Below are 60,948 nucleotides of genomic sequence, written 5' to 3' on the forward strand. Positions count from 1 at the left end.
GGTGATGAGCTGTGTTGCTTTTACGCCAAACATAACGTCTTGCATTGTTGCCAAAAAGTTCAATTTTGGTTTCATCTGACCAGAGCACATTCTTCCACATGTTTGGTGTGTCTCCCAGGTGGCTTGTGGCAAAATTTAAACGACACTTTTTATGGATATCTTTAAGAAATGGCTTTCTTCTTGCCACTCTTCCATAAAGGCCAGATTTGTGCAATATACGAATATACGATTGTTGTCCTATGGATAGAGTCTCCCACCTCAGCTGTAGATCTCTGCAGTTCATCCAGAGTGATCATGGGCCTCTTGGCTGCATCTCTGATCAGTCTTCTCCTTGTATGAGCTGAAAGTTTAGAGGGACGGCCAGGTCTTGGTAGATTTGCAGTGGTCTGATACTCCTTCCATTTCCATATTATCGCTTGCACAGTGCTCCTTGGGATGTTTAAAGCTTGGGAAATCTTTTTGTATCCAAATCCGGCTTTAAACTTCTTCACAACAGTATCTCGGACCTGCCTGGTGTGTTCCTTGTTCTTCATGATGCTCTCTGCGCTTTTAACGGACCTCTGAGACTATCACAGTGCAGGTGCATTTATACGGAGACTTGATTACACACAGGTGGATTGTATTTATCATCATTAGTCATTTAGGTCAACATTGGATCATTCAGAGATCCTCACTGAACTTCTGGAGAGAGTTTGCTGCACTGAAAGTAAAGGGGCTGAATAATTTTGCATGCCCAATTTTTCAGTTTTTGATTTGTTAAAAAAGTTTGAAATATCCAATAAATGTCGTTCCACTTCATGATTGTATCCCACTTGTTGTTGATTCTTCACAAAAAAATACAGTTTTATATCTTTATGTTTGAAGCCTGAAATGTGGCAAAAGGTCGCAAAGTTCAAGGGGGCCGAATACTTTCGCAAGGCACTGTAAAGACAGACCTAAGACGACAACATAACATGGCAGCAACACATGAAAACACAGCATGGTAGCAAGACAACATAGTACAAACATTATTACGCACAGACAACAAAAAGGGCAAGAAGGTAGAGACAACAATACATCACGTGAAGCAGCCACAACTGTCAGTAAGAGTGTCCATGATTGAGTCTTTGACGTAAGAGATTGAGATAAAACTGTCCAGTTTGAGTGTTTGCAGCTCATTCCAGTCGCTAGCTGCAGCAAACTGAAAAGAGGAGCGACCCAGGGATGTGTGCGCTTTGGTGACCTTTAACAGAATGTGTCTTGCAGAACGGGTGTTGTATGTGGAGGATGAGGGCTGCAGTAGGTATCTCAGATAGGGGGGAGTGAGGCCTAAGAGGGTTTTATAAATAAGCATCAACCAGTGGGTCTTGCGACAGGTATACAGAGATGACCAGTTTACAGAGGAGTATAGAGTGCAGTGATGTGCCCTATGAGGAGCATTGGTGGCAAATCTGATGGCCGAAAAGTAAAGAACATCTAGCTGCTCGAGGGCACCCTTACCGGTCAATCTATAAATATTCTCCGTAGTCTAGCATGGGTATGATGGTCATCTGAATCAGTGTTAGTTTGACAGCTGGGGTGAAAGAGGAGTGATTACGATAGAAGAAACCAAGTCTAGATTTAACCTTAGCCTGCAGCTGTGATATGTGCTGAGAGAAGGACAGTGTACCATCTAGCCATACTCCCAAGTACTTGTATGAGGTACCTCAAGCTCTAAACCCTCAGAGGTAGTAATCACACCTGTGTGGAAAGGGGCATTCTTTTTACCAAACTACATGACCTCTGTTTTGGAGGTGATCAGAACAAGGTTAAGGGCAGAGAAAGCTTGTTGGACACTAAGAAACCTTTGTTGTAGAGTGTTTAACACCAACGGAGTATAAGACTATCATCTACATATACATGGATGAAAGAGCTTCCTACTGCTTGAGCTATGTTGTAAATTGAGAAGAGCGTGGGACCTAGGAATGAGCCTTGGGGTACTCCTTTGGTGACAGGCAGTGACTGAGACAGTAGATGTTCTGACTTTATACACTGCTCTCTTTGAGAGAGGTAGTTAGCACACCTGGCCAAAGATCCCTCAGAGACATCAATACTCGTAAGCCGGTCCACAAGAATGGAATGGTCTACCGTATCAAAAGCACAACACTGCTTAGAATCAAGGGCAATTGTGATGTCATTTAGGACCTTTTAAGGTTGCAGTGACAGATTCATAACCTGAGCGGAAACCAGATTGCGTACCAGAGAGAATACTATAGACGTCAAGAAAGTCAGTCAGTTGATTATTGACAAGTTTTTCAAACACTTTTGATAAACAGGGCAAAATAGAAATTAGCCTACAATAGTTAGGATCAGCCTGATCCTTTAAATAAAGGATGCTCTGTGGCTGCCCTCCAAGCAATGGGAACCTCCCCAGAGAGGTTAAAAAGGTCAGAGATAGGGCCTCCCGGGTGGCACAGTGGTCTAGGGCACTGCATTGCAGCGCTAGCTGTGCCACCAGAGACTCTATGTTCGCGCCCAGGCTCTGTCGCAAAAAACCAAAACAAGCATCTATAGGTTGGTGATGATCGGGGCAGCAACCTTAAAGAAGAAACATTGGGGTCAAGTTTAAAGAGCTCCTTTAGCACCTCGGACTCAGTGACCGCCTGCAGGGAGAAACTTTGTAGTGGGGCAGAGGAAAAAGAGGGAGGGGCATCGGGGATAGTCGCATTAGAAGGGGTGGGAGATGAGGAAATGTTGAACGGGCAAGGAGGTATGGCAGAGTCAAATAGGAATCCTGACAATGCAGTGGTGATTAAAGAGTTCAGCCATGTGCTCCTTGTCAGTAACAACCGCATCATCAATATTAAGGGACATGGGTAGCTGTGAGGAGGAGGGTTTATTCCAGGTCTTTAACCATTTCCAGAACTTTTTGGGGTTAGACCCACAGAGAGAACTGCTCCTTAAAGAAACTAACTTTGGCCTTCCGGATAGCCTGAGTGCACTTATTGCTCATTTGCCTGAACCAGAGCCAGTCAGCCTGAGTATGCGTGTTCCTGAGCCTTTCGCCAAATGATATTCTTGAGGTGGAGTAAGTCTGCCAGATCACGGTCCAACCAGGGGCTAAACCTGTTTTTAATTCTCCTTTTCTTTATGGGGGCGTATTTGTTAACAATACCAATGAAAATATTAAAAAAGAAGGTCCAAGCTTCTTCGACAGAGGGAATCAAGCTGATTATATACCAATTTACAGAGGCCAGGTCATGAAGGAAGGCTTGCTCAGAGTTCTTTAGCAAGCATCTATGACAAATCAGGACAGGATGTTTCACTGAGGAGCCATTATGAACACGGGCTGTAAAACAGTCATCACTAAGGTCATTATAGAAAACAACAGACTGATACCTGTCAGGCTTATTTGTAAGGATAACATCAAGGAGAGTAGCCTTTTCTTGGGGTTTGGAGTCATATCTTGAGGGATTGGTAATATTCTGAGAAAGATTTAGGGAGTCCCATTGCTTTAGGACTTGGTCAGGTGGTTTAAGCATGTCCCAGTTTAGGTCACCTGGCAGGACAAATTCAGACTTAGTGTAAGGAGAGAGCTTAGGGCATTTAGGGTAAAGGCCGGTGCTGATAGTGGCCGATAACACCCAGCAACAGTCAACAAAGAGTTATTTGAAAGTTTAATGCGTAAAACCAGCAAATCAAATTGTTTGGGGACAGACTTGGTGGAGACAACCAAGCACTGAAGATGATCCTTGGTAAAGATTGCCACTCCACCACCTTTGGAAGAGCTCTCTTGCCGAAAAAAGGTTATAACCAGAAAGGTTAACATAAGTATTCAAAACACTCTTTCTTAACCACTTCTCTGTAATGACCAGCACATCTGGATTGGAGCTGTGAACCCACACTTTCAATTGATCAATTTTAGGTAAAAAGCTTCTAGTGTTAACGTGCAGAAATCAGTGAAGCAGATATCAGAGCACAAATCAGAATTGGGTAGCAACAGTAGATGGGCCAGCGTGTACTGTACATGTACATTTCCACATCAATCAGCAGTAATACAATCAAGGCACGGCAGAGGACAGGGAGAGCTCTTCAGTGTTGTTTTATAACATTTGAATGTGCATTAGATGACAAGATCATATTGTACAGCAATTTCATCAAGTAACATGACTACAAAGCTGGGGAGAGTTGGTTAGAATAGGATGGGAGGCCAAGAGTCCATGCAACTAAAGTCCTGAGTGTGGGAACAAACAGTCCCATGGTTGGGTAAACAAGCAAGTTCATGGTCAACAATGCATGCAGGAGTCATAAGGCAAATAGCATAAAGCACAAGAGAAAAATATAACGAATTGGGGCTAGCCATTGTAAATTCAGAGTCTCTTGCCCCAACAGTGCGTTTGTGCTGCATTTTTAAAATGCATTTCTTATTTCACCTTTATTTAACCAGGTAGGCAAGTTGAGAACAAGTTCTCCTTTCCAACTGTGACCTGGCCAAGATAAAGCAAAGCAGTTCGACACATATAACAACACAGAGTTACACATGGAGTAAAACAAACATACAGTCAATAATACAGTAGAAAAATAAGTCTATATACAATGTGAGCAAATGAGGTGAGAAAAGGGAGGTAAGGGCAATAAATAGGCCATGGTGACTAAGTAAACACAATATAGCAATTAAAACACTGGAATGGTAGATTTGACAGTAGATGAGTTTGCAAAGTAGAAATACTGGGGTGCAAAGGAGCAAAATTAATAAATACAGTAGGGGAAGAGGTAGTTGTTTGGGCTATTTATAGATGGGCTATGTACAGGTGCAGTGATCTGTGAGCTGCTCTGACAGCTGGTGCTTAAAGCTAGTGAGGGAGATAAGTGCTTCCAGTTTAAGAGATTTTTGTAGTTCGTTCCAGTCATTGGCAGCAGAGACCTGGAAGGAGAGGCGGCCAAAGTAGGAATTGGCTTTGGGGGTGACAAGTGAGCTATACCTTCTGGAACACGTGCTATGGGTGGGTGCTGCTATGGTGACCAGCGAGCGGAGATAAGGCGGGACTTTACCTAGCAAGGTCTTGTAGACCTGGAGCCAGTGGGTTTGGCAGCGAGTATGAAGCGAGGGCCAGCCAACGAGAGCGTACAGGTCACAGTGGTGGGTAGTATATGGGGCTTTGGTGACAAAACGGATGGCACTGTGATAGACTGCATCCGATTTGTTGAGTAGGGTGTTGGAGGCTATTTTGTAAATGACATCGCCGAAGTCGAGGATCGGCTTCGGCGATCTAGATTTAACTTTGGATTGGAGATGTTTTATGTGAGTCTGGAAGGAGAGTTTGCAGTCTAACCAGACACCTAGGTATTTGTAGTTGTCCACATATTCTAAGTCAGAGTAGTGATGCTGGACAGGCAGGCAGGTGCAGGTAGCGATCGGTTGAAGAGCATGCATTTAGTTTTACTAGTATTTAAGAACAGTTGGAGGCCACGGAAGGATAGTTGTATGGCATTGAAGCTCATCTGGAGGGTTGTTAACACAGTGTCCAAAGAAGGGACAGAAGTATACAGAAGGGTGTCGTCTGCGTAGAGGTGGATCAGAGACTCACCAGCAGCAAGAGCGGCAGCATTGATGTATACAGAGAAGAGAGTCGGCCCAAGAATTGAACCCTGTGGCATCCCCATAGAGGCCCTCAGATTTGACACACTGAACTCTGTCGGAGAAGTACAGTGCCTTGCGAAAGTATTCGGCCCCCTTGAACTTTGCGACCTTTTGCCACATTTCAGGCTTCATACATAAAGATATAAAACTGTACTTTTTATTTATTAATTTTTTTTTTTAAATTGTAATTTTGCACGCCCAATTTTTCAGTTTTTGATTTGTTAAAAAAGTTTGAAATATCCAATAAATGTCGTTCCACTTCATGATTGTGTCCCACTTGTTGTTGATTCTTCACAAAAAAATACAGTTTTATATCTTTATGTTTGAAGCCTGAAATGTGGCAAAAGGTCGCAAAGTTCAAGGGGGCCGAATACTTTCGCAAGGCACTGTAGTTGGTGAACCAGGCGAGGCAATCATTTGAGAAACCAAGGCTGTTGAGTCTTCCGATGAGAATGTGGTGATTGACAGAGTCAATTTAACTATTTGATGACATGAACAGGTTTTGTTTGTACTTGTGCATGTGACCTGAGGCATACAATGCATCTACTGAATCCTCAAATGAAACCCTGAATGGAACCAACTGGAACAGTAATGTCATTGGATAGAAGTGGCAACATCGTAACGGGCACGTTCCTCTGGCTCAAACACTGCATGCATCAACCATTGGTCATCGACCTTCAGATTGCTCTAACATATGAACAAAACTATAAACGCAACATTCAACAATTTCAAAGATTTTACTGAGTTAAAGTTCAAATGAGGAAATCAGTCAATTTAAATAAATGCATTAGGCCCTAATCTATGGATTTCACATGACTTGGAATATAGATATGCATCTGTTGGTCACAGATACCTTAACAAATATTTCTGTTGAGTAGTTAGCTAGCCTATAGATGCTTAGTAAGAGAGCTGTCAGACGGGGACTGCGCCTTTAAAATAAACCCTTGCCTCGTCACTGTCAACGAAAACCCGGAAATCAGGCACCAAAAAAAGCAAGTTGTGTTGCGTTATCAGTGGATTCGATTACTTCAGTTGGGTGAGAAGCTACAGAACCACGTTAGTTACAAACCACGTTAGTTGCTGCATCTACCTATTGAAAATAAAAGCCGAAATCAGGTGTAAGACATTTGAGGACAACGGATTTCTAGATAAGGAAGAGTAGCCTAACCATCGATAGATTCATGATATCGATAAATGTTCAACTCCAATGAAGCAAGCCTAAGGATGACACTAGACTGATCGGATACCGAGGATAGATCATAACAGGCCTCATTGAAAGATGGGTTTGGCATGTAGAAGTACATGTTACCATGAAGGAGTAGAGTATAATTTGTATAAATGCCAAGGGGGGCTTAGGGTAGCCTAGATACTATTATTTAGGAGTCGAGGTAGGGCGTTGCAAATACAAGCTATAACAATACTATTATAAAATAAATGAGCAACGTCTGGTGCAATACTGCGAAAACTTCCAAATAAGACGCTAAGCTGAATTGAGGACTCTATCTAACCACATAATAGGTGGTTTCACTGTAAGTTCAGTTCGGGGAATGACACGTAGCTGTAGATCGGGCCAACAGGGACCGAGCAGCTGCCGTGAGTTTCAGTTATAGAGATACGGGTCTTTTTCGTTCAAACCGCGTTTTAGAAAGCTTTGTTATGTCGAGAACTAGTCGACGGTACAAGCCTTTGCAGGCGAATAACGATGCTCTCCCTGGTTGCAACTCGGTTCGGATGCCCCGTGCTCGGGTACTGGTCTTCTGTCTCTTGGGTGTGCTGACTCTTGCTATGGTGTTGGGCTTGTATTTGTCCAACGAAACAAGCAGCAACCGCAACAACAGAATCCCCGTCGTAGATTTGGCAAAAGACCGGGTAAGGAACTAAACTCAATCAATTACTGTACCATTTACAGTTGCGGTAGTGATTGTTGTTCAAGTACAGTTGGCACACAGAATGGTGTCACTGAGGGCTTCAGTGATTTGAGGTTTGTTGTTGTGTGTTCTATTCCATGAGGTCATCTCTTGCTCTCTCTCTCTACCACCCACCCACTCATTCCTCTGCTCCAGTTATCCCATAAGGCCAGTAAGTCTTCTCCATCCCAAGTGCGACGGCTGGTGTCCCAGGTAGACGGATCACGCCTGTGGGAGACTCACCTTAGGCCCATCCTCATTGAGAGACTCCCAGGAACCCTGGGCAGCCAGGCCGTACGCCAAGTGAGTGGGTCAGGTGGACTAGGTGACAATAATAATAATAATGATGATGCATTTATATGGTTTCTCACAGCACTTTCATGTAGGAAAGAGTATATCATTTCTAGTTAAAGATCAAACGAAATGCCTCGAGTTCACACCCTTTTCTCATTTCTTTATATCAGCACATCTCCTCCACCTTGTCCTCCCTCTCCGCTGGCTGGACAGTAGAACTCGACTCTTTCCTGTCGCCAACGCCTCGGGGTCAGGTCACTTTCTCCAACATCGTTGCGACCCTTGACCCCGGGGCCCCTCGCAGGCTGCTGCTGACCTGCCACTATGACTCCAAGGTCCTACCCCCGGACCCACGGGTCCCGGAGAGGGTGTTCCTGGGGGCCAGCGACTCAGCGGTGCCCTGTGCCATGATCCTGGAGCTGGCTTCTGCCTTGGACGCCCAGCTCAAAGCTCTCAATCAGCAGGTACCATGTCCATCAATTTATTTTTCCCGGGACTGCATTTTAGATCTATTTATCAGTTTAGTCTGTATAAGAGATAAACAGTAAAATGTTCAAGCAGACCTGTCCCAAGTTGGCAGCAAACAAAATGCAGGAGCACAATGTGTTATCAGGCATTGTGGTCACAACCACACGTCTGATTTCCCCGCTTAGAATATATATATTTTTTTAGGCCAGCAGGCAGTTTACTCAGATAAACAGAATAAAATACTGCAATGGAAAGAACAGAGAACTGGTGAGGGAGACAGAGTGAGGTGAGATGCTGAGTAGTTGGGTTTCTCTCCCTACTCTCTATCCCCTCCTCTCTCCCTCTCTCTCTCTCTCTGCAGTGTAGAATATAAAAGTGCTGACTGTAGCCTTGCAGAGAGCAGCCCTGTTTTTAGCAGCAGACTCCATCCTCTGTTTAGCAGTGTCCCCCCCCCCCAGAGACTAACTTTGGTAGTCAGAAATACACGCAACCACACACAGCCGAACTGCGACATCACTGCAGCCTCACACAAAAGAAAATAAACTGCAAGAGTGACGTTGTTGGGAATTGAGATGTGATGAAATAACATTGCCTTGGCCTTTATTTGGCACAGAGCAGAACATTCTCACCCCTGTCTCTATCTAATGCAATTAAACCCTACCTGCTCCCACTGTCTCTGTGCTGTAGGCATCTGCTGTAACCCTCCAGCTAGTGTTTTTTGACGGAGAAGAGTCGTTTGAGGAGTGGACAGCCACAGACTCTCTCTATGGATCAAGGCACCTGGCAGAGCGCATGGCACACACACCCCACCCACTAGGCTCCACACACACCAACCTGCTGCAGGCTGTGGTAAGACACCTTTGTGTGCACATTAAAATATGGCATCCACTCACTCTCACCTCCGTCCATTTTAGGATCTCTTTGTTCTACTGGACCTGCTTGGTGGTCCAGACCCTTTGATTGTAAATCACTTTGACAACACTGCCCGCTGGTTTGACCGTCTCATCGCTGCAGGTAACATACACACCCCAGGGAGGGTCAGTTCCCTTATTGACGTTGTCTTTCTGCACTCTGTGCTTTAACTCTCCTCCATCCATCCCTCTCAGAGAAGAGGCTGCACAGGCAGGGTCTGTTGACCTCTCACCCCTCTGAGCAGACCTACTTCAGGAAGGACGTGTACCTGGGCCCTGTGCAGGATGACCACATTCCCTTCTTACATAAAGGTGGGAGGGTGTGCTCATATACAGACAAACTGACATACAGTCGTGGCCAAACTTTTTGAGAATGAAACAAAAATATTAATTTTCAAAGTCTGCTGCCTCAGTTTGTGTGATGGTCAATTTGCATATACTCTAGAATTTTGTATGGAGTGATCAGATTAATTTCAAAGTCCCTCTTTGCCATGCAAATTAACTGAATCCCCCAAAATAACATTTCCACTGCATTTCAGTCCTGCCACAAAAGGACCAGCTGACATGTCAGTGATTCTCTCGTTAACACAAGTGAGAGTGTTGACGAGGACAAGGCTGGAGATTACTCTGCCATGCTTATTGAGTTTGAATAACAGACTGGAAGCTTCAAAAGGTGAACGGTGCTTGGAATCATTGTTCTTCCTCTCAACCATGGTTACCTGCAAGGAAACACGTACCGCCATCATTGCTTTGCACAAACATTGATATTTTGGGTCCATGGCCAGAACTCCCCATACCTTAATCCCATTGAGAACTTGTGGTCAATCCTCAAGAGGCGGGTGGACAAACAAAAACCCACAAATTCTGACAAACGCCAAGCATTGATTATGCAAGAATGGACTGCCATCAGTCAGGATGTGGCCCAGAAGTTAATTAACAGCATGCCAGGGCGGATTGCAGAAGTCTTGGAAAAAGGGTCAACACTGCAAATATTGACTCTTTGCAACAACTTCATGTAATTGTCAATCCTTTGACACTTGAAATGCTTGTAATTATACTTCAGTATTCCATAGTAACATCTGACAAAAATATCTAAAGACAATGAAGCAAACTTTGTGGAAATAAATGTGTCACTCAACTTTTGGCCACGACTGTACTATCACAACAATTCGTCGCCTCGGCTGATGGGATTCTGTCTTAAGAAATCATTTAAATCCTGCAATTCTTCTTTCTTTCACACCAACTCAGGTGTTCCTGTGCTTCATGTCATTGCCACCCCCTTCCCCCCATTCTGGCACACGCTGGATGACACGGAGGAGAACATGCACCGACCCACAGTGGAAAACCTCACCAAGATCCTGGCTGTGTTCCTGGCCGAGTACCTGGGCTTTTAACCACACCTGGACCCACCATTGGACTGGTCCCATAACCCGAGAACCAACAGATTACATGGGACACCTTTTAACCACAGTGTAGGAAATACAGACAGGGGTTTGGGGCAGTTTTGCCCTGACGTTGCAAAAGACTAGGAGAGATAATGTTCCTGTGTCACTGGACAGGTTCTATCCACTGAAACCAACACTCATAGACACATTGATCTGAGAGCAGAACTACCATCAAGTGATCCTGCTGGATGTTGGCAGCTTGTATCACAGAAAAACCTTGATGGTACATGTTCATGAAAAATAACTGGAAGAGGCCTTTGTGGATTTTAATATTCTCATCACCTCTTTTTTTTAAGTCTTAAGGTAACACTACTAACCTAATCTTTTCTTTATGCTATATGGTCCTCTGTTGTGATTTTCCAACACTCAGTGAATATCAGACTGTAGACTTGATTTCATGCCATAAGCTCGTTGAGCTGACATTGACGGTTGTATTCACAGAGCATGGCAGTGACCGAAAAAACTTGAACATAACAATGAATGACATTGAAATGGTTGTCCCATCACTGGATATCTTCTGTATGCATTACCTCTCCCCAAGAGGTTTCCGGCCCAGGCTTGGTTTAGCATGTCATCTGTCTCACATCTTACCAGAGTGCTGATTTCAAAAACGGCTTCAATCAGAGAAGGTGCTGGGCGAAAATAAGCTGGATAAGAACACAGCTGAATCAAAAGTGTCAGTCTGAATCTAAATAGGCCGGATTGCCTCTGCGGGAGGCAGGCAGCTTGCGTGCACACACTGGATGATGTTGTTTAAGCTCAGTGAATAGGAATCATCTCACACCCGTCCCTATGGGACATACAGTGGGAGAGGCTGTGTGCTTGTTCTGGCTGTACTAACATTTGGCCGTGGTTTCTCTCAGCTGCAACCTGGGTTGTGTTCAGGAAGCATGATATGGGAGCACATTTTTTTTCAAACCATATTGTTTATTCCCAAATGCTTCAAGTGCTTGTCAATGATTAGGTCTGATGACACATTTGTGTTTTCAATTAAACTATTTAAAAAATGTTTTGCTTTTGACTTTGATTTAACACAACCTACAGTTTTCGGTACAGGGTATCATGAAACTACGCTACTCAAAAGATTGAATGGTCTTACATACATTTCTGGCAGGACAAGTGAATCGTGCCTATGAAGTGAGCCGACTATACATGATGGCTCAGGTAGTGAAGAGATTCAGAGTTGTCCCCCACCCATATGGCTCAGAAGTGGGGGCTGTGAACAGGAGAAGAGGGGACTGGGGCTGCCTGGAGGTGAACGTCCATTGTCAGAGAAGGGGTAGGCCTTTGGATATGCTGCTCCTGGGGTTCTGTTGGAGCCAAGAGGTGGTCCACAACCTTTCTGTTCCCTAAGAGGAGAGAGAGAGAGCACGTCAGTTCCCTGGTTGTGCCAGAAGAGGGCAGTGGTAGTCCACTGCAAAGCTGTCAGCTAAATGACTAATGTAGTCAATAAAAATTAAAGAACTATTTTAGAACGTTAGAACTATTTCTCATGAAATGTATTAGAAGGAGAAAGTGAAGACTCACCCGGTAGTACCGTGAGCTGCTCGGTCTCGTTGCCGTCTGTTCTTGAACCAGTTGCTCACCGGGGTGGCGGTGAGACCGGTGGCGGCCGCAAGCGCTCGTTTCTCACGTGGTGAAGGGTAGGGTTTACAGTAATACCACTCCCACAGCACACTCCGGGATTTCTCCTGTAAAGAGGAACATTAACCTCGGATTTCTGAAACAAGTAGGTTAATGATTTAAAGTTCATGGTAGCAGTAAGAGGCCTCTGCTCCTCATCTCCTTCCCTTCATCTGCACTGATGAGGGACGTTACAGCCATCATATTGCTTTGACTGGTCCTGTGAAGACAGGTGTTCAGTGCATTTGGAGCAGACGGAGTGTAACACACTGTAGGCTTAATATCCAGGTAGAAAGTCCCTTTTGTCTTGACATACCCCATCTTGACACCACAAGGGCTAAACTCAGATGCAACACCTAATGCATTACAGACAGCTTAATTATGGACCAGGTCCCAGGGACATTTCGTTTTACAAGAAGCAAACATGCTGAGGCAGTATAATGATTAAATATAGTATTAATATCTGCTCAAACAAACCTAGCAGATTTCATTCACTGTACCTTGAAGCAGTAGCTGGTCTCCTCTCCATCCCAGATGGTTCTTGGCAGGGGAAACTTACGGCGTATGCGGTACTTCCCCACAGCCCCAAGGGGGCGCCCTCTCTGACACTCGGCCTCCAGGTAGTGTGCCCTCAGCCAGAGCTGCTGCAGCAGGGGGTGGCTGCGATTGGAGAAGTGGAAGCCCTCCAGGAGGGCGTAGAGGTCCGAGAAGCGCCCCAGATGGAAGGCCATGGCAGCCCGCGCCTTCAGGATGCTCTCCAGACCCCCCAGGCAAGAGGAGGTAGAGGGGGGAAGAGTGTAGAGGAAGTCAGTCAAGCGCTCCATGCGTCCGCTCTGCAGAAGGACCTCGCACATACGCCACCTGTTCTACCGAGAAGACCATCGCCATGGAGATGGAGCCCATGCACACCAAGAGGTCAAAAGGTTAGTTGGCTTACCTCTGACCTTTCACAACTCTCTCAGTGAAGGGAAATGTTTTAGAGAGAGCTGCTGTTGGGTGAAGTCTGTGTGAACGTGTGTGTATATATATAATATATAATATATATATATATATATATATATATATATATATAATATAATATAATATAATATAATATAATATATATATATATATATATATATATATATATATATCCTTATCCATACCCGGTCCCGCCCTGGCAATGTTGAACTCACAGGTAACCTGAGAGCATGGGGGTTACAAAAACAGTCACACACACACACCAGATTGTACTCAGTTGTGTACCCATTCATCCAGATAGAAAGCATGATTGTGTTGTTCAAACAAGAGTATTTAAATCTAATTTACAAACCAAATTGAGCTTCTAAAATGTGATTTGGTAGTGTAAGCACTCAATAGTTTGATCCCTTGACCCCTACGAATCTCACATGGAGATTTAAATAGAGAAGCGTTCACATTTACAAAATTCACCCAAAACAAATGTATTCTAAATGTAGTTTATTAGAATCACAATAAAACTGTATATAAAAAATAAAATAACTTTAAGTACAAAACCAACCTCTCAAAAGAGGACAAAAGACATTAAATTCTAATAGTCCCTTTACTCGCTATTAAAAAGTACATTAAAAAAATTCATATCTTTGGATAACTCAGCTGAAGGTTGTGTGTGTGCGCACACGTGTCTGTGTGTGTGTGTGTGTGTGTGTAGGAGATTGTGCACAAACAGCCTTTGGAGCACCACACACTAAAAGAGAAAAACCACTACATGTAGACAAGGGTTGGGCTCATGGATAAACAAAACACACACACACACTCCTTTAGTGTCCAACTCATGCACAGTATCGTATACAAAAACCGCTCCGAACCAACAAAAAAAGTCCAAACACCAATAAAAAACAACTTGCAACATTCCTTTGGCACGTGAATGCTACAGGTATTAACATCCTATTCAGATTGTACGTGTATAATATCATTTGAGAAGTGGTGATGTCATCATTATCTACAGTAGTGGCCAAAAGTTGAGAATGACACAAATATTAATTTTCAAAGTCTGCTGACTCAGTTTGTATGATGGCAATTTGCATATACTCCAGAATGTTATGATGAGTGATCAGATGAATTGCAATTAATTGCAAAGTCCCTATTTGCCATGCAAATTAATGGAATCCCCCAAAATAACATTTCCACTGCATTTCAGCCCTGCCACAAAAGGACCAGTTGACATCATGTTGGTGATTCTCTCGTTAACACAGGTGTGAGTGTTGACAAGGCTGGAGATCACTCTGTCATGCTGATTGAGTTTGAATAACAGACTGGAAGCTTCAAATGGAAGGTGGTGCTTGGAATCATTGTTCTTCCTCTGTCAATCATTGTTACCTGCAAGGCAACATGTGGTGTCATCATTGCTTTGCACAAAAAGGGCTTCACAGGCAAGGATATTGCTGCCAGTAAGATTGCACCTAAATCAACCATTTATCGGATCATCAAGAACTTCAAGGAGAGCGGTTCAATTGTTGTGAAGAAGGCTTCAGGGCACCAAAGAAAGTCCAGCAAGCGCCAGGACCGTCTCCTAAAGTTGATTCAGTTGCGGGATCGGGGCACCACCAGTACAGAGCTTGCTCAAAAATGGCAGCAGGCAGGTGTGAGTGCATCTGCACGCACAGTGAGGCGAAGACTTTGAGGATGGCCTGGTGTCAAGAAGGGCAGCAAAGAAGCCACTTCTCTCCAGGAAAAACATCAGGGACAGACTGATATTCTGCAAAATGTACAGGGATTGGACTGCTGAGGACTGGGGTAAAGTCATTTGCTCATAATCCCCTTTCCGATTGTTTGGTACATCCGGAACAAATCTTGTCCGGAGAAGACAAGGTGAGCGCTACCATCAGTCATGTGTCATGCCAACAGTAAAGCATCCTGAGACCATTCATGTGTGGGGTTGCTTCTCAGCCAAGGAGGTGGGCTCACTCACAATTTTGCCTAAGAACACAACCATGAAAAAAGAATGGTACCAACACATCCTCTGAGAGCAACTTCTCCCAACCATCCAGGGACAGTTTGGTGACGAACAATGCCTTTTCCAGCATGATAGTTATCACTTTTGCCTTATGGCAAGGTGCTCCAAGTGGCTCAGGGAACAAAACATTGATATTTTGGGTCCATGACCAGGAAACTCCCCAGACCTTAATCCCTTTGAGAACTTGTGGTCAATCCTCAAGAGGCAGGTGGACAAACAAAAACCCAAATTATGACAAATGCCAAGCATTGATTATACAAGAATGAGCGCCCATCAGTCAGGATGTGGCCCAGAAGTTAATTGACAGCATGCCAGGGCGGATTGCAGAGGTCTTGAAAAAGAACAGTCAACACTGCAAATATTGACTCTTTGCATCAACTGCATGTAATTGTCAATAAAAGCCATTGACACTTATGAAATGCTTGTAATTATACTTCAGTATTCCACAGTAACATCTGACAAAAATATCTAAAAGACACTGAAGCAGCAAACCTGGTGAAAATGTATATGTGTCATTCTCTCAACTTTTGGCCACGACTGTACACATTCTGAGACTGTACAACCAGCCAGCCCCTGGGAAGGTCCATTGATGCATTTTCCTTTGTCCAATTTCCTCATGGACGGCTCGTTTTTTCATTCAAAGCTACTACTAGAAAATGATTGATACATGCTTTAAATACACAAACAAAAACATACAGTTGGGAGTGACACTGAAGAGTAGTGTTGTTGTACCGTTGGCCAGAGAACTAATTGCTATTTGTGCTGTGGTTGTGGAGAGATGGTGAGTATTTTAAAGTTTATGGCGAGAACATCTGCACCACGTCTCGCTGGATAGCATTCCATTCTAGGAGTCCTGCCGCCTGCTCTCAGGGCTTCATGACTCACTGTTGCTGATATCAGGATAAACAGAGGCTGCCTGAAACTTAACCAGCTGATTCGACCTATCCCGTCCCCTTCAGAACAGTGAGCGCAATTAGTCAAGAACAGAGCAAAGGCAGCAGGTTTTCAGAATAGAATTTGGCCATCGCCAAAGACGTAAAACATGACAAGGACGAAAATGTGCAAAACGTACAGTGAGGAGGGAGATCTCAATGGTTATTATGTCATGGTAGGCGTTAAGTCACGCTAAACGAGCAACTGCCGCGCAACAGAGTACTAGATTACGTTTCTCTGGAGTTCAAGAGGGTTAAGGGTTATCACAAAACTCACATTCAACATCAATGTGGGAAGTAGCTTGTATCAATGGTGCTTACATTTTGTGAAGAGTAGAACACATTCTTCACTTTGAAGATAAAAGGCAAGAAAACTGGCCCGCCAACCTCAGCAACTGGATAATAAGGCACTTACTAGGTCTAGATCAAACCCATACAAGTAATATAAGAACACAATATTTTTTTTTTGTCATTCATAGACGCAATATACAATGTAGTGTACGATTGTGGCGCATTCAACTGGAAATATCCAACAATGTGATCAGGCGTTTTGTAGTGCACGCGCATGAGATTTCATAGTGTATAAAAAGGCTTGTCTTTAATAAAAGCTTGGTCTATCCCAATTAGACTTGCTTACATACTGCTTGTAATACATGTCATATCTGTGTCACATGGTCATATTTACACGAGGAACATGCATTGATTGCATAGAGTAAAAAAATAAAAAATAAAAAAAGAAATCTCAGGGGACTCCCATTTCCTCCTACATACCTCAGATGCGATAGCGCTTAGCATTTATACCAAAATGTAGTTAAATGATGAGCCGGCGCCCTTGATGCGGTGACACTGGTGACCAGTTTTGACAGAGAGGGGTACACAGTCCATCTCAAAGCTAGAAGTCCGGGGTCTCTGGTGCCACTGTCAGTCCACTCTCTGTAGCCTTCACCGAGGCCAAACCGTGCAATACTCGGCAGCACTCAAAACTACACCAACACTAGAGTGAGCAGCCAGCCATGCAGAACCACCAACTCAACAGGACTGAACGCTCGTCTGTGTCTGCATTTGACTGTGTTTAGAGACTTAAGACAGAGCCTGGCCGTGGCATACTGCTCAACCAACACCACATATAAAACCCAAGGCATTCATTCCCTTGTAGTACAAATAGTCTTGGCTGAAACGCACGTCTGTGCACAAAAGTAGCAGAATGTCCTTACAAATAAACGTTGTGCTCTGACTGGACACAGGAAGGGCTCTGGGCTTATGGAAGGCAGATGAGTGCTTAAATTGTGGAGACTAAGCAGTGGACAGTTGAGTAACACAAATCAGGGAATAGGCTAGCCTGTATGAAAGGCCATCCTCCAGGTCATTCCGCGTTGCATACAATCAGCCTATCCCATGACGGTTTATCCAAGGGATCATCGGCAGAGGATTTATTTAGTCAAAGCACCTTTCTCTTACGAGTCAAAGCCTGTCCACTCCTCAATGCAAACCTAGCCAGGGGAGCACTGAGGTCAGACAAACAAAACCTTCCAGATTGTTCTGTAACAGTTTGTGGTGGTGTGGGCTGGGGGACTGGATTACAGCCCCAACCCATCATCCACAGGGACTGATTGTAGCTGGGTGAGGATCTTGGGGTCTCCATCCATCTCCACTGGGTCCCCCAATGGCGACCCCCTGTCCACATCCTGTTCTGGAGAGGTGCTGCCTAGTAGCAGGGCCTCGCCTCCAGGTAGGTCCAGCAGAGGCGGGTCCTCGGGCAGATCTCCCTTCCCACGGACGTCAAACATAGTCAGGCTGGCAGAGGTGGAGAGGGGGACAGGGCTCCAGGTGGTGTGGGAGAGCTGAGTGGTGGGGGTCACTCCACTGCACATGGGGCTGAGCGAGAGCATGCTCTCTGGGGTGAGGGCATTGGGAGGGGTGTGGGTGGCAGAGAGGTCCAGGGTGTGTGGGGAGGTGGTGGAGTGGGGCTGGTTGGTGGGGACACCCATCTCAGGAGTGCAGTAGAGCGGAGAGGAGTTGATGAAGCAGAGGGGGGATGTCTGGAGGGTGTTGGACGTTGGGACGGAGGTGGAGACTGGGAGGAGGGTAGGTGTAGGTTGGATTACAGGGTTGAGGGTGAGTCCAGGGCCTACTCCGTTGGTGTGGTGGTTAGAAGCCTCAGGGACGGGTTTCATGGGCAGGCTGCCGAACTGGATGCCAGCTGGGATAGTTAGGATCAGCTTGCCGTTCTGGTAACTCAGGATGGGGCTTCCACCATAGAGGAGATTCCCTACAGGACAGAGGAGAGGTGGAAGTGGAGGAATTAGTAGGGAAGTAGTAGTGGGAAATATGTTAGCATTTCATCAACCAACAATGACATAGCTATATTTTCCCTAAAAAGCAAATGACTCAATAATGTCAGACACTCGGAGAAGACTGACTGCCAATAGCACAGTAGGAGGCCATTCTCTTGTTAGAACAAAAAGACACCTCTTGTTGCGTACCGACGAACTTGACGTTCTTCACGACTTGAATCTGAGACGATCAGAGAGCACAAACCCCCTGTAGGGAAGCCAAAAAGACAACTCTGGGTAGCTGCAGTTCAACATGGCAACCGGAGTATGGGCGAGTGGATGTGTGGTAAGAGAATCAGCTAATTGGGCAGATTTGTTGCCACTAAAGACCATTTCGCGTGGCTGATTGGGCTGCACGACGAGTCGATAAGCCAGCGACCAGTGCACCGGTGTTGTATGGACATGCCAGCCAACCTGAGACCTGCCCATGATACCACGGTCGCGTCACCGGCGGTAGCTAACGTGGCCACTTTTTTCCCCTTCCATGATTTTATTTTAATTAGGATAGTAACCTACACATGGTATAACTAATATTGATAACCATCTAGATGTCACCTTGAAACATGCACATACAGTCCAGATCAGGGGTATTCAACTCTTACCCTATGAGATCTGGAGCCTGATGGTTTTCTGTTCTTCCTGATAATTAATTGCACACACCTGATGTCCCAGGTCTAAAATCAGTCCCTGATTAGAGGGGAGCAATGAAAACATGCAGTGGAACTGGCTTCGAAGTCCAGGGACCTAGGTAATGGGGAGGGCATAAACAGCAACAACACCGGGACACAGTGCCCTTTGCTCCCGCTTGACAAGCATTACTGTCCGGCAATGGCGTGGGAAGTAGCTCCCTAGTATCAGGTTGACAGTCACAGTAAGCACGCGCATACAACGCATGAAGCAACAGTACACCCATCACCAGTACTTTAAAAAACTAAATAAACAAATCGTCAGGTAGAATTGATAATATACAATTAATGTAGAACTGCCAGTGAAATACTACTCAGATTCATCCTCTAGCTTCAAAATAGAAGTCCAAACTCTTGCGATAGCGTAGCTCAATCTACAGTAGTTGTGGGGTAAGGAATGGAAGTAAAAAAAAAATTAAAACACCACTCAATCAAAAAAACGTCTAACCTATAGCAGAGCACTTCACACACCCACTAATTTCCTTAACACACCCACACTCGCCATATTGGGATGCAGCTCCCACCTTCTCCGAAAAAGGAGGATCAACAGAAGACAAGGAAAAAAGGCACCTTTTCCTGGTGACATCAATCCCACGTTAGCTTGCTAACTGAGCCAGGCAGTCACACAACACTTCATATGAAACACATTGGGTGGTAAAGTGCAGCACAATACACATAACACTAGCTGCTTTACCAAGCTAGCTATCTAGCTAGCACTTTATCATGACTCTCAGTTCCATTACACAGCTGCATGGCTCTGTACAAAACTGCTATAGTAAATGTACTGTATCATTTTGATTTGAAGGACTCTTTCTCGCTGATGAAATATAAGGGTCATATGTTTCAAAAAGCCATATTGCAAGCGATGATTATTGACTTTTCTAAACCTTAAAACACAGTGCCCGGGATTGTAGTTCACAAAGTATTCGTAGGCGAAGCAAATGGCTGACAACTAAGGAGAAGCCAGAATGCTGCCTAGAGTTTGTGAACTAGCCATCTAGCAAGATGATGAATAAATCACTTCATTCACTCTCCACTATCCCATACTGCCAGTGCCAGTTCCATTGCTAGCTAACATTAGCTAAACAGTTAGGATAACCATTTGCCAGTTAGCACAACAAAGCTAGCTAGCTACTGCACTGATTGTTGACGGCTAACAGTCAGCTACTTCATTCAAAAACAAATCCATGTTGATTTAATGACCTATAATGTTGCTAGCTACTTAAGTTATCTAGTTGTTGTTACTAGCCAGATGGCCACATGGGCTTACTACAAATTCTAGCTAGCTCGCTAGCAATAACATTAGCACACCTTGATAGTTAGCTAACATTAGCTATCAAGCAAAAGCCAAACAAAGCTTAAAAAAGCTACCGCCACCTTGTGGCCTGGAGTATTTTAACGATCTGATCAGCGGTTGATCGATATGATGTGAACAACAAAAAGTTGAATGCCGACAGTACCTAAGTACCAATCGGCAGTCAGTCTTCTCAGTGTGTCCAAGTCTTAAGTTACCTGGCGAGGCGGAGGGGAGCTGAATGACCCCGGAGTTGAGGAGCTGGACACCAGGAGCCATGCTGGTCGGGGGGACTACAGTCTGGAGGGGTCCCAGCTGGTTTATCCTGAAGGGCCCCTGAGTCATCCCACCTCCAGGGGCCGAGGTTAGGATCTGGAAGGCTCCACCAGATCCAGATAGAGAAGGGGTGGACGGGCCCACCTGAGGGAAGGAGAGTTGTCCCGTGGAGGAGACAGGCACCAGCTGGGGCAGGGAGAGGGGAACCAACTGGCCTGGGATTGTCTCTTTGGACTGAGAGATGATCTGGTGATGGCCTAGTGGGGACTGGATCTGGGTCAGAGTGGGGATGGTAGCTGAGGTCTGTTCACCCAGCTGGAGTGTGAGTCCCTGGGGGAGCTGTCCGTTGGGGAGCTGGGAAAGGGAGAGGATGGTGGTTCCCTCTCCCAACGTAGAGGAACTAGTATGATGCTGGGGGAGGGGTTGGGCGAGGCGGGGGGCAATGTTCAGAGTCTGGTGGGCCTGGAACTGGGAGAGGGTGCCCTGGGGGAGAGAGGAGGTGAGGGGGGACACCGGGATTAACTGGGGACACTGGGACACCTGGCCTCCAGGTGTGTGTTGGACCAGTTGGGATACGGGGACACCCTGGATGGAGGGCACCACCTGAGGCAGGGAGAATACCTGTGGGGTGGAGTAGCTGTAGGAGGACACCACCTGGCAGATGGAGCTGGAGGGGGTGAGCTGAGAACCAGCCGTGGCAAACACCACATACTCCCCCTGCTGGCTGGGGAGGCCCACTACAGGGCTGGAGATGACCACACCCGGAGAGGACATAGAGACCGGAAGGGTGAGGGTGTCGGAGAGGCAGCCATTTTGAGTCAGAACCAGGGAGGAAAGGGAGGTGGGGGAGAATGTTGAGGGGGAAGACAAGGAGGAAGGAGAGACTGTCTGGATGTCCTCGGCTTTGAGAACCATCCCCTCTGGGACATTGATGAAGTCCAGGGTGGGGATGGTTGAGGGGTTCGTCAGGCTTACATTGTCCGTCTTAAGATCCTCTGTCAGAGGGAGGGAGATGGCAGAGCTGGGCTGGGCCTCCATGGCCATAACCCCCTGGCCCTCAAGACCCATATCCTCACTGCTCTTGGATATGACCTGCGCTCCATTGAAGAGCAGAGGTGAGTTAGCCGATATGGGGCTGAGGGTAACCGTGTGACCATCGCTCAGGGTCAGCCCGTTGATGATGACGCCACCCCCTGCCCCGGAGATCAGGGAGCCCCCGTTGATGAGTAAGGGGTGGGAGGCGGTGAGGAACCCACCTGCCCCGTTGAGGAAGAGCTGGCCTCCAGTGCTGCAGGGGGTGCCAGAGAGGGAGATGGAGGCTGTGGAGCCCACAATGTCCTCTGGTTTGTCTGAGATGTCATCACCCTCATCGTCTGTGCTGTGGTTACCATCGGACTCACTGACAAAACACAGGGGAGGAGCAGAGGAGAAAGATAGGGTGAGTGAACCGTGGTGTGAGAGAGACAATGAACAGAGACAGCATATGGAAGAAGGGGGAGTAGGCAAGGATTGCATGATAGATGGCATGGAAAAAGAGGAGAAATGGATTTAAATGTTACAACACATGGTAGGTCAATAACAGTCAGTGAATCTCCTCTGATCCTATGGTTTACACAGTATGTGATGTGTATGTCCTCAACTATCCTGGTGCACTAAAGCAGTACGGTTAACACAGTCCCCCAGCCGCCCACTGCCCATAGAGAAGATAAAGACAGGACTGCATGGGGGATGATTGGCATTCTTTTTTTTTTTCTTTTTTATCTCCACACACACACCTTCCTCTCTACACATATGGTAATAAAGTACATCAACAACTGACACATTGAAAACCCAATTTCCTGTGTAGCTGTGCTGCATTTAAGCTGCCAACCTCCCTGGCCAAAGCGAGTGTACTGTAGCCTGTAGTCCTGCAGTAAAATAAAACAACGTTTTTGGGGTTTAAAATGTGCACAGGAGAGCTGAATACATTTGAAAGGTTTTAGATATATTTCCTCCTTTTGTTTCCCAGCATCAACACCATTTCCTCTATGTTCGCTCCCGCTCCCCCAGCGGTGCAGAGCATCGGCAGCGCGCCGAGGTCCGTCGGGAGACTTTGCGGTGCAGGATTTCAGGAAACTTGAGCCACAATGGGCGCCCGGATCTCACATTTCACAACAAAGCAACATGCTCTTGCTCCCAATCGTGCTCTCTAAGACATGTGTGGCGTTATCACTGTCAGAGTTCATGCGCAGATTGATGTAGTTACTGCAGGGATTGATGGAATTTGATTGAAATATGCTGAACATTAACCGTAGTTGAGATCAACCGCACAGTCGAGCCCATTCTTTAGAAAAGTCTGCATTACATAGAACATGTTTGGAACACTAAAATAATATTGCCGCTGACAGATCCATTTAGGTAAGAATTGGTTACCACGTTAGGCTACTTTCTAGCGCTCACTCCTACTCATATGAGCAGGAGAATCTCGGTGAACATTGTTTATGAGTCAAATAAAATTAAATATTAGAACAGCGTGTGTGTGTGCGGTGTACAGCAGTATAGGCTATATTAACTCCCATAGTCTGCCTGCCCCTAACAATAAACAACTATGCAAATGACACTACATACAAACGTTTTATTTTAAGAGGAACCATTTTGACATTGATCTTTGACATGCAATCGTGTATGAAACGTTGTTTCAAATAAAGGTTTTCATGGGGTACGTGGTAACAAGATGTATAAAAAGAATGCATAGCCTACCTTTTGCTGTTGGTACCGGACGGGGTTCGGTCTCTCTGCCGTCGGTTCTTGAACCAATTGCTAACTTGCGTGAGGGAGAGTCCAGTCACTTTGGCCAAGTTTTTCTTCTCGTCTGGAGTGGGATACCTGTTGCCTTTGTAACACTCTTTCAGTGCATTGCGAGACTTCTCTTTGAAACAATACACAGTCTCCTCTCCATCCCAGATTGTTTTCGGCAGGGGAAACTTCTTCCGAAGCCGATACTTGTCCACGGCGCCCAGGCTACGACCTCGGGACCTCTCCGCCTCCTTGTAGCGCGCCTGTAAGTAGAGGTCCTGCAGGAACCCATGGTTGCTGGGGTGGAAGTCGTGGCTTTCCAATATTGCGTACAGCTCCTTGAATTCTTCCCGGTGGAAAGCGACTAGTGCCTGGGCCTTGAGCAGCGTCTCGTTGCCACGTAGCAGCTCGGCCGAAGGAGGGATGGTTGATAGGAATCTCCACAGGCGATCCACATTGCCCGCCTGTAGAAGGGCTTCGCACAGACATGCTACTTGATCTGTCGAAAAGCTGAGCGCCGAGTTCTGGAAAGTTTTGAGCAATTGTTCTGAAACTTCATCCGGATCCGTCTCCTCTTTTACCAGAGCGGCCTCTTGGGTAGACTCCTCCGTGCTATTCTCGGATTGTTCTGCAGACTCCAAAGACAAGGAAGCCATTTTTAGTTTGAACTTTTTTCTTTTAGTTCCTCCTCCCTCCCCTGCACGCTCTCTCTCTCTCTTCTATTCTCCGTGGACGAGTGTCTGCCACAGCTACACGCGTCACACACGCCCCTAACCTCGTCAATCTCCCATTCGAAGATTCATTATAGCACTGCCTGTTCAATACCTTTTTTATTAGGCTACTGGTAGATAAATGTTATTGCTTAATTCAAGATTGAACATTCACATTATTTTGTTGACAATCTGATGTTGTTATCAGATTGTACTAAATAGGCCTACAGCCTTCTTTTTTTTCCAGCAAACACTTTTCAGCCTGTCTCATGAGGATCAGGATTTGCTAGGGCCAGGCGATGTGGTGGGTAAGTATTTCAGATGAGCTGAATGCTGACAGCTGTGGTATATTTAAGCAAATAGGCAAGGGGGGGTGTGGTATATGGGAAATATACCACTGCTAAGGGCTGTGTCCAGGCAAGACTTATTGCTTCACATCTACAGTGCATTCGGAAAGTATTCAGACCCCTCCACTTTTCCCACATTTTGTTACGTTACAGCCTTATTCTAAAAGGTTAATATTTTTTTCCCTCATCAATCTACACACAATACTCCATAATGACAAAATGAAAACATTTTTTTTGAAATGTTAGCAATGTGTATATAAAAAAACAAAACAGAAATAGCTTATTTACATAAGATTTCAGACCGTTTGCTTTGAGACTCGAAATTGAGCTCAGGTGCAGTGGCTACCCATCATTCAGGGCAGGTTTTTACCATAAAAAATATATATATATAAATGAAATAATTTCTTGTAAAAAAAATATATATATATGTTGCCTGTTTGCATGTTATTTTGGCATTAATACGTGTCACATATCAGTTTGCAAACAATGTAATGAAAAATATATACAGTTGAAGTCAGAAGTTTACATACACTTATGTTGGAGTTGTTAAGACTTGTTTTTCAACCACTCCACAAATTTCTTGTTAACAAACTATAGTTTTGGCAAGTCAGTTAGGACATCTACTTGTGCATGACATGAGTAATTCTTCCAACATTTGTTAATAGACAGATTATTTCACTTATAATTTACCATATCACAATTCCAGTGGGTCAGAAGTTTACATACACTAAGTTGACTGTGCCTTAAAACAGCTTGGAAAATTCCAGAAAATGATGTCATGGCTTTAGAAGCTTCTGATAGGCTAATTGACATCATCCGAGTCAATTGGAGGTGTTCCTGTGGATGAATTTCAAGGCCTACCTTCAAACTCAGTGCATCTTTGCTTGACATCATGGGAAAATCAAAATAAATCAGCCAAGACATCAGAAAAAAATTGTAGACCTCCACAAGTCTGGTTCATCCTTGGGAGCAATTTCCAAATGCCTGAAGGTACCATTTTGATCTGTACAAACAATAGTACGCAAGTATAAACACCATGGGACCACTCAGCCGTCATACCGCTCAGGAAGGAGTCTCCTAGAGATTAACATACTTTGGTGTGAAAAGTGCAAATCAATCCCAGAACAACAGCAAAGGACCTTGTGAAGATGCTGGAGGAAACTGGTACAAAAGTATCTATAGCCACAGTAAAACGAGTCCTATATCGATATAACCTGAAAGGCCGCTCAGCAAGGAATAAGCCACTGCTCCAAAACCACCATAAAAAAGCCAGACTACAGTTTGCAACTGCACATGGGGACAAAGATCGTACTTTTTGGAGAAATGTGGAGAAATTTCACATGAACAGTTGATTGAGCAGGATCAGCTCTTGCCATCTCTAAGATAGTTCTACTGGTGAACTCGGCCCTGCACCGCCTCTGTCTGTGTTCTGTTTGTTCTTTCTTTGCTGTGTGTTTAGACTTTGGATGCTTGATAGTTGTCTCTCCAGTTCCTCAGCGGGCATCTGAATGGGCACCTCTTGTTTCTTTATGCAAATACTCTCAGTGCAACACACACGCATACACACCATGATGTGAATGTTTTAGAGTTAAACTATGCAGAATTGTTATGTTCATTGAAAAGTACCCATCATTCTGACAGTGGGGTTGGCTCAAGAGCTAGTTTGTCTAAATAGAAGAATATCAGACAATGTGCGCATTTGTGACTTTTACGAGTTCCCCGGAGAATGAAGAGTGTGACCAGGTGAGAGAGATGGTATGTGTGTGTGTGTGTGTGTGTGTGTGTGTGTGTGTGTGTGTGTGTGTGTGTGTGTGTGTGTGTGTGTGTGTGTGTGTGTGTGTGTGTGTGTGTGTGTGTGTGAGAGAGAGAGAGAGCGCTGTGACCTACTGTGAACAGCAGCACGTACACCTGGATGTGCAGACAGACAGAGTGTAATGAGGCAAGGCCAAACACCCCATCTCAGCTTGAAACAGGAATGTAAACTTTTCATCTGGGGGTGGGGGTAGTGGGGAAGCTGTCTGTCTTCTGGCTGCACCCCATACTCCTTTCTGTGATCTTTTATTTTCTTCTCTCAGTCCTAAATTCTAATTTGATGCACAGATGTTATTTTATGTTCCTGTCTGATCCATTTATTTCCCATTCATAAATCAATGAGTAGATATTGGAGTAGACAACCATTATATGTCAAAGGCAAGGCCTGGTAATAACTTTTCAAAGGTAACCATGTGTCTCTTTCTCCCTGTGATTAATATGTCACAGAGCAGTGAGCACCTTAGCATGGAAGGACAATTTTATCTCATTCCACACTTGACAAAATAAAAATAAATGTGTTTTTTAAAATTAAATCAACAGACTAACTTTACAATCATTCAATGCGCTAATACAACATGCTCTTATCACAATTGAACATTGTTTGTAACAATGTATATAGCTAACGTTGCATGACTTTGTTACAAAAGTAACAATATGGGCTTTATACCATGGTTTAATGGCGCGACTACGTGGATACAGTTGGTACTTCCATAATTTGGGTGTGGCACTTTCACCAAAACCCCGTTTTAATTCCAACATTGACGATTGGTTACTAATCATGAAAGTCCCCCTCCGTCAACATCATTGGCACCCAAAATGCATTTCTTTCTGTTACGACGTCTTAGAAATGTGCTACCCAATTGGTCAACCTAGATACCCACACGACATTTTAACGACATGACTGGTTCACTGTGTTTGTGGGCGGGTATAAACTTCCAGAACTGGGCGTAGCAGGATCTGTGACGTCGTTGAGGGAAACAAAACAACCACCCGGTTCACTGAGATAATACAGCACATGGTACCTGAATTGATTTAATCAAAAAACACCCAGTGAACTGATAGTAGAAATTTGTTTACAGAGATCGCCAAGAAAAGCGCAAAAGAACATGTAAATATTTGTGAGGGACCAAGCTGGAACTGGAAGGACTCACGTTAGCTAAGTTTGTGTAACTTGCTGAGTGCGTGCTACTAACGTTGCTATTTCAAAACTTTAACTAGTTGTGTGCTATTTAATCGGGTAACAATGCTAACTAGCTGTTGTATTTGATGTGAAGTGGTCTTTGTTGCCTGAGTAAATTAAACGCCGGCGAAACTAAAGCTTGAAAATGGACAATGGCGTGACTGATCACCAATCCCACGGTATCGGTGCGTTTGACCTGTACCATCATTTCGTTCGAGGGGAATAAACGATACAATAGGGGAAACACCATCGCTAAATTCAAGGTAGCTAAATTATGTTGGTCATGTCTAATTGGTCTTCGTGCCTCTGAAACGTAATAATGTATTGCCCCTCTTCCTGCTGTCATTGCAGCACAGCCTGTGGCCATGTGATGCAGTTTCTCACAGTCTACGTTTTCCTCCAGGGTAAATTGGAGATGCTTGTGGGTACCCCGGCCTCCAGTATGGAACTGCAACTTTTCTTCACCACCACCGACAAATTCATGCAGAAGCTGGAAGACAACCAGGCCCTGCTAGGTTCCTACCCTGTGCATGATGACTGCAAAATTAATGTATGTACTTCTGTGTTCTGAAACACTGCTCACATGACACCCACAGGGTATGTCCCCTGTTTAGTATTGTTCACACTGGAGTAAGTTGGGACCTACTGTTGAATCTGTTGATAGGGTCTCTTAACCCAGGGGTTCCCAAACTTTTTCACTCTGGGCTCCCTTTCCAACATTGGGGAACATCCCGCGCACGCCACACCTATTTCTATGGGCACAAGCGAGGTTCATGGCACACTGTTCACACCCCTCTTATTGGTGGAAAGAATTCTGCAGGTTTTAAGCTAATTTCCTGCTATTTTACACATTTTGTCATATGGTGCAAATAATAATTTGCTGTTTTTCTTTTGCAATTCTAGACGTTTGCCACGTCTGTTTGAGTGACAAAAAAATTATCCATCGACTCTGCCGTGGAGCATGCTTTTGCGGCACAGTCGATGGCATGCCACACCTCGGGCTAGAAGGTCGAGGGTCCGAGGTCCGGTGTCAGAAGTGATCACACTTGCATCCACGACAGTGCATGTGCTTGGCCGGTGAGCGTGTTCCTGTAAGACGTAGAGTCGCAAGCTAGCGCGAGGACTCGCTCCTTGAAAGGAGGGAGTAGTGTAACGACCCTGGGTTTATAAGCGCGGAAATCGACTCTGCCGTGGAGCATGCTTTTGCGGCACAGTCGATAGCACGCCGGACCTCATGCTCGAAGGTCGAGGGTTCGAGACCTAATCCCTGCTGTTTCATTACAGTACGTTTAAAGCCAGGCTGAGACCCCTGTGCCTAACCCTGCTGACCCCTTACGCCCTCCACAAGCGATTGCAACACTCACATGATTGCTGACCACAGCATGGTTGGGTATAATTTGTGGAACGTTCCGTAATCTGTTCATGAAAACTTTAAAGTACAAAGTTGCTAACAAACAACGCATGCAAAGTAGCTGAAATAGGCATCAACTCACCACCTACACTACCGTTCAAAAGTTTGGGGTCACTTAGAAATGTCTTTGTTTATGAAAGAAAAGGCAAAACATTTTGTCCATTAAAATAACATCAAATTCATCAGAAATACAGTGTAGACATTGTTAATGTTGTAAATTACTATTGTAGTTTGAAACAGCTGATTTAAGAAATTGATATATAATAATAATAATTGATGGAATATCTACATAGGCGTACAGAGGCCCATTATCTGCAAGAGCCAGTTTGCGCTGTTTTGTGAAGGGAGTAGTACACGGCGTTGTACGAGATCTTCAGTTTCTTGGCAATTTCTCACATGGAATAGCCTTCATTTCTCAGAACAAGAATAGACTGAGTTTCAGAAAAAAGGTCTTTGTTTCTGGCCATTTTGAGCCTGTACTCAAACCCACAAATGCTGATGCTCCAGATACTCAACTAGTCTAAATAAGACCAGTTTTATTGCTTCTTTAATCAGTACAACAGTTTTCAGCTGTGCTAACATAACTGCAAAAGGGTTTTCTAATGATCAATTAGCCTTTTAAAATGATCAACTTGGATTAGCTAACACAATGTGCCATTGGAACACATGAGTGAAAGTTGCTGATAATGGGCCTCTGTACGCCTTTGTAGATTTTCCATTTTAAAAAATCAGCCTTTTCCAACTACAATAGTCATTTACAACATTAACAATGCCTACACTGTATTTCGGATTTAAAAATGTATGTATACAGTGCCTTGCGAAAGTATTCGGCCCCCTTGAACTTTGCGACCTTTTGCCACATTTCAGGCTTCAAACATAAAGATATAAAACTGTATTTTTTTTGTGAAGAATCAACAACAAGTGGGACACAATCATGAAGTGGAACGACATTTATTGGATATTTCAAACTTTTTTAACAAATCAAAAACTGAAAAGTTAATACTTTGTAGCGCCACCTTTTGCTGCGATTAAAGCTGTAAGTCGCTTGGGGTATGTCTATCAGTTTTGCACATCGAGAGACTGACATTTTTTCCCATTCCTCCTTGCAAAACAGCTCGAGCTCAGTGAGGTTGGATGGAGAGCATTTGTGAACAGCGGTTTTCAGTTCTTTCCACAGATTCTCGATTGGATTCAGGTCTGGACTTTGACTTGGCCATTCTAACACCTGGATATGTTTATTTTTGAACCGTTCTATTGTAGATTTTGCTTTATGTTTTGGATCATTGTCTTGTTGGAAGACAAATCTCCGTCCCAGTCTCAGGTCTTTTGCAGACTCCATCAGGTTCTTCCAGAATGGTCCTGTATTTGGCTCCATCCATCTTCCCATCAATTTTAACCATCTTCCCTGTCCCTGCTGAAGAAAAGCAGGCCCAAACCATGATGCTGCCACCACCATGTTTGACAGTGGGGATGGTGTGTTCAGCTGTGTTGCTTTTACGCCAAACATAACGTTTTGCATTGTTGCCAAAAAGTTCAATTTTGGTTTCATCTGACCAGAGCACCTTCTTCCACATGTTTGGTGTGTCTCCCAGGTGGCTTGTGGCAAACTTTAAACAATACTTTTTATGGATTTTTTAAAGAAATGGCTTTCTTCTTGCCACTCTTCCATAAAGGCCAGATTTGTGCAATATACGACTGATTGTTGTCCTATGGACAGAGTCTCCCACCTCAGCTGTAGATCTCTGCAGTTCATCCAGAGTGATCATGGGCCTCTTGGCTGCATCTCTGATCAGTCTTCTCCTTGTATGAGCTGAAAGTTTAGAGGGACGGCCAGGTCTTGGTAGATTTGCAGTGGTCTGATACTCCTTCCATTTCAATATTATCGCTTGCACAGTGCTCCTTGGGATGTTTAAAGCTTGGGAAATCTTTTTGTATCCAAATCCGGCTTTAAACTTCTTCACAACAGTATCTCGGACCTGCCTGGTGTGTTCCTTGTTCTTCATGATGCTCTCTGCGCTTTTAACGGACCTCTGAGACTATCACAGTGCAGGTGCATTTATACGGAGACTTGATTACACACAGGTGGATTGTATTTGTCATCATTAGTAATTTAGGTCAACATTGGATCATTCAGAGATCCTCACTGAACTTCTGGAGAGAGTTTGCTGCACTGAAAGTAAAGGGGCTGAATAATTTTGCATGCCCAATTTTTCAGTTTTTGATTTGTTAAAAAAGTTTGAAATATCCAATAAATGTTGTTCCACTTCATGATTGTGTCCCACTTGTTGTTGATTCTTCACAAAAAAAATACTTTCGCAAGGCACTGTATATATTTTAATGGACAAAAAATGTACTTTTCTTTCAAAAACCCGAATTTCTAAGTGACCCCAAACCTGAACGGTTGTGTATGTTCTTGAGAGATTTCTGTATTTCATTTTAAATAAATTTGAAAAAATGTCTAAACAGGTTTTCACTTTTTCCATTATGGGGTATATGGTTGAATATTTTTAATCTATGTTTTCGGGCTGTAACAAAACAACATGTGGAATAAGTCAAGCGGTATGAATACTTAAGGCACTCCTTCCAACAACTTACTTTCTGTCTTGCAGGTATAGTAGATTTCAAGCCAGGTCATTGGGTGGGAGTGAAGTATAATGAGCCTCTTGGGAAACATGCCGGGCAGGTGAGGGCAATGGACGTAATTTTGTGACATCATCACATGGTGTCTGAAATGTTCACTGTTTAGAGGTACCTTACATCTTGACTTGTCTTTCTGGTAATAAACCTGTGGGGAGGTGCAGACCTGGTTAATTTCTCTGTCATAAATGTACTTGATGTCTCCACTCTCTCTTTCCTTACAGTGTGAAGGAGAAGTGATACTTTGAACGTACGTTGCGTTTGTCAGGCCCCGCACAAAGACCGTGGGGCACTTCCTAGAGGAAGACTTTCATCTGGACGAGATGTAGGACTGTGATGCTGTCACCCTGTCAAAGGGTGTGGGCAGATGGGTTCAACATAGACCTCCAGTCTGATTACGAACCCGGGGCGAGGGACAGTGTCATTGCGATTAATAACTTTATTTTGTTTTGTGCTGGTCAGGGAGGTATGGGTTGGACTATAGAGAGCTGCAACTGGGGAAGGATGCAGTATCACCTAGGACCGACTCTAGCGTATGACATCTCTTGTGGCACAGCGGTCTAAGGCACTGCATCTCCGTGCTAGAGACGTCGTGACAGACGTCCCTAGCAAAAAAAAAAGAAAAGTGGAATTTACTGTATATTGAATGAGGAGAGATGAGAAAAGCACAATGTTTTTGCATTGTTACAAATACATTGTCGCTGTATTTAATGTAAATGTCCTTTTATTCGGTGGATGTAGAAAGCAAGCGTTTCTAAATTGATGTCCTCAGAATTTTGAGTTGAACCTGAATTGCCCATCACATCCTAGATTCTATATGAATAATAGGCAGTCATAAAAATCACAACAATGTTCATCAAATGTCAATTATCATCCCAAGCCAGGGTTCTATCGAACTTTCTCAAATAAATCCCATGCTTTTGAATGCAAGAATTCAAGCAACAACAACATAAATATTTGTTCTTCTGACTAGTGGCAAAATGTTCAGTTTATTTGAATATCTGTTAGTTCATTGGTTATTGTACCATAGAAGCTGTTTGTTTTTGTGTGTCGTGTCCCTGTTTTAGATTCTGGAAACTTACACTGCTTCTAACACCCTACCACAACCGCAAGGCTCTCCAGAGGATCGTGCGGTCTGTACAACGCATCACTGGGGGCAAACTACCTGCCCTCCAGGACACCTACAGCACCCAATGTCACAGAAAGGCCAAAAAGATAATCAAGGACAACAACCACCCGAGCCACTGCCTGTTCACCCCGCCACCATCCAGAAGGCAAGGTCAGTACAGGTGCATCAGCTGGGACCGACTGGGGAAAAACAGCTATCTCAAGGCCATCACAGACTGTTAAACAACCAACACAGCTACTGCCTACATACAGACTTGAAATCATTGGCCACTTTAATAAATGGATCACTAGTTACTTTAATAATGCCACTTTAATAATGTTTATATCTTACATACTCTTCTCATATGTATATACTGTATTTTATACAATGTATTGCATCTTGCCTGTGCCGCGTGGTCATTGCTCATCCATATATTTATACGTACATAATCTTATTCCATCCCTTTAGATTTGTGTGTATTAGGTCATTATTTTGTATTTGTTATATATTACTGCACTGTCGGAACTAGAAGCACAAGCATTTCGCTACACTTGCATTAACATCTGCTAACCATGTGTATGTGACCAATAAGATTTGATTAGAATGTCGAAACATCAGTTGTGCACATTGACAGCATACAGTTCAAACCGGCTGCCCAGGTGGTGACAATGCACTTTTCATGTAGATATCACGTCTTGTCTGAGCTTCATTGTACTAATCCTCATCGCCACTTGTAACAGTTTGACTCATGAACGCATGTGATCTGTCATTTGTTGTGTCACTCCTGGTTCAGTGAGTTTCAGAAGAGAAAATGTGGATACAAAAGCAATTGATTAATTCGTTCCTTTTTTATTGAATTGTATTTTTCCCAAGATGTTGTCAGCAGCTAACATGCCCAGAGTTGGCAAATCTTGTACATCTGTTTTTATGAAATCTCAAAGGTGTTGATGTGCCAAAGTGTAATGGTATCTTATGCATAATAAAACAAAGTATTACCAGCAAATGTGGTGATCAAGGTGTATTTGACCGATTCTTACTCAAATTCACCATTAGCAGGACAGAAATAAAGTAGCTCATGCATGGTGAAAAGAGATGACTAAGAGATCTATAGTCTAGGCAGGGGTTAAAGACGATGGTCATCACACTTATCCCGAAACTGTCAGGTTGCAGTGGGACACTGCACAGGAAACTGGACAGTGAACCCCTGACAGGGAAGGAATATGGTCAGTGGTGGAAAAAATATACTCAATTGTCATACTTTAGTGAAGGTAAAGATAACTTTAATAGAAAATGGGTGAAAGTCACCCAGTAAAATACTTCAGTAAAAGTATTTGGTTTGAAATGTAAGTAAAAGTATAAATCATTTCAAAAACAGATGGCACAATGTTCTTGTTTTTATTTATGGAAGCCAGGGACGCACACATACATAATTTACATTTGTGTTTACTGAGTCCGTGAATTGGACTATTTTCCTGTACTTTTGGTTGTCAGGAAAATGTATCGTGTAAAACTTTTTTTAGGAATGTCGTGAAGTAAATGTAAACGTTGGCAAAAAATATAAATGGTAAGGTACAGATACTCCAAAAAACGTCGTTACAGTATTAAGTAAAACATACTTTAAAGTACTAAAGTATAAGATCACTGAGTTACAATAGGCACAACTACAGTAAGCACAGCATACAGTAAAGAGAATGTGGCAGATATAACACGTCGCGGTCTCTATTGTTTAGACCAACAGGGGATGACTTGCTTCTTTGCAAAAAACATCACGTTGACGTACCAATCTGAACTCACGCGAGGACTGCGATTTCATTGCCAGTGTGCGACAGAGACGGTGAAGATGTCGTCGCAGGAGACCGAAGCTTCTCCGCAAACCAACGGCGAGGTAAAATGAATGAAATTGTATGACTGTCTTCAATTTGTGACTACTAATAGCGGCACATGGTTAACTCGAGAGGAGTGAGTGGCACTGCAGATAGTTATTGAATTGTGATTATTTCACACGAGCCTCTGACGTTGTCAATACCGGTCGGTTTAAAAACGACCCCCTGCCTTTCACGATGCGTTTATTACTGCATCTTGTAAGGTAGCTGTTATTTTCTGATAAACTAACAGAACTGTTGACAAACCTATTTCTAAATAAAATGAGGTCGGTACTTGGGGAAACAGATACACGTCATGACAGTATTGGGTTAGCCGGCTTTAAATTAGTTAACGTTAGCTAGTTATTATTAGCTGGCTAACTAGTTAGCTACAAGTGGCTAGCTAGACTGACTATGCTATTTGGTCGGCGTATGTAGCTATCTCACGTTAGCAGATTAATTTGTCGAACGGCTTTCTTCAATGAACTAACGTTATTCCTTGATTGACTAGACTAGTCTGCTGCCTATCATTATTGATTGACTGGGTGCGAAACGAATCACCGCCCGTCACTGAGAATATATCGAACATCGATGTGATTTAAATATTGCAAGTAGGGATGTACTTTCTAGATTTGCTGTAGTTAACTAGTTATGGATGTTATATCTTGTTATTAAATTAACTAACAAGCATATCCGACCTGCTTATTTACAACTGCACTTGGGTCAGATAGGCCCCCTGTGTAGATTAAGAGACAGCGGAGCTGGCGCAAAGTATGGGTTGAAAACCCACTGTACCACAATCCAGGGATGAGAAATGTGTTGAATTATCCCATTATACACCGAGAAGATTGAACGACAAATAGTTGTTCCTAAACTGGTCTCAAAGCGTTTAGTATTATTCTGTATGTAAATCCGATACGCTCCATTTAGTATGATATGTTACCACGTATGGTATGTATTAATTTGTGGATGTCTTTCACCCATTTCGCATGATATGTTAAGAATTTGCTCGATTTACAGTATGTTATGAAATCTAGCTAGTCGGCTAGGCTAGGAGGCTAACGTCGGCTAGGCTAGGCGGCTAATGTCGGCTGGGGGTAGGGTTAAGTTGTTGAAGTTGCAATTAGCTAAAATGCTCAAGCTGTCCATGATGACAACTTGTTAGACATTCTTATATGCCCATCCATCCACCCCGACCAACCACCCTTTTAATTGTTTCCTTAACATATCATATTAATTTGAGTGTCCCAGATTTACTGGGGAACTCAGGCTGTTTTTGGAAAACTGCACTTTTCATCCTTACGGTAGGTAGCAGAAGCCACATTAGCCATTTTGGAATTGCAGTTTCAGACAATCAGCTCTTGTTCAACGGAGTTGCCTTTCCATAATGGCTGCTGTGGCTATCCCTGGCTATCTTATCCCTGAGACGCCGGTTAAACTACACATGAAGCCTGTCTGACCCAAGTTCAGCTGTAAACAAGAGGGTCGGATCTGCTGGTTAGTTGTTAGCTAACTATCTAGCCACTTCATGTCCAAGCTCCGTGGGTTCCTTTTGCAAATTTGAGGAACATTTACCTGTGTGACAATTTTGGTTTAGGCAGAGGAAAAATTAGTACTATTTTACACCTGACATAGTTGGTCTTAGGTAGAAAAACATGTTTTGCTGGTAAATCAATTATCTTTTCTTATAGTGATCATGGAAACTGCACATTTTTGGTTAAAATGTTCTACTGTCGACAGAACAAAATACTCCAGACATGGGCAAATTTGTTGTTGTCTAACCACATTTCCATCTACAGTTTTTATGTGAGTAAAATCATGACAGCTGTAATGGAAACCGGAAGTTTTGGTACAATTTTATGAATGCCGACAGACTAGGGATGTTAACCATTAATTGGTTAGCAGCCGAAAATACATTTGTCCGGTAATGCTTATCGGTCTATAGGGGCATTTGCATAATTGAGTGGAATTAAATTGGTGCGTGTGTATTTTCAATTTTGTCATGCATCTTTTTTTATCACACATGCACAGCATACGGAGGCTAGTTTGCGAAGCGGAGTAGCCAATCACCTGTCACACACAGTGCAGGAGAATAGCTCCTCAAAAAGCCTCTGCTGAAGTGAAATGTGCTTTGGTAAGCACAGTAATTGCTCAACAAATAACTAAATGAGCGTACAGTCGTATATTTCTTTGAAACCTCAATGTTTTACTTTGAGTCATGTTTTGCCTTGCTTCAAAGTAGCCTTGCGAAAATCCATTCATAGAAATGTGGGGGCAATTATTTTATAAAGACTTCCTCATGCCATTAATGAAAATGGCTCCCCTGTTCAATTGGTTTTCATATCAACTTTCTTTCGTTGTCCAGAAGCCAAAGGCACAATCCTAGTCCTGTTAGAAACTCATCCTAGTTGTTGCTATTAGATTCCCTGTCTTTCTAAGTTTCTAATGGAGATTTTCATCAAATCTAATTTTATTGGTCACATGCACATGTTTAGCAGATGGTATTGCGGGTGTAGTGAAATGCTTGTGTTGCTAGCTCCAACAGTGCAGTAATATCTAACAATTTCACAATATACACATATTTAAAGGAATGGAGTTAAGAATATAGCAATATTTGGATGAGCAATATCGGAGCGGCATAGACTAAAATACAGTAGAATAGAATGCAGTATATACATATGAGATGAGTAATGCAACATTTGTAAACATTTATTAAAGTGACTTGTTCCTGTTATTAAAGTGGCCGGTGATTTCAAGTCTATGTATATAGGGCAGCAGCCTCTAAGGTGCAGGGTTGAGTAACCAGATGGTAGCTGGCTAGTGATGGCTATTCAAGTCTGATGGCCTGAAGATAAAAGTTGTTTTTCAGTCTCTCGGTCCCAGCTTTGATGCACCAGTACTGACCTCGCCTTCTGGATGATAGTGGGGTGAACAGGCAGTGGCTCGGGTGGTTGTTGTCCTTGATGATCTTTTTGGCCTTCCTTTGACATCGGGTGCTGTAGGTGTCCTGGAGGGCAGGTAGTTTGGCCCCGGTGATGCATTGGGCAGACCGCACCACCTTCTGGAGAGACCTGCGGTTGAGGGCGGTGTAGTTGCCATACCAGGCGTGGTGATACACCACGACAGGATGCTCTCAATTGTGCATCTGTAAAAGTTTGAGGGTTATAGTTGTTAAGCCACATTTTGGAGCTGTTGCACAGTCTGTCTGTCTGGATGGACCATTTCAGTTTGTCAGTGAAGTGTGCGCCGAGGAACTTGAATCTTTCCACCTTCTCCACTGTGGTCCCGTCGATGTGGATATGGGGGTGCTTTCTTTGCTGTTTCCTTAAGTCCATGATCAGCTCCTTTGTTTTGTTGACGTTGGATGAGGTGTTATATTCCTGGGCCCACACCTCCATGGAAGGCTGTCTAGTCATTGTTGGTAATCAGGCCTACCACTGTTGTGTCGTCTGCAAACTTGATGATTGAGTTGGAGGCGTGTGTGGCCTCGCAGTCATGGGTGAACAGGGGGTACAGGAGGGAGCTGAACACACCCTTGTGGGGCCCCTGTGTTGAGGATCAGCGAAGTGGAGGTGATGTTTCCTAACTTCCTAAGTTCAGGACCCAGTTGCACAGTGCGGGGTTCAGACCCATGGCCCCAAGCTTAGTGATGAGCTTGGAGGGTACTATGGTGTTGAAGGCTGAGCTATAGTCAATTAACAATATTCTTACATAGGTATTCCTCTTGTCCAGATGGGATAGGGCAGTGCGATGGCGATTGCATCATCTGTAGATCTATTGGGGCGATAAGCAATTTGAAGTGGATCTAGGGTGTAAGGTAGAGGTGATATGATCCTTGACTAGTCTCTCAAAGCACTTCATGATGACAGAAGTGGGTGCTACTGGTTGTTTGTCATTTGGTTAAGTTACCTTTGTTCCTGTACCCAAGAAAGCAATGGTGGACATTTTGACGTTTGTGGGGACAGCAGACCGGGATAGGGAGAGATTGAATATGTCCAGCTAGCTGGTCTGCGCATGCTCTGAGGACACGGCTAGAGATTTCTGGGCCGGCTGCCTTGCGAGGGTACAGGAATAATTAGACTTATGGATGCCATAAGTGCATTTTGCCAGCAGCTCTTCGCTGGGCTTCAAGCATTGCGCTGTTTATGACTTCAAGCCTATCAACTGCTGAGATTATGCTGGTGTAACTGATGTGAAATGGCTAGCTAGTTAGCGGGGTGTGCGCTAATAGCGTTTCAAACGTCACTCGCTCTGAGACTTGGAGTGGTTGTTCCGCGGCCGCGGCTTTTGTGGAGCGATGGGTAACGATGCTTCGAGGGTGTTGATGTGTTCCTGGTTCGATCCCAGGTAGGGATGAGGAGAGGGACAGAAGCTATACTGTTACACTGGCAATACTAAAGTGCCTATAAGAACATCCAATAGTCAAAGGTATATGAAATACAAATCGTACAGAGAGAAATAGTCCTAGAATTCCTATAATAACTACAACCTAAAACTTCTTACCTGGGAATATTGAAGACTCATGTTAAAAGGAACCACCAGCCTTTATATGTTCTCATGTTCTGAGCAAGGAACTTAAATGTTAGCTTTCGTACATGGCACATATTGCACTTTTACTTTCTTCTCCAACACTTTGTTTTTGCATTATTTAAACCAAATTGAACATGTTTCATTATTTATTTGAGGCAAAATTTATTTTATTGATGTGATTATATTAAGTTAAAATAAGTGTTCATTCAGTATTGTTGTAATTGTCATTATTACAAATAAAAAAATGCAAATTGGCCGATTAATCGGTATCTGCTTTGTTTTGGTCCTCCAATAATCGGTATCGGCGTTGAAAAATCATAATTGGTCGACCTCTAATCCCTACAACAGACAATTTCTTCAGGCAATTTGTTCGTTCAACATTGTGGGATCTTTTTGTGTCAGTAAAATGTTTTATGCAATAAATGGAGGTGGATATCAAAGTAAACTTTGATATCGCTTGAGTCACGGGATGATATGTGGTCGTCCCACTACGACTCGGAAAACCATGCATTTTATTCAGCTACAGATTAAATCAATTGATGACTTCACAGGGTGGTGAAAGTGCAAGGTGATAAGCTTGATGCTCATTTTCAATAAATATTGAGGGTCTTATTCTGTTGATGCTTGGCTGCCGTTTTGATATTTTGAAATCTTGCTCTTTTGTCCATAATAATCTCAATATGTAGGCTATACACACTACCAGATTGGGCACATTCTCTATATAACACAACATTTAGAGTTGAAAACGCACATGTGAATTGAACAGCAAAAGTAATGTGCACCATGTTATCACGCACAGACTTTTATCCAAAACTAGTCCGTTTGATGGAAACGTCTCTGGTGGGAAAATGTACATATTTTGTTTAGGCAAAGTTTAGAATATTCGCATGAAAATCTGTCACCTAGCTAGTGAAATGGATGATGTGTTTAAAAAAAACTCTCCTTTATCAGTAAACTGTTGTCTAGAGGGCATCCACCAAGACAAGATTGGGCAAGTTTGCTATTGATAGCAACAGTTGTTTTTGTGACAACCAATGGAAATGCTATGGAATTCCATTGAACTTCCGTTTTTTTATTCAGTACATGGAAACTTATGCTGAAAATGTGCTATTTATTTGCACTATGCTATGTCATCAGGCACAGCTTTTCATCCGTACAAGCTTTTCATCCGTATCTTTTTAGTCTATAATTAGCTAGTGGAAGGAAACCTATTTTAGGATTCCCTGATTGATCTATTGTGTGTGTGTGTGTGTGTGTGTGTGTGTGTGTGTAGGTGAGCAGCAATGGAGCTGTTGCAGCTGTGGATGGCCAGGCTGTACAGACTGCTACTGGGGACCCTGCACCGCAACAGCCGGCTCCACCACCCAATGCATGGTCGGTCATAAAAGGAGTCCTCTTCAGGTGGGTCAGAGATGTGTGTGTGTGTGTGTGTACACACACACACACACACACACACTGATATGAATAGACAATAGACAGCCCCTGTTTACTTGAATGTGGGATGTGTTTTTAAGTAGTAGGGTTGGTGGTAAGGCTATCCTCTAATGGGGCCTGGGCCATGCCATTCACCTAGAGTGGTCTGCTAGTTTAGGTCTGTTAGAATCAGGGTGGAGCTCAGTCCCATTACAGCTCTACCGACCCGCAGTCAATTAATTTACAGTGCCTAATAGATTCAAATGCAGGCTTTGTATTGTGGTGTCATATCAGGGGATTGTTGCCAGAGACACATTGCACTCATTAGAGAGAAACCAGTTCACACTTCAAGACACAGGGTTTAAAGTGATAGGGAGGCAACCTTGGTTGTTGATACAATGACTGAAGACCTTCATTCAAGTCATGCACACCAGCAGCATTTAATTAAATTAATCTCGGAGGTGTCTTAAAGGTGTGATTTTGTTTTAACTTTTAGTGTTTGCTAGATGATGATAAATGTTCTCAACCTATTGGAATCACTCTATACTCTGCTGGTCTTCTCATGAGTGGAGACAGAAACAGAGTGCTGGGGCCAGCGAGGGATTAGAACGACATGAAGGTGCATTAATGAGTACCAGGAGAGTTGGCTCCTATCATAGAAGCAGTACGGTGTGAGAGTTTCATACTGTTGCAACACATTCCCCTAGAGTATTTCAGTCAACTGATTACTTGAAGCTCAAAACAAGATGTCAAACTTGGAAGAAGCCCCCGTTGTTGTGAGCCTGACAGTGGTAGCTCGATGGTATACGAGACCATCAGATTAGGCAACAAGGTTCAATCCTTTCCAACGTCTGATGCTAAATATATATATATATATATATATATATATATATATATATAAAACAACCGCTTCTCTTTATCTCAACCCTTTTGTTTCAGACACACACACTTACTTTACGGTAGATGCTAAGTGGGATCGTTGGTACTACCCTAACATTAACCCTTACCTTAACTGGTTTAAGTTTAAACTTCAATGGGGTGATGTCAGTTGGGTGGTCTCAATCGTAGAAGTATAATTATGTTTCTATGATCCCAAGCATCCCACTTAGTAAAATGTGTAGTGTAAAGGGATTTTTCAAAATGTTGAATTGGTTTCAATTAGACAAAGCTGACCTTCTCTTCCCTTGTCCTCGTCCTCTGCAGGATCTTCGTCATCTGGGCCATCAGCAGCTGGTTCCGCAGGTCCTCCACACCAGACCCTAGTACCCCAGCAGGGGCACCGCATTTACCCAGCCGAAACCTTTTCCCCAAGGAAAGCCTCATGGTACGCCAACCTTTTCGCACCGTTCTGCATAAGCAATTAACCCCAGGTCATGTGACTATTGACTTCCTAGTTGACCTTTGGTCTGTGCCAGCTGCTCATTGTAGGTTCTCTGGGTGAACAGCTGGTGTCCGTTGACGAGCTTGGTCCTGGCTCGCTTGTTGACTTGCGCTCAGTAATTTAGTGCACACTGCAGGACAAAGAAGCTGTGCCTCAGCAAACAACCACCCAAAGTAGTACCATATGGGCAAATCAATAGGAGAACATGAAGGAAATAAATGTTAACCTGTTTTTCCTTCTGTCCTCAGGACCTGTATGTGTACATCTCCCAGGATGAGGTCTTCTCTGACTTCAACGACACACAGTCCCTGTTCTGGTTCCATAGAGACCTGGTCTACGGAGACTGGAACACTGGAGACGAGGGGGACGGCTGCTATGAGCACTCACTGGACCTGGACATCCAAGAGGTGAGAGGGGGAGACTGGGGAGGGAGAGGTAAGAGTAGGATTTTCTAATCTCTCTCTCTCTGATCCACAGAAGGTGCAAATGAATGGTTCCCTCTACATCCACGTGTATTTCACAAAGACCGGATTCCACCCAGACCCCAAACGCAAGAGCCAGTATCGTCGGCTAGCAACAGTCCATGCCACGCGGAGTAAGTAACTGACCTCCCCCCACTCTGGTGCATGCATGACCTTTTCAAACTAGTGTGTAAGTGGTTTGACTCCTCTTTGACTCTTTCAGTGCTGAACAAGTTCAAACGCAGGAAGTTCGTGAAGACTAAGAACCTGCTGACGGGGGAGACCGAGACGGACCCGGAGATGATCAAGGTCAGCTGTGTTTACCATGATTCATAGACCTCATTCCTTTTCAGTCCGTAGACCCAGTCCACACAGTATTGACTGACTGCCGTTCCTCTTTCCTCTCCCCCAGCGAGCGGAGAGCCACGGCCCAGTGGAGATCATCTCCCACTGGCACCCCAACCTCACCATCAACATGGTGGACGACCATACAGCCTGGGTCAAGGGCTCGGTCCCCCCTCCACTGGACCAACGTAAGCTCTATACCCACCTATTCTCACGCTTCTCAGTGGGTTATACCAGAGCATGTACTAGGAGAGTTGAGATCTACTGCTTCTTTTCAGAAATCTAACTAAAGGTGAAATACCTTTTAGTTATTGCTCTATTCTGGCTGTCTCATTTTCTCAACCCATTATTTTTATCCTTCCCAACCCTACAGATGTGAAGTTTGACGCGGTGAGCGGCGACTACTATCCTATCGTCTACTTCAACGACTACTGGAACCTGCAGAAAGACTACTACCCCATCAATGAGAGCCTGCAGTCGCTGCCTCTGCGCCTGTCCTACTGTCCGCTGTCCCTGTGGCGCTGGCAGCTCTACGCTGCCCAGAACGCCCGCTCACCATGGAACTTCCTGCCAGAGGACACCTACGAGCAGTCTGACGAGGACCAGGACTCTGTCAAGGTCAGGGGTTAGAGGTCATAGGCCGGGGCAGGGTGTAAATAGAGAAGGAGATATAGATCTCGGTTTTGCTTTTGCTCCAATGTAGCACATCTTAGAATCAGACTGGTCCCGGAGTCTAGACTCCATGTTGTTTCCCTGGTAACAGTTGCTAAGGAACTGTGTTGTCTCTGTAGGTGGCCCTGCTGGAAACCAATCCGTACCTCCTGGGCGTGACCATCGTGGTCTCCATCGTACACAGCATCTTCGAGTTCCTGGCATTTAAGAATGGTGAGCTCGCCGTGCCTCTGTTCCCACAGCTTAACTGCCTATTAGAAGACCACTTTTGGATTATATGTGTTCTACGGTGTGGTAGAATGTTGTTTCTATACTCGTGTGTGTGTGTGTGTGTGTCAGACATCCAGTTCTGGAACAGCAGGCAGTCTATGGAGGGTCTCTCTGTGCGCTCCATCATCTTTGGGGTGTTCCAGTCCCTGGTGGTGCTGCTCTACATCCTGGACAATGAGACCAACTTCGTGGTGCAGGTCAGTGGGTTTTTCATTTATTCTCAAAAAGGATTAATGTAATGTCACTCATCACGGCAGGCTCTGTACGCATGTCATTCATGACCATTGTACTATAGCAGAGTGGTCCCTTTACTAATCCCCATCTCGTGTCCCATAACATCCAGGTCAGCGTCTTCATCGGCCTGCTCATCGACTTCTGGAAGATCACCAAGGTCATGGACGTCAAGGTGAGATGGACGACGGGTATTTCAATGCGTTTGGTTGCACAAATGAATCCCTGTTTGCTCATCCGGATGTGTCTCCTCCCCAGTTGGACAGAGAGAACAAATTGTTCGGGATCCTCCCACGCTTATCAATAAAAGACAAGTCAACGTACGTGCAGTCCTCCACCAAAGTCTTCGACGACGTAAGCAAACGCGTCAACGCGGCACCACCATTCTTTTCATTTACCGCTCGCATGGACAATCTTGTACTGATGGTTTTTGTCCTGTCCTCTTCCCTCTGTGCAGATGGCCTTCAAGTACCTGTCATGGCTGCTCTACCCTCTGTTTGGGTGCTATGCCGTCTACAGTGTGTTGTACCAAGAGCACAAAGGCTGGTACTCATTCGTACTGGGCATGCTCTATGGCTTCTTGTTAACCTTTGGTGAGTCACTGGTGGTCATTGTTCAGAAGCGTGATATAGTTTGCCTGATTTTTATCTGTAATGGGACTGAGCTCCACCCTGGTCTTGGAAAATCATCCTTTCCTCTCTCGTTTTCTATGCTGTGATGATCACATCGCTAAATATCTGTTGCGCAGTCAAGGACAAGTGGCAGTCTATGCCGTCTTAATCCTCATTTACATAGTCTAATCCTTATTGACAGTCTGTCCTAGCAGCCAGTCTAGCTTTATTGATAGTCTGTCCTTGTCATTCTCTCCTAAATGACTTTAAAAAATGTTTTTTATTAATTGACATTCTGAGCGATATTCTACCCTAAATGACATGTTGTCGTGTCTGCTTTGTGATTGGCTCAGGTTTCATCACGATGACGCCACAGCTGTTCATCAACTATAAGATGAAGTCCGTGGCCCACCTCCCATGGAGGATGCTCACCTACAAGGCACTGAACACCTTCATCGACGACCTGTTTGCCTTTGTCATCAAGATGCCCATGATGTACAGGATAGGATGTCTCCGAGACGGTGCGTTATTACTCACTGCCCTCCAACACACACATATTTCATACACTTATTAGTACAGCCCATTCCGGTTCTTAACAATGACTATCCCGTTGATATATAAAAAATAAAAAAACTAGTTCCCTTAGGTGTTTTAACGGTACACGTATTCCTACCGAACCGTTTGGTATGGGGACCGCTGTTCGGGCCGCACCGTGGGCCCAAAAGAATGGATTTAAAAAATGATGTACAAAATCAAAACACTAAGCCTGTAGGGAAAGGGGGATACCTAGTCAGTTGTACAACTCACTGCATTCAACTGAAATGTGTGTACCGCATTTAACCCAACCCCTCTGAATCAGAGAGGTGCAGGGGGGGGCTGCCTTCATCGACATTCACGTCATTGGCTGTAGGCTATGCATACTCTGCGTTGTATGCCTCTTGAGTACACCGGCGCTGAGCGGTATGCTGGGACACGTGTCAGTGAGTCGCAGTGTTGGCCGTTAATGCTCATTTGAACCACCAGAGGGCGTCTTTGAGCATACCTACACCGTTTAGTCTTTTTATCATTCTTTTATTAACGAAAACACAAAGATGCTGATGAACAAATACTGTATACTACTTTATATTGGATATACAGTATATACTGTACATCATGCCCTATTTTAAGGTGGCTATGATTATTATGTGGATTATAATACATTTACATTTTGTAGGTTGATGCATTTTCATTAGGGAAAATCAGGTCTCTGATATTTAGTTAGACATTTCAAACTTCAGTCTTATCAGGTGAACTTTTCTTTTGGTCTGATAATTTCGTTCAAGCATTTTATTTATAAAAACTAGTTAGAAAGGAGCCTAGAATAATTAAACACTAAATGAACTGCAACATGTTGGCTAAAGCAATTGCAATCACGGTGGAATGCGACTGTTTTTAATCCGGGCTGTACTATTGTATTTGTTGTGTTTTCAAATGGTCTGAATTTAAGTTAATGAATTCCCTGCTACCAATCGCCAGATATCTTAATTCTTATTAGCCAATGCCCATCACGTGATCGGTGTCCTTCTCACAGGCATCGAAGCGTTCAGTGAGGCCACAAGACAGAGGGATTCATCGGATCGCGTCCTTATTTAATTTGGAGGCTCATATTGAAAATGTTAGCTCTGTCCGCATGTACTTTTCGTCAGCCAACAGCATGAGTAGGCCTAACGAACAGCAAAAAAACACTAGCGTATGTCAATCTATAGTAGAAATGTTGACCTCTATTGATCAGCTTGGCCTTTCTGTGCGAGAGAAATATTCCAAACATACTTTGGGACAGTTGTGGGACGCAATAGATCCCAAATGAATACAACCACTGTACATGCATTATTATAAAAAAAAAAAAAAAACATTTACAAGCAACGAGGCTGATGCAACAGATCCCAATGTTTGCTTAAAATGTTGCTAAACTATTTCTTCACAGAAGTCCAGCAATGCGCAAACTGCAGTAGGCTATAGGCACAAATGTTCCAAACTGCAGTAGGCTATAAGCACAAATGTTCCAAACTGCAGTAGGCTACAAGCACAAATGTTCCAAACTGCAGTAGGCTATAAGCACAAATGTTCCAAACTGCAGTAGGCTATAAGCACAAATGTTCCAAACTGCAGTAGGCTATAAGCACAAATGTTCCAAACTGCAGTAGGCTATAAGCACAAATGTTCCAAACTGCAGTGGGCTATAAGCACAAATGTTCCAAACTGCAGTAGGCTATAAGCACAAATGTTCCAAACTGCAGTAGGCTATAAGCACAAATGTTCCAAACTGCAGTGGGCTATAAGCACAAATGTTCCAAACTGCAGTAGGCTACAAGCACAAATGTTCCAAACTGCAGTGGGCTATAAGCACAAATGTTCCAAACTGCAGTAGGCTATAAGCACAAATGTTCCAAACTGCAGTAGGCTATAGGCACAAATGTTCCAAACTGCAGTAGGCTATAAGCACAAATGTTCCAAACTGCAGTAGGCGGGAAAACACCCTTCTGAAAAGTGCACCGCAAATATGACAGGTGTGAAAATATCCTTCAGAAATAGGGAAGACACAAAGACTCATCAACAAACATGGGTTGTTTAATATTGACTTCAATTGCATATGAGGAAGTGTTTATAAAAGAATCCCCTTAACATTCCTATGGTCAGAACGTGGTAAGATAGTCTCATAAAATGACAAACGACTGTTTTAAACAATTATGTTTATGGTTAAATAGTCTGAAGCTGTGTTCGAATACCCATACTAATAAACTACATACTAAACTCAGCAAAAAAAGAAACGTCCCTTTTCAGGACCCTGTCTTTCAAAGATCATTTGTAAAAATCCACATTTCTTCATTGTAAAGGGTTTAAACACGGTTTCTCATGCTTGTTCAATGAACCATAAACAATTCATGTTTGTGGAACGGTCGTTAAGACACTAACAGCTTACAGACGGTAGGCAATTAAGGTCACAGTTGTGAAAACTTAGGACACTAAAGAGGCCTTTCTACTGACTCTGAAAAACACCAAAAGAAAGATGCCCAGGGTCCCTGCTCATCTGTGTGAATGGGGCCTTAGGCATGCGGACTGCAGATGTGGCCTGGGCAAAAAATTGCAATGTCCGTACTGTGAGGCGCCTAAGAGAGCGCTACAGGAAGACAGGACGGACAGCTGATTGTCCTCGCAGTGGCAGACGACGTGTAACAACACCTACACAGGATTGGTACTTCCAAACATCACACCTGCGGGACAGATACAGGATGGCAACAATAACTGCCTGAGTTACACCAGGAACGCACAATCCCTCCATCAGTGCTCAGACTGTCCGCAACAGGCTGAGAGAGGCTGGACTCAGGGCTTGTAGGCCTGTTGTAAGGCAGGTCCTCACCAGACATCACCGGCAACAACGTTGCCTATGGGCACAAACCCACCGTCGCTGGACCAGGCGGGACTGGCAAAAAGTGCTCTTCGCGTTTTGTCTCGGCATCCGGGAAATTTTGGCATACTAATTTATATCCATACTATGACCAATAAACATACTATATACTCAATTCATGTCACATAGTGCAGTCGTATGATTATTGGAAGACTGCTCCGATGGCAAGGTGGGTGTTGCAGTGTGCAACAGGCACTAGCCTTTCTCTATCAGAACAAAAGGTGACTCAAGTATGTCGACAGAATCAAGCCATTCGACAATAATGTTCCTACATTATATTTGTCAAACATGACTGGCGTTTAGCCTATTGTGGCAAACCAAGGGGTTTGGTCAAGACGTTTACACAGATCAGACACGGACAGAGTAAGATTAGCTCGGTTTCAAGGGTGTTTATTTAAATAATAAATCAAAAGAAAAGGATAGGTCTCCCCCATGAGACCCTTTCCAGGATACCGTCTTCTGGGCTCCGGGTCTTGCTGTATCCTGTCGGGCACAAAAACTAAACTCCCTCCTTTTACCTCAGGCACCGTCTCCGACTATACGTAAGTCACCTTTCTTCCCCCAGTCCCTTTCTCTGTGTGCTGCCCTTCTGGCAGCTTTATGGGACTCGTACAGCTGGTGAGCAATCAGCCAACCACATTCAGCCCCAATTAGTCCTGGCCGGAGAGCCCGTCGAGACCTGGCACATCCAGCAGAGGGAGCCATCGCCTCGTGGTGTAGAATCCGTCTGCCACCAGGCCTCGACGAGTCTCCGAGTGGTGGCTGACCTGCTGTACGCCACCCTATATATATGTAATTAAAAGTCTCATTAAAGTTTGGCTACATTCTCAGGCGCCTTATGTCAGCATTGGTCTGGAGAGGTTGTAGCCAATAAGCATAGGCTATCACCTACACTTTAACATGTACGGGGGGGGGGGGTTGGCTATTTTGGTTAATGGCTTTGGTGCCCTTGCAGAGGGCCTTGGTGCCCTGGCAGCTATTGAAGGCCGAATGGCCATGACCCTAAAATCATGAAATTCCAGGCCTGGCTATACATATATTTTTAGTCCCTAAAAATAGAACTCAACTCAGCAAGTCTATTATCCTGCTGATGGCCCATCAAGGTTGGATGGCTTCTTTTGTATCCCAATAATAGTTTAGGCTGCCGAACGATTTACACCTGACACGATCACTTTGCCTACTCCTAATTCTTGCCTTTATATGTTGGCATGCAGAACCTTTATTTAACCTATTCCGATATGTTGATAGACATTGCACTGAATCGTACAGTATTATGCCGGGTTGAGAGGAATTTTGATCATATTACCGTTCATATCAACACACTCCTAACTCCCGTTCAACAACTCTCTAAATCGATTTTTTTATGCGCTACAAATGGATAACTTGAAATAACGTAGGTTGATTTAAATAATCAAAAGCAAAATGTGATTATTAGCCTAGTGGTATTTTAGGCATATGTCAATTAGGCCTGATGTAAAATCATTGTCGAGAGAATTTTGCATTGAGGTGTAGATTATTTATGGGTTGATAATTATACGGGGAAAAGTAGAGGTTGCTTAACCAACGTGAGTCGAGGTGTAAACAGCATTGGAAAGGAAAAGGCACAACGCTCACTGACCATGAGAAATTATGTTTTAGTAAGCAAGTTTTAAAACATTGACGTTTCTGCCTTCAGTGGATAATCACAAAGTGAATGGACAAGTTTATATAGGGCAGGGGTGCTCAACTCTTACCCTACGAGGTTCTGAGCCTGCTGGTTTTCTGTTCTACCTGATAATTAATTAATTGCGCACACCTGGTGTTCCAGGTTCAAAATCAGTCCCTGATTTAGAGGGGAACAATGAAAAAAGAAAGCAGCGAGAGCTGCTTGCAGATTGTGACAAACGACATGTTAGCTTACAACATTATTTTTCTGCCTGTTTTGGAACAGTGTACACAACACTATATAAATAAGTAATACCAGCGAGTCGTCTTACAAAAAAAAGGCTTTATTACCGCATAGCAAAGATTAAAAACAGACATTTGTGAAATTGCTTTAGCCAACCTTTTTGCAGTTATTTGAGGCTTGGTGCTTGGCAACAAAAGCAGCATATGTCTTATTCCTGTTGATTTACACTACATGACCAAGTATGTGGACACCTGCTCCTCAAACATCTCATTCCAAAATCATGGGTATTAATATGGTGTTGGTGTTTGCAGGTTTTAATATGCTAACTGATGGACAGTGGGCCTCACCCCGGTCAGTAATTTGACCATGCTTACTACAAGTTTAGTTAGCTGGCCGCTAGACTAACTTCTCATGCACAACCACATTTTCAAATTTCACCGTTTGTAATCTATTCTAACTCTCAACAGTAAGTTGAGACCTCGACTGAGTTGGTCCATTTGGTCTACAAAATGGTCTGCGTGCCCATCCCTGGTTTACATGAAGCGGAGGAGACCAGGTTAAAGAAGGATTTTCAAGCCTTGAGACATGGATTGTGTAGCTGTGCCATTCAGAGGTGTGGGCAAGATACAGATTGAAGTGCCTTTTGAACAGGTTATGGTAGAGGTGTCAAGAACTGCAGCGCTGCTGGGTTTGTCGTGCTCAACAGTTTCCTGTGTGTATCAAGAAATGTCCACCACCCAAAGGATATCCAGCCAACTTGACACACTGTGGGAAGCATCGGCGTCAACATGGGCCAGCATCTCTGTGGAACGCTTTCGACACCTTGTAGAGTTCATGCCCCGACGAATTAAGGCTGTTCTGAGGGCAAAAGGTGGGGTGCAACTCCGTATTAGGAAGGTGTCCTTAATGTTTTGTGCACTCAGTGCGCAATGTCCGAGCCATGTTTTACATATTGACATCACATGCATGTTGCACTTTATTTTAGTGTTGAGTAACTGTTTTACTTTATGAAAATGCAACATGCTGGTACTCGTGACAGTGCTCTCTTCAGGCTTTTAATGACTCATGATCATACATGGAATCAGGAATACCAACACAATTGTTACTACAGTAATTGTTAGCGTTTCATTTTCCTGCTGTACTGAAACCGAACCGTGACCCCCGAAACAGCGATATGTACCAAACTGTGGGTTTTGGTGAACGTTACACCCCTAGTTCCCCTGTAATAACTCTGTTTCCCTCCCACAGACGTAGTATTCTTTGTCTACCTGTATCAGCGCTGGATCTACAGGGTGGATCCCAACCGGATGAACGAATTTGGCACCAGCGGAGCGGAACCCACTGGAGTGGACCCTAACAAGGACAGCACAGCGCAGGGGGAGGTCGCAGCCACTGGGGAGGTCGCAGCCACTGGGGAGGTCGCAGCCACTGGGGAGGTCGCAGCCACTGGGGAGGTCGCAGCCATAACAGAAAAAGCAAAGGATGAGAAGAAGAACGATTAACCACAACCAACTTATCCGCCTTTCTCGCCCTCGCTCCTGGGGTGAAGAGGACCTGTGGAAACCAGGCAGAGTGAAATGTAATTTGCCAGAGAAAATAAATCATTGTATTCTGTCATGGACACCGCTACAAATTTCAGTCTAACTCTCCCTCTTTGTGTGGGGGATCTGCAGCGAATCGTAATTAATGTGGACTTCCTATTTTATTTGTTTTATTTTTAGTTCAAGTGAAGTAAAACAAATGTGATGTACTGTATTCTTTATATTTTGGGTAACAGTAATGATTTGGAGGCCAGGTTGTGAATGTTGGAGGCCCAGTTGAGGGTGGATAATTGCAGTACATATCTCAGAATTTTCAGATCTTTGCGCCGTCTGTGGATTTCTTGTGATTTCTTAAAAAAAAAAAAAAAAATCCATGTGTGAACACAATGTGTCATGGTGTGGAAATTGGTGAGTTGTGCTGGAGGAATCTGGAAGGGTCCAGAACCAAGTGTGACGTGAAGGGAACCAAGATGCACAACCTGTCCAACAGTACCCGCGAAAGACAGTCTACCCTCCATTTGAAACAAATGGTCGCTGTTTCGAACTTGAACAACAACAAGAAACAGCCTTGTAGGTATTAATAGAAATATATTAATTATGATGGCTTGATTTCTGTTTTTCAGTCCCTTGAATTTATTTTGTATGTTCTGAAACTACAGAATCTCGGGTTGTAATGTTAATAATACTGATGTCAAAGTGTCTAGTAATAGCGGATTTAAGTATTTTTGCCTGGAGTTATGATTTTTCAATTGTTCTACTACATTCACACTCCAAGCAGGACCACCTTGACACACACTTGAGTCGACAAAACATTAAGGACACCTAAGACATTAACGCCCTCAGAATAGCCTCAATTCGTCTGGGCATGGATACTACAAGGTGTCGAAAGCATTCAACAGGGGTGTTGGCCAATGCTGACTCCAATGCATCCCGCAGTTGTCAAGTTGGCTGGATGTCCTTTGGGTTGTGGACCATTCTTGATACAGACGGAAAACTGTTGAGCGCGGAAAAACCCAGCAGCGTTGCAGTTCTTGACACAAACTGGTGCGGCTGCCACCTGCTACCATAACCCGTTCAAAGGCACTTATATCTTTTGTCTTGCCCCTTTACCTTTTGAATGGCACACATGCGCAATCCATGGCAAGGCTTTTTAAAGGTTATCAAAACGTCATGCCAGGGTAAGCCTACGCTATACATCAGCCCTTTTTCGCCCCAATTTTGATCTTGTCTCATCGCTGCAACTCCCCAACGGGCTCGGTAGAGGTGAAGGTCGAGTCATGCGTCCTCCGAAATAAGGCCCACCAAACCGCACTTAACACCTGCACCAATGTGTTGGAGGAAACACTGTTCAACTGACGACCAGAGTCAGCCTGCAGGAGGCCGGCCCACCACAAGGAGTCGCTCGAGTAAAAAAACCCACCCCGCCAAACTAGAGGTCGACCGATAATTAGAGGCATAGTGGATTAATTAGGGGCCGATTTCAAGTTTTCATAACAATCGGTAATCTGCCTTTTTGGACACCGATTATGGCCGATTACATTGCAATCCACGAGGAGACTGCGTGGCAGGCTGACCACCTGTTACGCGAGTGCAGCGTCAAAAGGACCTGTGGCTGCAAGGAGCCAAGGTAAGTTGCTAGCTAGCATTACATTTATATTATGAAAAACAATCAATCTTAACATAATTACTAGTTAACTACACATGGTTGATAATATTACTAGGTTAACTAGCTTGTCCTGCGTTGCATATAATCAATGCGGTGCCTGTTAATTAATCATTGAATCACAGCCTACTTAAATCATCACCCGTTTGGTGAAGTTTAACAAAAGCGCATTTGCAAGAAAAGCACAATCGTTGCACAAATGTACCTAACCATAAACATCAATGCCTTAAAATCAATAAACAGAAGTATATATTTTTTAAACGAAATGCATGTTAGCAGGCAATATTAAGTAGAGAAATTGTCACTTCTCGCGTTCAGTGCAAGCAGAGTCGAGGTATATGCAGCAGTTTGGGCCGCCTGGCTCTTTGCGAACTGTGTGAAGTCCATAAATAATTTGCCCGAATTTTACATAATTATGACATAACATTGAAGGTTGTGCAATGTAACATCAATATTTAGACTTAGAGTTGCTACCCGTTCGATAAAATACGGAACGGTTCCGCATTTCACTGAAATAATAATTTTTTTTTAATCGAAATGCTAAGTTTCCGTATTTGACCATATTAATGACTTAAGGCTCGTATTTCTGTGTGTTTATATTATAATTAAGTCTATGATTTGATAGCGCAGTCTGACTGAGCGGTGGTAGGCAACAGCAGGCTCGTAAGCATTCATTCAAACAGCAATTTACTGCATTTCCCAGCAGCTCTTAGCAATGCTTGAATCACAGCTCTGTTTGACTGCAAGGCTATCAACTCCCGAGATTAGGCTGCCAATACAATAAGAACATCCTTGACTATTGTCAAAGGTATATGAAATTCAAATGGTATAGATAGTCGACGCGTCATAATTCCTATAATAATGACAACCTAAAACGTCTTAACTGGGAATATTGAAGACTCATGTTAAAAGGAACCAACGGCTTTCATATGGTCTCATGTTCTGAGCAAGGAACTTAAACGTAAACTTTTTTACATGGCACATATTGCACTTTTATTATTTAAACGAAATTGAACATGTTTCATTATTTATTTGAGACTAAATTGATTTTATTTGTGTTAAAATAAGTGTTAATTACGTATAAAATCGGACGATTAATCGGTATCGGCTTTTTTTGGGTCCTCTAATAATCGTATTGGTGTTAAAAAAAATCATAATCGGTCGACCTCTAGGCCAAACCCTCCCCTAACCCGGACAACTCTGGGCTAATTGTGCACCGTCCTGTGGGACTCCCGGTCACGGACGGTTGTGACGCAGCCTGGGATCTAACCCGGGTCTGTAGTGATGCCTCAACCACTGCTATGCAGTGCCTTAGACAGCTGCGCCACTCGGGAGTCCACACAACCCTTATTTTAAGTGTTCCTAAAATCCTCTATGGGAAAAATGAATGGTGGAAAAACAATTGGAACAATTTCCCTGTTTGCCCGCCAGGTTTTATGGGTGTTATGGCTCAAAATGTGTTACTCTATTTATAAAAAAATACAAAAATCATTAACCTAGTACCATTGCCCCTTTAATCTCCAGGCAATAAATATGCAGGGCCACTGTCTTTGGTAAACAGCTGAGGGATGGGGCTGGAGAAATGTAACCACTCAAATTCAGAGACAGGGCTATGGATGCAGACTCCATGAGCTTAAAGTGGTTTTAACCATGTTTTGAGGCTATACAGAGTTTGGTTACAAGTACGTTGTTCACAGCTTAAAACACGCTTATTTTGGGTTCTGATGGTGTATGACAGTTAAACTAAACCCATGACACAAATTATATTCTTCAAGAATCAATGGGTATATAAACTTAGCAAAAAAAGAACTGTCCTTTTTTCAGGACCCTGTCTTTCCAAGATAATTTGTAAAAATCCAAAATAACTTCACCGATCTTCATTGTAAAGGGGTTAAACACTGTTTCCCATGCTTGTTCAATGAACCATAAACATTAATAAACATGCACCTGTGGAACGGTCATTAAGACACTAACAGCTTACAGACGGTAGGTCCCTGCCCTTCCCTGCCTAGCAGGACAGAAGGTCACAGTTATGAAAACTTAGGACACTAAAGAGGCCTTTCTACTGACTCTGAAAAACACCAAAAGAAAGATGCCCAGTGTCCCTGCTCATCTAAGTGAACGTGCCTTTGGCATTCTGCAAGGAGGCATGAGGATTGCAGATGTGGCCAGGGCAATAAATTGCAATGTCCGTACTGTGAGACGCCTAAGACGGCGCTACAGGGAGACAGCTGATCGTTCTTGCAGTGGCAGACCACATGTAACAACACCTGCACGGGATCAGTACATCCGAACATCACACCTGCGGGACAGGTACAGGATGGCAACAACAACTGCCCGAGTTACACCAGGAACACACAATCCCTGCTCAGACTGTCCCTAATAGGCTGAGAGAGGCTGGACTGAGGGCTTGTAGGCCTGTTGTAAGGCAGACATCACTGGCAACAAAGTTGCCTATGGGCACAAACCCACCGTCACTGGACCAGACAGGACTGTGTGTTACAGGGAAGACGACATCCTCCCTTATGTGGTACCCTTTCTGCAGGCTCATCCTGACATGACCCTCCAGCATGACAATGCCACCAGCCATACTGCTTGTTCTGTGCATGATTTCCTGCAAGACAGGAATGTAGGTGTTCAGCCATGGCCAGCTAGGAGCCCGGATCTCAATCCCATTGAGCACACCTGGAACCTGTTGGATCGGAGGATGAGGGCTAGGGCCATTCCCCCCCCCCCCCCCAGAAATGTATAGGAACTTGCAGGTGCCTTGGTGGAAGAGTGGGGTAACATCTCACAGCAAGAACTGGCAAATCTGGTGCAGTCCATGAGGAGGAGATGCACTGCAGTACTTAATGCAGCTGGTGGCCACACCAGATACTGACTGTCACTTTAGATTTTGACCCCCTCCCCTTTGTTCAGGGACACATTAATAAATGTTCTGTTAGTCACATGTCTGTGGAACTTGTTCAGTTTGTCTCAGTTGTTGAATCTTGTTCTGTTCATACAAATATTTACATATGTTAAGTTTGCTGAAAATAAACACAGTTGACAGTGAGAGGATGTTTCTTTTTAATTTATTTATAATTAAGTTTAGTTAATTATAAATAAACTAAACTTAATTATAAATAAAGTTAAACATCCAAAAAGGGATGCACCAATTACAGATTGCAACAAAACATGTAGTCAGTCTTTTGTGTAAATATTACTGAAAACCACTACCCAGACAGACAAAATATGACTTATCCTGAGATATGGCTCATGAGAGATCATAAAGATGCTAGTTTTAAGCTTATCGTCAGTTAACATAGACACTCCACTGTCCCTAGCAGAACTGGACACACACACACGCTTCTGATCAGCGTTGTGAAGCCACTGTGCAGTGTCAAAATGAAAGTATACTGAACAAAAATAAAAATGCAATAATTAAATATTTTACTGAGTTACAGTTCATATAAGGAAATAGAAGTAAGTCAATTGAAATGAATTCATTAGGCCCTAATCTATGGATTTCACAAGACTGGGCCAGGGTGCAGCCATGGGTGGGGAGGGAGCCAGTCCAAATCAATCAGATTGAGTTTTTTTACAGGCAGAAATATTCCTCAGCAGCATCATGTGGGGGGGCTTTGCTGCAGAAGGGACTGGTGCCCTTCACAAAATAGATGTCAAAATGGCTTAAGGACAACAAAGTCAAGGTATTGGAGTGGCCATCACAAAGCCCAGACCTCAATCCCATAGAAAATTTGTGGGCAGAACTGAAAAAGCGTGTGCGAGCAAGGAGGCAGACAAACTTTACTCAGTTACATGAGCTCTGTCAGGAGGAATGGGCCAAAATTCACTCAACTTATTGTGGGAAGCTTGTGGAAGGCTACCTGAAACGTTTGACCCAAGTAAAACAATTTAAAGGCAATGCTACCAAATACTAATTGAGTGTATGTAAACTTCTGACCCACTGGGAATGTGATGAAAGAAATAAACGCTGAAATAAATAATTCCCTCTACTATTATTCTGACATTTCACATTCTTAAAATAAAGTGGTGATCCTAACTGACCTAAGACAAGGAATTTTTACCAGGATTAAAAGGCAAGAATTGTGAAAAACTTGAGTAAATGTATTTGGCTAAGGTGTATGTAAACTTCTGACTTCAACTGTACATTATTAAGATTCCACAAATCCCGAACCAGAATCAACCAGCCTCCTCCTGGAGTCACACACCGAGGCCAAGCACAAGTCACACAGCATAACAAAAACAGCTACCCACTGTCTGACCCCTTTCCTGGAGACGCAAAAGCAGACTCCCTGGCTTAATGCCTCTGACTGGAAAAAGGGGAAGTAAGTACAGAACTGTAGGGGACTCTTAGACCTTTGGCTGCAGTGGAAGACGCCATTTTGAAATATGTCTGTGGTAGTCTGTGACCACCCACAGAATTCTCCCACATCCTGAGGTATTGGAAATGTTCTTTTGAATCACAATTAAATCCATCTGTGTCTCGCACACATAAGCAAACAAATATGCACACCCAGTCTCAGACAGTGGATTGGAAAATACTTTCCATAGTTATAGTACAAACACTCACACACATTTCAAGACATTGCATCAACAAGATGGATACAGTCTGCTGAATATGAAGTGATCTAATTATTCTGCCCTTAGGCACTCTGAACTGTGCTTACAGACAGTGATAACCTCACGTCTTTGTCATAAACTACCTTCAGTTTCCACCCTAGAACGCAACTCACTTGTGTCCGCTGCGGCAGATTTCATCCTGAGGGCCATATGTCTCCTCCCCATAGTGGCAGGGAGCCTAGTGGTTAGAGCATTGGACTAGTAACTGAAAGGTTGCTAGATCGAATCCCCGAGCTGACAAGGTAAAAATCCGTCGTTCTGTCCCCGAACAAGGCAGTTAACTGACTGTTCCTAGGCTGTCATTGAAAATAAGAATTTGTTCTTAACTGACATGCCTAGTTAAATAAAGATAAATAAATAGCAGTGTTTGACTGGATTGTTGATATGAATGAGTGATCCACACGTCATGGGATGGCAGAAAGAAGTGGCCACCTGGGGAGCACTGGTGCCCATCCTCCACCACACTGTGCAAGGTCTGGTTACACCATAGCACCCCATGGTCCTCTATACCATACGGCAGGGTTCCCTAAACTGGTGGCCCGTGGGCTGAATTTGGCCTCCGGGTGGTTTTATTTGGCCCCCATGTTTTGTTTTCATTGTTGGACATTGAAGAACACCAGGATATCAGCCCCTAGTGATTTTCATCTGGGATATCTGTTCCCAAGTATTTCCACGCATAATAGAGAGACAAACAATTATATACAAAAGGATTTTTATGTTTTAATCAAATATTATATCTGTTTGGGCTTCTTGCAGCCAATTTGCAGTCTACAAATGATTTGCAATTATGTTCTGGCCCCCCGACCATCCGCTCAAGAACAAAATCAGCCCGCGGTTGAATCTAGTTGATGATCCTTGCCATACGGAGTTGTAGCGCGGCACTGGGAGAGAGACACACGCCAGTCAGCAGGGTGTCAGCACACATACAGCATGAATAACAGACAGACAACTTTTCACAAACCTTAGCATGCACATACACAAAATGTATACCCAATTACACAAGAAAGTTCACATGCTAGAAAAAAGAGTCTAACTTTCTTACCTGTGCACACATCCTCTACCAACAGAGTGCCAAGCGATAGAAAAGACACCGAAAGAGAGCTCTAGTTGTCCTTTGTCTGACGCACACTCACACAAAAGAGGAGCTCCTCCATTGTTAACTGGTTGCAGGGCGGGGCTTACAGTACTAACTGTGCAGCTGAAAATGACAATACAGTATATAGCTGAAGTAAAGCAAACACCACTATAAATAGCCATTGTTACTGGTAAACCACGGGGCAGATTTTCTCCCGGATAGACTTTTAGATCAAGCAGCACTCTAGACAATTGGCCTTGAGTATAGGACACCCACTTCTAGTGTTGTGTTCGAGACCACCTAAAGCGAGACCGATTCAAGACCAAGTCCGGAGAGAATCCAGTCCGAGTCAAGACCAAGACCGGAGGGGGGACAAGACTGAGTCAAGACCGAGACTAGGAGGGGGACGGAGAAGTCAGAGACCGAGACCAGAAAAATTAGATTCCAATTCAAGACCATGACTGTAATTTTTCCGTCACCATAATAAGAGTTCAAACTGTCCAGAATTTCTGTGTTCACATTCCAGAAGAACATATGGATTCTTTCATCATTCCGAATGGTGAAAAATGCTTGTTGTGGGCAAATAGAGCCACTCTACCAATTTTTACTAATCCAAACATAATGGGGAACAATGAGGGCCTTCTACGCTTTCAGAGAAAGGCTAAGGATTTATAAAATAATACAAACAACAATAATATTATTATTTTCAATTATGTTCTGATTTAATCTCTTCAATTTTCGTTAGAAAGGAAAAGGTTAACGCTGAAGAAGAAAAATGATCCAGAAAAAATGATCCCATCAGGATATTTCTTTGGTGGGCTCTGGGGAGATAAATCTAGCTAGCTATGTCAGCCATTGTCTAGGCCATCAGAAGCTTGATATTAGGCATCTGCCATTCAATTGTATTCGGGACATTTTTCGGTGGAATCAAACAATCACATTGACTTTTAATGGTTAACAGGTTGAAGTTAGGACAGGTCACTGTGCAATAGCGACCAGTAGTTTTCTCACAGTCTAGCTAGCTACAGTTGAAGTCGGAAGTTTAAATACAGTTGACGGACTGGTGCACTTCACAAAATAGATGACATCATGAGGTAGGAAAATTATGTGGATATATTGCAGCAACATCTCAGGAAGTTGAAGCTTTTTTGCAAATGGGTCTTCCAGATGGACATTGACCCCAAGCATACTTCCAATGTTGTGGCAAAATGGCTTAAGGACAACAAAGTCAAGGTATTGGAGTGGCCATCACAAAGCTCTGACCTCAATCCTGTAGAAGATTTGTGGGCAGAACTGAAAAAGCATGTGCGAGCAAGGAGGCAGACATAACCGACTCAATTACACCAGCTCTGTCAGGAGGAATGGGCCAAAATTCACCCAGCTTATTGTGGGAAGCTTCTGGAAGGTTACCTGAAATGTTTGACCCAAGTAAAACAATTTAAAGGCAATGCTACCAAATACTACTTGAGTGTATGTGAACTTCTGACCCACTGGGAATGTGATGAAAGAAATGCTGAAATAAATAATTCTCTCTACTATTATTCTGACATTTCACATTCTTAAAATAAAGTGGTGATCCTAACTGACCTAAGACAGGGAAGTTTTACTTGGATTAAATGTCAGGAAATGTGAAAAACGGAGTTTAAATGTATTTGGCTAAGGTGTATGTAAACGTCCGAGTTCAACTGTATATATTCCATACGAAATCTGCCGTTTCCAGCTACAATAGTCTTTTACAACATTAACAATGTCTACACTGTATTTCTGATCAATGCGATGTTGTTTTAAATGGACCAAAAAAAAAGTGGTCTTTTCTTTCATCTGCATTTCTGAAATGTCTATGTGTTCTGGGACCCCCGTCTCTGGGAGGCTCGGATCGTTGAAGTGTCGGTGCATAGATGCACATGGAGTGGTGTGGGTGTGAATTCCTGGGTATAATTTTATATCGGGAAAATAATGAACACCCCCAAACCATTTCTGTGTGAGCTGAGTTTTTCAGATCTATAACGTTACCTAGAGGTTCTGTCAACCACCGCCCATCGATCTACAGGTAGCGACCACTGACAGGAGAAGAGAGGGTAACAGCACCCGGAGATGTGCACCTCTCGGGCTGCTGCGCTGTGGTCCTTGCTGCCATGTGGACATTAATAACTATTTATGACGTTATATAGCGATTCTGTATGGAGATATGGAAGAAGTGAGTATTATTCCC

At 43.7% G+C, this 60,948-nt stretch overlaps 3 protein-coding genes, 2 long non-coding RNA genes and 1 pseudogene across 8 annotated transcripts; 3 read left to right on the forward strand and 3 right to left on the reverse strand.

The window, feature by feature from the left end:
* Positions 1 to 6,261: 6,261 nt before the first annotated feature.
* qpctla (glutaminyl-peptide cyclotransferase-like a) lies at positions 6,262 to 10,878 on the forward strand. Its single transcript, XM_021587392.3, has 7 exons — positions 6,262 to 7,468; positions 7,663 to 7,809; positions 7,971 to 8,264; positions 8,956 to 9,117; positions 9,183 to 9,282; positions 9,375 to 9,491; positions 10,428 to 10,878. Exons 1-7 carry the CDS (start codon positions 7,256 to 7,258, stop codon positions 10,571 to 10,573), a joined length of 1,179 nt encoding a protein of 392 aa, XP_021443067.2. The 5' UTR covers positions 6,262 to 7,255; the 3' UTR covers positions 10,574 to 10,878.
* An 804-nt stretch (positions 10,879 to 11,682) lies between these two features.
* On the reverse strand, positions 11,683 to 13,249 carry LOC110507409 (homeobox protein six1a-like; annotated as a pseudogene). Its single transcript, XR_016492612.1, has 3 exons — positions 12,748 to 13,249; positions 12,152 to 12,315; positions 11,683 to 11,973 (listed from the first exon to the last, which is right to left on the reverse strand). The product of XR_016492612.1 is annotated as a homeobox protein six1a-like (transcript).
* A 441-nt stretch (positions 13,250 to 13,690) lies between these two features.
* On the reverse strand, positions 13,691 to 24,261 carry LOC110507410 (uncharacterized). Its single transcript, XM_021587394.3, has 3 exons — positions 23,482 to 24,261; positions 20,685 to 22,141; positions 13,691 to 18,422 (listed from the first exon to the last, which is right to left on the reverse strand). The coding sequence occupies exons 1-3, from the start codon at positions 24,171 to 24,173 to the stop codon at positions 17,731 to 17,733; spliced, it is 2,841 nt and encodes a 946-aa protein (XP_021443069.3). The 5' UTR covers positions 24,174 to 24,261; the 3' UTR covers positions 13,691 to 17,730.
* A 3,052-nt stretch (positions 24,262 to 27,313) lies between these two features.
* On the forward strand, positions 27,314 to 33,725 carry LOC110507411 (uncharacterized). The gene is made up of 4 exons (XR_002471122.3): positions 27,314 to 27,829; positions 27,970 to 28,116; positions 31,587 to 31,660; positions 31,839 to 33,725. It is a non-coding gene; the product is annotated as an uncharacterized LOC110507411 (long non-coding RNA).
* A 732-nt stretch (positions 33,726 to 34,457) lies between these two features.
* Positions 34,458 to 52,094, forward strand: LOC110507412 (putative lipid scramblase CLPTM1). 3 transcript variants are annotated; one of them, XM_090224302.1, is made up of 16 exons: positions 34,458 to 34,607; positions 40,388 to 40,515; positions 41,731 to 41,851; positions 42,157 to 42,315; positions 42,386 to 42,503; positions 42,593 to 42,678; positions 42,782 to 42,902; positions 43,088 to 43,332; positions 43,506 to 43,599; positions 43,726 to 43,853; positions 44,000 to 44,062; positions 44,146 to 44,241; positions 44,345 to 44,480; positions 44,852 to 45,019; positions 51,080 to 51,213; positions 51,250 to 52,094. In XM_090224302.1, exons 1-16 carry the CDS (start codon positions 34,464 to 34,466, stop codon positions 51,331 to 51,333), a joined length of 2,025 nt encoding a protein of 674 aa, XP_090080428.1. In that variant the 5' UTR covers positions 34,458 to 34,463; the 3' UTR covers positions 51,334 to 52,094. The 3 variants fall into 3 exon arrangements, with proteins under 3 accessions (XP_090080428.1, XP_021443070.3, XP_090080429.1); XM_021587395.3 differs by having other exon boundaries at positions 51,080 to 52,094; XM_090224303.1 differs by lacking the exon at positions 34,458 to 34,607 and adding an exon at positions 35,403 to 35,535 and having other exon boundaries at positions 51,080 to 52,094.
* Positions 49,920 to 59,093, reverse strand: LOC149971209 (uncharacterized). Its single transcript, XR_016492613.1, has 2 exons — positions 58,704 to 59,093; positions 49,920 to 51,277 (listed from the first exon to the last, which is right to left on the reverse strand). It is a non-coding gene; the product is annotated as an uncharacterized LOC149971209 (long non-coding RNA).
* Between the last annotated feature and the right edge of the window lie 1,855 nt (positions 59,094 to 60,948).

Source organism: Oncorhynchus mykiss, chromosome 27 (genome assembly GCF_057628025.1).
Source record: "Oncorhynchus mykiss isolate SJ-2025 chromosome 27, ASM5762802v1, whole genome shotgun sequence".
NCBI lineage: Eukaryota > Metazoa > Chordata > Actinopteri > Salmoniformes > Salmonidae > Oncorhynchus > Oncorhynchus mykiss.

Coding starts and splice junctions, on each gene's coding strand:
- LOC110507410 (XM_021587394.3), bottom strand. CDS start 24,173: ATGGCTTCCTTGTCTTTGGAGTCTGCAGAACAATCCGAGAATAGCACG. Junction 22,142..23,481: donor TCCGGTACCAACAGCAAAAG/GTAGGCTATGCA, acceptor GTGTTTTGTCAG/TGAGTCCGATGGTAACCACA. Junction 18,423..20,684: donor GCTCCCCTCCGCCTCGCCAG/GTAACTTAAGAC, acceptor TCTGTCCTGTAG/GGAATCTCCTCTATGGTGGA.
- qpctla (XM_021587392.3), top strand. CDS start 7,256: ATGTCGAGAACTAGTCGACGGTACAAGCCTTTGCAGGCGAATAACGAT. Junction 8,265..8,955: donor TCAAAGCTCTCAATCAGCAG/GTACCATGTCCA, acceptor TCTGTGCTGTAG/GCATCTGCTGTAACCCTCCA. Junction 9,118..9,182: donor CCAACCTGCTGCAGGCTGTG/GTAAGACACCTT, acceptor CGTCCATTTTAG/GATCTCTTTGTTCTACTGGA.
- LOC110507412 (XM_021587395.3), top strand. CDS start 34,464: ATGACTTGCTTCTTTGCAAAAAACATCACGTTGACGTACCAATCTGAA. Junction 42,504..42,592: donor AACAGTCCATGCCACGCGGA/GTAAGTAACTGA, acceptor TGACTCTTTCAG/TGCTGAACAAGTTCAAACGC. Junction 45,020..51,079: donor GATAGGATGTCTCCGAGACG/GTGCGTTATTAC, acceptor TCCCTCCCACAG/ACGTAGTATTCTTTGTCTAC.